The sequence below is a fragment of the Micromys minutus genome (assembly GCF_963924665.1).
Source record: "Micromys minutus genome assembly, chromosome: 24".
Taxonomy (NCBI): Eukaryota; Metazoa; Chordata; class Mammalia; order Rodentia; family Muridae; genus Micromys; species Micromys minutus.
Genome location: NC_137959.1, coordinates 14457404 through 14529492, shown reverse-complemented (window position 1 = coordinate 14529492; position 72089 = coordinate 14457404).

Genomic DNA, 72089 nt, shown 5'->3' with positions numbered 1-72089 from the left:
TGATATGATAGTATATATAAGCAAACCCAAAAATTTTGCCAAAGAACTTCTACAGCTGATAAACAAGTTCATCAAAGAGGCTAGATATATAATTAACTCAAACAAACCAGTAGCCTTCTTTTATACACATGATAAACAGGTTGAGAAAGAAATTAGCCAAACAACATTTTTCACAATAGTCATAAATAATATGAAATATCTTGGGGTAGCTCTAACCAAACAGCTGAAAAGTTTGTATGACAAGAACTTCAAGTCTTTCAAGAAAGAAATCCAAAAAGACCTCAGAAAATGGGAAGTTCTCTCGTGCTCATGGATTGGTCGGATTGACATAATAAAAATGGTCTTCCTGCCAACAGCAGGCTACAGATTCAATGCAATCCTCATCACAATTCCAACATAATTCTTCAAAGACATGGAAAGAGCATTTTTCAGTTTCATATGGATAAACAAAAAATCCAGGACAGAGAAAACAATTCTTAACAATAAAAGAACTTCTGGAGGAATCACCATTCCTAACTCAACTGTAATACAGAGAACAGTGATAAAACAAAACAATACAAAACAAACAACAACAACAAAAGACTGCATGGTATTGGTACAGAGATAGACACATTGATCAATGGAATATAATTGAAGACCCAGAAATAAAACCACACACTAACGGACACTCGATCTTTGACCAAGAGGCCAAAAATACAATGAAAAAGAAAGGAAAGCATCTTCAATAAATGGTGCTGGTCTAACTGGAAAATGAAAATAGATCCATACACATCTTATACAAAGCTCAAGTCCAAGTGGGTCAAGGACCTTGATCCACTGTGGCTGGTTTTGTGTCAACTTGACACAAGCTGAAGTTAATCACAGAGAAAGAAGCCTCAGTTGGGGAAATGCCTCCATGAGATACAGCTGTAAGGCATTTTCTCAAATAGTGATCAAGGGGGGAGGGCCCAGTCCATTATGGGTGCTGCCATTCCTGGGCTGGTAGACCTGGATTCTATAAGAAAGCAGGCTGAGCAAGCCAGGGGAAACAAGCTAGTAAGCAACGTCTCTCCATGGCCTCTGCATCAGCTTCTGCTTCCTGACCTGCTTGAGCTCCAGTCCTGACTTCCTCTGGTGATGAACAGAGATATGAAAGTGTAAGCTGAATAAACCCTTTCCTCCCCAACTTGCTTCTTGTTCATGATGTTTTGTGCAGGAATAGAAACCCTGAATAAGACAGACCTCAACATAAAACTAGATAAACTGGATCTAATAGAAGAGAAGTTGAGAGTCTTAAACTCAATGGCTTGGGAGTGGGGGGTGGAGAATTTCCTAAACAGAACTTCAATGGCTCAGGCTCTAAGATCAAGAATTGATAAACAGGACCTCATGAAACTGAAAAACTTCTGTAAGTCAAAGGTCATAGTCAATAGAACAAATTGGCAACCTACAGATTGGGAAAAGATCTTCACTAATCCTATATCTGATAGAGGGATAATATTCAAAATATGTTAAGAACTTAATAAGCTAATGTCAAAAAATGTGCTATTGATTTAAACAGAGAATTCACAATAGTCGATCTTGAATGGTGGAGCAGCACTTAAAGAAATGTTAGAAGTCCTTAGTTATCAGGGAAATGAAAATAAAAAAGATACTGATATTCAACCTCATACCAATCAGAATGGCTAAGATAAGAAACTCAGGTGACAACACATGTTGGTGAGGATGTGGAGAAAGAGGAACACTCCTTCATTGCTGGTTGGATTGCAAACTGGCACAACCACTCTGAAAATCAATCTGGAGGTTCTTCAGAAAATTGGAAATAGATTTACCTGAAGACTCAGCTATACCATTCTTGGGCATATACCCAAAGGGCATCCCATCATACCACAGGGGCATGTGCTCCACTATGTTCATAGAGACTTTATCTGTGATAGATTGAAGCTGGAAATAGCCTAGATGTTCCATAACAGAAGAATGGATACAGAAAGTATGGTTAATTTACACAATAGAATACTATCCAGCTATAAAGAATGAGGACAACATGAGTTTTGCAGGCAAATGAATGGAACCAAAAATTATATAGTAACTCAGATCCAAAAAGACAAGCATGGTATGTACTCATTGGTAAGTGGATATTCGTCAAAAATTACGGAATAGCTGGGATACAATCTATAGAACTCAAGAAGGTTAACAAGCAGAAGGACCCAAGTGAGGATTCTTCATTCCCAGTTTTGAGGGGGGAAGAAAGCAATCATGGGGGCAGAGGGAGGGAGGACCATAAGTGGGAGAGGGAAGGGGGGCGAAAAGAGAAACATGATCAGGTATGGGGAGACAGGAATGAATACCTGAGGGCCAGCAGAATGAATGGAAATATGTAACCTGGGGAGGTGGGAGATGGGGGTTGATTCTCTAGAAAGTACTGAAGACCTGGGAGGTGAAAGATTCTTAAGACTCAAAGGGAGGGACCTTAGACACTGCAGGGATAAAAATAGAGAAGAGACTGAGGGAAAGGTGGTTCAGTGGTGGGCCCAACTTGGGATCCATCTCAAGGAGAGGTTCCAAGCCCTGACACTATTACTGATGCTATGGTGTGCTTACAGACAGGAGCCTGGCAAGCATGACTGTCCTCTGTGAGGCCCATCAAGTAGCTGAGACAGATGCAGAGACTGACAACCAAACAATGGACTGAAGTCTGGGACCCCTGTGGTTGAATTAGGGAAAGGCTGGAGAAACTGAAGAGGAGGGTGACCCCATAGAAAGTCCAGCAGTCTCAACTAACCCAGTCCCCAAGATCTCTCAGAGACTGAGCAGCCAACCAGCATACACTAGCTGGCCCAAGGCCCCTGACACATATATGGCAGAGGACTCTGGCCTCTGTGGGAGAAGGTGCAGGAGTAGGGAGGCCTGACAGGGGTTCGGGGTGGAGGCATCCTCTTGGAGACAGTAGGAGGAGGAATGGGATAAGGAACTGTGGAAGGGCAGAATGGGAGGGAGTTAAAAACTGTGGTGTAAAAAAAAGTAAAAGTAATAAAAATAAAATTCACATGTATGGCCCTGACTGGGAAGTTCGGATCCATATTTTGAATGCTCTGGTATGAATCGGTAATTTATCCAATGGCCACTAGGGGCATCAATACTAATATATGGAAACCCAGGGGCTTTATTAACCCTGCCCTGTTGAAAAGAAACAGCTTAATTCGCAATGTAGGGGAATGCCAAGGCACTGAGGTGGAGAGGGTGGTTGGGAGAGGGAACATTTTCATGGAAGGAAGTGGAGGGAGAAGGAGGGAGAGAAGTAGGGAAAAGAGAGTAACATTCAAAATGTAAATACAGAGAATATCCAGTAAAAATTAAATTAAAATAAAAAAGATATGAGATAACACGGGGGAAAAACAGAAATACCTTAATTAAATGATTCAGTGTGTGTGTGTGTGTGTGTGTGTGTGTGTGTGTGTGTGTGTAATGAGCATTCACATTCTGAAACAGTAAATAGCCCTCTGGAACATAGAAACTTAGACCTTAGTTTTCAGCATCTTCTTACATAAGTGTTACATAAGCAGGCCCCTGCTACTTGGACTCTGGTTGATGTAAACAGCCATGTATTTCAACTTTTCTTTACAGAAGGGACAGATGTGGAAATGGTTTTCAATCTCTCTGTAAGAAGCGCAAACTCTAACTGTGTCTCTGCCTCCCAAGAACTATGGCTCTCACAGCGCAGAATGACAGCCAGTGAAGTACGTCAGGGATTCTACTGTTCAGATATTCAAAGACAACTTCACTTTAGAGAGAGGACACAAAGGAAGGAGAATTTGTCTTTGTTATTATTCCACGTTTCCACTCCAGGACCCCTGACCTTTTAAACATTTACTTCATTAAATGCCTCCAGTGTGTATGGAATTTCAAAGTCAGAGGGGAATTTCCCAAGTATTATAGTTCAGTCTTTTGCTGATTTACAGGACATCACTGACACGTTGGGACCTTCAGTGATGGGAGAAAAACACCTTAGTTCACTTGACTTTGTCCTGATTATAAGATGGTCCTCCTTGTCATGCTTTGAATCTACAACATCCTCTACCAGTTCTTGCTCTGAATGCATCATGTTCTGTCATATCAGGAGGCTATGAACTCTTCAGGAGTAGGGCCTTCCCAGCAAAATGGTTCCCTAAGGGCAAGCCTCTGAAGATCTTCCCATCTATCATTCCCATCATGCTCTCTGTTTCCTTGACTTCTGTGAAGTGAACCTTTGGCACTTCACCACTACTGCCATAGACTGGGCTTCTTTGTCACATGAAAGGTTGAAACCATCTACCAACGTCTTTGATCTCTTAAGTCAGTACTGTAGGGTACTCAATCACAGCCCTCCGAAAGCAACAGATGAATTCTGCGTGTACTTGAACATCTTATTTCTGTGGGCATTGATGTGATCCTCAGTTCTTCCTGAAACATAGTTAAAGGGACATGGCCAGACAAAAGGAGCTAAATCCATCTCTCTGAGTCATCTAGAGAAGATATTGGAAGGAGATATCTTAGTAGGACCAATGAAGCAATCTTATAAAAGAGCCAAGCCACAGTTCATTTCAAGGACTCAAAGCCTCTAGCATTTCCACCTCAGAGGGATAAAGCTCTCTCTCTCTCTCTCTCTCTCTCTCTCTCTCTCTCTCTCTCTCTCTCTCTCTCTCTCTCTCTCTCTCTCTGCCTGGATCTTCATCATTTCCCAAATCTTGTTCAGTGATTCCCTAGATGACCAATGGCATCTAGTTAGGTAGCTTTTTTTTGTGCTAATGTCTTTTTTTTTTTTTTTAGTTTTTTCTATTCTCCACTGACTAGATGTTTTAGAAAAAGAAATACAGAAAATCCCTAAGAATGCCAAAGAAAAAGTATTCATATATAATTCAAGGCACGGGCTTAGGAAGGTGAGCCTACTCCTTGGCCATTCATTATACTTGGAGGACATCTTTTTACCCCGCCCCTCCTTGTCTAATATCAGTAAATAAGCACCACTTTCTAAGTCACTTTAGGATGGACAATGATTTTTCAAAGGTTAAATGCACTCAACTATACAAAACCAGCATTGGATCTGTAGTGAATTGGTGTTTCTTTGAAAAAAAAAAATCACACCTTCTTGAAAGACACCAGTGTTTGTTTCTGGTAAATACTTCGTGAAGCCATGCCAGTCTCTGTTGATATTGGGGTATTAAGTATCATCCGAGCACTATTTGATAGTTCTGTTGGAACAAAGCTGTATGTTCCACAATAGTTTATTTCTAAACAGTCTATCAACACTGTCAGTGGCACATCAAGATTAGAAACCAATTATATATGTAGCCAGTATTAGTATTTGCAATTTATTTCTATTTATAGCATGCTGAACAATATAGCAGGCCAAACTTTACTAGGGTGTATACACAGTCATAAAGTTGTTTCTTTTTCATTGCCAGAAAATTTTTAGAAGATGTAAATGGTTTTTGACATTGTAAAGACAGATTATGGGCATAGGCAGTCCACCCAGGGCTGAGTGAATGTGTTTATTCAATAGTCATGCAGACTGGTACCTAAACCTTTCCCATTATCCCATTGTGAATCTGTATTTGGAAGATTCAGTGAACTCTAAAATAATTTCAACAAATTAATCAATTAAACCAGAAATAATCCTTGAGAACCATAATGAGTGATAGGAGGGGATGGGGAGGGAATGTTGTGTGCCCTGTTCCTTGAAGGATAATATACAGCAGTGGTGATGAGCAGCTTCCAGTGAGAGGATAGAGTGAGATACAAGAGAATTAAGTCTGTGTCAGTAGCACTGCAGAGTCCTGACTCCATTTCAACAACACAAACCATCTCTAAACACCAATGACTATCCAACGCACTCCATCTAGTGGCTGGCTAGTCGCATGTGGAAAGATCCAGGCTGCACACACTGTAGTAAGAGCTGGGTGCTAAATACATTTCAGATAGAACTAGTTTTATAAATTGCTGAATGAATATGCATTAAATAATTCTTTGATGCCCCAAATCCAATATTCTGGATCTGAAAATTGATTACCCCCTCATTTTAGTAAACCTGTCTTTTTACAGTTTGCACCAGTTCACTATGAACTCTGATCCTGCTATTCCCACCCTCTCCTCTTTCACTCTCACACCCACCAGGCCAACCTTTCCCCTCTGGTTACTTATTTGAGTTTTGCTAATATCCCACGGAGCTTAATTAGGGTCATCTGTGTGACCATCAGCTTGGAACGAACCATCAGAGTCTGGTGGGCTCAGCAGTGGGCACCCAAATATATATTAGGTGTCTTAGTTAAGAGTTTTACTGTTGTGAACAGAGACCGTGACCAAGGCAACTCTTATAAAGACAAAATTTATTTGGAGCTAGCTTACAAATTCAGAGGTTCTGTCCATTATCATCAACGAGCGAACATGGCAGCATTTAGGCAGGCATAGTGCAGACAGAGCTGAGAGTCCTACATCTTCATCTGAAGGCTGATGGCAGAATACTGGCTTCCAGGTAGCTAGGATGAATGTCTTATAGCCCACACCCACAGTGACAGGCCTACTCTCACAGGGCCACATCTACTCGAACAAGGCCACACCTCCTAATAGTGCTACTCCCTGGGCTGAGTATCTACAAACCATCACACTAGGCTTCCACACTCTACTAGAGTCTGTCAGTGGCCAAAATGTCAGCAATATTGTCTTGTTTTTCATTGCTTTTCACATTTGTTCTTCCAAACATCAAATGTCTGCCTTCCATTAGAGCTTGTCCAGGACATACCACCCAGGCTAGAAGCTTCTTTTTACTGTAGGCATTTTAGATTTCTAGTGAAAAGACTTTTTTCCCTTTTCCACTACTGTGTCTGTCCACTCCAGGATGCTCTACTCTCAAGCGTAACTAGTGTGATGAATGAAACATCTTCCCATCTCTAAGATTCCCATATCTATTCAGGCAATGTAATACTTAAGTATGGGTCACTGGAGTGGGATAGAGAGACTCTAAGGATGGATATAGAAAAAATGCAGAATGGATTCAGAAGCAGGTGTAAAAAAGTGTTACTTACACAAAGGTAGTTATTTATATCTATGGCATGGACTAGGATGTGGCCTCCAGTTAAACATAATTGATATTTGCAGGGCTGTGCTTGACTACTGGAGTCAAGGCTTATTAAGATAGTGATTACTAAAGCAAACTGAAGCTCCACTTCTTGTAAGATTCTTTCAAATACTTGGCATATTTTGAAGAAAAGCAACAAGTGTGGGACATTTGTGTAAAAGACTTTTCTTTAATATAATTATTGCAGTAAATGATCTTGACCTTATGTTAGTTCCCAATAATCACACAGAAAAATCAAGATTATTTAAAACTGCACCTCAGTAACTGCACAATTAAATAATCTATCTTTACTTTCTATGCTGATATGGCTACATTCCATACCCATCCCACGATACTGGCATATTATTATTGGTCTGGCTTTTGGGGCTTCAGGTGTGTTTCCATGATCTCTCTCAAACCCTTCTATTGGCTCCAAATCGTCCATCCTCCTCACTGATCTGAATTCCTCTTTTCTCCTCTGGTTGGTGGACATCCTGGTCTATTTTCTATTCTTCCTAGCAACTGTTTCTTTTGTTTTGTTTTTGTTTTTGTTTTTGTTTTCTGCTAAGGAACTACCATATTGGTTTCCCTGGTGACTGGACTAACTTATGGTCTTGCCAGCCAGCAGTATGCCGGGCTCCTTCCTTCCTACCCTCACCCGCCTCAACAGCATTGGTTTCTGCTTTTCTGTTTTATTATTTTTATTCTTTACTTTTATGTAATTCATATATAATCATGCTTCTGCTATACAGCCATATGACTGTACTGAGTTAAACTGACTTGTATGTCTGGTTTCTCTTATGTCTCAGTGTTGATCTTTTCCCTGTCATTTATTGTCCACCCGTGCATCTTTTGAGAACTGTCAGTCTATTTCATTGGCCCTTTGGTTGTATTATTCACTTTCTTTGGCATTTAATCCATTGAGTTTCTTATATATTCTAGATATTAGTCCCCTATCTGTGTGTCGTTGGCAAAGATCTTCTCCCATTGTCTGGACTGTGCCTTTGCTCATTTGTGTTCTTCACGGAAGCTTTTTGAATCCCTGTGATTCTGTTTGTCATTTCTTGTAATTATTGCAGTCTGTTATCAGAGTGCCCTTCCTCTGCTCTTCCTCTGCCCTTCCTCTGCCCTTCCTCTGCCCTTCCTCTGCCCTTCCTCTGCCCTTCCTCTGCCTTTCCTCTGCCCTTCCTCTGCCCTTTCTATGCCCTTTCTATGCCCTTCCTCTGCCTTTCCTCTGCCCTTCCTCTTCCCTTCCTCTGCCCTTCCTCCGCCCTTCCTATGTCCAGATCTAGAAATGTTTGACTCTAGAGACTGTGAAGTGAGGTTTCAGATCTGACATGAATATCTTTGTTCTGTTTTGGATAGACGCCTGTGCAAAATGAGATGCAGGGATCCAATTTCACTTTTCTACGTATTAATGCCCAGCACCATTTATTAAATAGATTTCTCCTATAATGTATATTTTTAGTATGTTCCCTAAAAGCAAAGTAGCTATACTCACCTAGGTTAATCTGGATCTCTGCTCCACATGCTTCTGTTTGTTTGTGTTTCTATGGTTCAGTAGGATATCCAAAAACTACATAGTAGAGGTTTCTGGCCCTTGCTCTTTTTGTCAAGGATTGCTATGACTATAATGTGTTGTTTTAATATCACTGGGAAAAGTTTTACACACAACTATGTTTAATTAGAATGTTGATTTGCAAATTTTAATCTATTTAAAAAATAAAGTTAGATCTAGCTTATTTTTTTTCAAATAGCAGAGTAGTATTCTATCATTACTAAATCACAATTTCTCTATATATTCAAAATATGATACATATTCAAGGTATATCTGCCATTTAAAATTACTGTTATTTAATAAATGACCTTGATCATATGTGTGTGTGCAGACAAGAGTTCCTTTAGCCTTCATGCAGAAGAGTCACATCTGTGGATTCGACCAATGATCATTCCAACCAGCAGGAGGAATGAGCTTCCATTCTCTCATATCCTCCCCTGGGTGTGATATTGTCTAATACAGTTTTGTAAGAGTTTCCTTTTTTATACTACAGAATCTGCTGGGAGTCTTTAACATTTGATCTTAAAAGATTATCCAATTTCTTTAACATACAGTAGATCAGTCGTTAACGTTTTATTTCAATAGCCCTCGATGCATGTCTGAAAGAAAACGGAGCGGCTCTAAATTGGTGCCTTTTCAACAGGTGACATTGTGTCTTATCCAACTGGTCGCTGGAGCTTTCAAGGTCATGTCAAGGATTCAGAAGACATGATGCCACTTCTGCTACTCTTAAAAACGTTTATGGGCATTTTGCTCACTTGTCCACATGTATACTGTGCACGTGCCTAGTGCCCACAGAAGCCAGAAGAAGGTGTTGGATCCCCTGGACCTTGAGTTACAGGTCGTTATGAGCCACAGTGTGGGTGTTGAGAATTGAACCTGAGTTTTCTGGAAGAACAGCCATTGCTTTTAACCACTGAAGAATCTCTCTCGCTCTATTTTTCTGTGACCTTTGGTCATACATGGTCATCATAACATTTACCTCTTAAATCTATCTACCACCTACCCAGTGATAAGTCTTTAGGCTGGCATTCCATAACCTTTCATGGAATTTCACAACAATGTATCTGATACTATAGTGTCCACCATTGATTTTTAAAAATCTATTTCCCTACTATAGTCTAAAATAATCTTTCAAAGACAAAACAATTCTCAAGACCTTTTATGGCTCCCACCAATAAAGTCATCAGTAGCAATATCATCCATGGGAAGATGGTCTTTCCTTCTAAACAAATCAAGATGAGCAAGCTAGATGGGCCAGCCAGGAAGCCACATTCCTCCATGGTCTTTGCTTCAGCACTTGCCTTGAGTTTCTGCCTTGACTTCCTGTGATAATATGCTGTAACTGCTAAGCCAAATAAAGCCTTTCCTCTCCTGTACTGTTTTGGTTTGTGTGTTTATCACAGCAATAGAGAAGAAAACTAGAGAACACACACACACACCACACACACACACACACACACACACACACACATCATTAAGTATGTTCAGCTCATATGCTGGATACTGGGTTCCAAACAAATGGTGCTGCTTTGAGAGGTTCTGAAAACGTTGGGGAATTCATATCATTGGAGGAAGTAAGTTGAATGGGATGGATGCCTTTGAACCTTATACCTTATCTCGGTCCCTTGCTCCCTGCTTCAATGTCTGCCACATGCTGTATGCCTCTTCCATTATGATGTCTGTTAAGTACATAAAACGAAGAATCATGGGCCAAAATCTCTGAAACTGTGAAACAAAAGAAATGATTCCTTTCTCTGAGTTATCTTTCTTAGATATTGGCTACAACCTACACAGACTATTTCTATCAGGTTGGTTGCTCTAACTGCATCCCCATCTGAACTTTTAGCCTTTGGGCCTTGTTTATGGGGAAATCTGGAGAGGTCTGGAGAAGTAGATTAGAGAAAACCCAGGATTCTGTCTGTAGATCTCAGTGGGAGTATTGGCTGGGAATGAGGGAGATCAGAATGCTAATCGGAATGGGGGCAGAAAAGTCCAGGCTTACAAAATGAGCATTGTGTCAGAAACTGGACAAGAGCTCATGTGTGTTTAGTTCTAGCAGACTTATCTCCATTTCTTCATGCAACAAGACCTTTTATGAGACTGACTCTAAAAGTAATTGACAAGCTCAAACCCATAATCTTGCAATTTGGAAAGCCACGGAGGAAGGATTGTGAAGCCATGTCCAGCCTGGACTACAAAGAGAATTATGGGTCAGTCTGGGATTCAGAATGAGGTCCTATCTCATAAAACAAAACATAGCATAAAAAGTAATTCAGTAATTAATTTGGTGGAAGAAATTTCAATAAAGCATAACATTCAGGCTGTGGCATGTATCGTTTTGTTTTGGAGAAAATAAACAAAGGGTTTGTTTAGCTTACAGTCTATCTTGAAGGGAGCTAAGGCAGTAACTAAAACAGGAACCTGGAGGCAGAAACTGAAGAAGAGGCCACAGGTGCATGCTGCTTGCTGCCTTGCTTCCTCTGGCTTTCTCAGCTACCTTCCTTATATACAAGCCAGGCCCACCTGCCCAGGGATGGTGATGCCTATAGTGGGCTAGGCTTAAAATAGAGCAATAGAAACAGTAGGAAAAGGAGAGAACATAAAGAGCTGGGTGGCTAGGAAGGGTTGGAAGACTCTGGGAAGGATTAAGAAACGGGAAGTAACATGATCACCATATATTGTGTAAAATACATTTTAAAAATTAGTAGTATTACAGTATGTGAGAGTTTATTATAGTATAGCTGTTACACATGTCATAGTTAGTTTCTATTGCCAATTTGACATAAGTCTAAAGTCACCTTGGGAGAAGGAACCTCAACTGATGAATTTCTTGGATCAGGTTGCTTCATAGTGTCTAAGGCATTTTTTGAAATTGCAAACTGATTATGTCTTATGATTGTTGTCAGGTGCTTTGAGCCATGGTTGTAGTGAGAACTGAAAGCAAAAAAGGAAAGATTTGAGAAGTGCCAGATACAAACTCATTTAAAGTTGTATATGAAGAAGGTGTGGCTGTTAAAGAGATCAGCATCATTAGAAAGAAGCAATAGGCCAGAGAGCTTTCTCACTAGGTAAAGACTCTTGTCACTATGTCTGGTGGCCTGAGGTCAGTCACTCGAACACCAAATTAACAAAGTGACTCTTGCAAGTTGTCCTTTCATACCAACATGTGTGTTGTGGCTTATGTGTGCCCACATATGTACGTTAACACACACAGACACACACACACACACACACACACACACACACACACACACACCCTAAAATCTAATAATTGTTTTAAAATCAAAAACTTTACATCAATATAACATAAAATAAACTTTGAGGGTGCATCTATAACTGGCTAGACCACATTACTATAGACAATGGTATAAAGATATTAACTCATTTAAAAGACTTTGCTTCAAAAATACCAGAATGTTTTGTGTGCACAGTGCCAATGAAGACATGTGGTTTGTTTGCTTTTGTGTGTGTGTTTGTTAGTTTTTGCTCTGGGTGCCTAGGCTCTTATGGGCCACTGTTAATATATAGGGAAGAACAGCTACTATTCAAACTGGCAACAGAATCGGTGTCATCTAAGTGATGTTGTTTTTGCAAGTGTGACAGCTTATGGAAGCTTTCATTCTAGTTTCAGAGGGAGGCCATGGGAGCTTCTCCTATATACGGCAGGGTCAGGCCCTGAAACAGCAATGCATTAAACTGTGAGACTGGAGTCTAAGGTTCAATAGGAACTCCATGTTGCCTGAGATGCCAGAAGCATCTTGGGAAAAGCTCCAGGAACTAGCTAGAACCAGTTCATGAAGGAAGCCCTGTGGGCTGTGAATGGCAAGACTATTTGGGCCCCACTGATTTTCACATCATGTTACTACATGTGCCAGATGCTGGACACAGAGCTATAGAATTTAATGCTTTCTGGGCACCAATCTTTTCTTGTTGTCCTTTATTCCTCTTGGAGTTTGAAGTATCTGTGTCACTGTGTCTTGGAAATCCATAATTGATTTTTATTTACAAGTGCTTACAATGAGAGCTTGACTTGAGTCATGGAACAGACTATGTACTGAGCAGATGAAGATGGTGGGACTATTTAAAATTTGGAGACTCTTGAAAATAGACTAAATGTATTTTGCATTAAGAGTTGGACAGGAGCCTTTTAGTAAATTATTGGGGGGGGGTCACAACTTGTGCCCCAAGTCAGTCCTGACTACCCAGCTTCAAACTGGAAATCAGAAGAAGGTTTATTTAATGTGGCCACATTGGGTAGAGGGAAGGAAGAGACTCGGGAAACCCCTCAAGTCCATTTTCTGAGTCCCTCATCCAGTGATACCAAAGTTTAAATAGAGGACCAAGGATATGCACATCTGAAGAGTCCTGGGAAAGGTGTGGTCTCTTCATTCTTATCCTGTAAGTTGGCATTAGTCTCATCCTATAAGGTTCTTTGACATGCCGTTAGAACTACAAAAGTTTTCTCTAGGAGACAAAATACCCATCTGGAGATAGTGTCCTTTCTTCCAGTATGAGATTCCTGAGAAAATCCCCACTTCTTCAGGATTCAATGTTTTAGTAGTCTAATGTTCAGGGTGAGGGACATAGGTGGTTATTTCTGTTACAAGTATTTGGTGGCCAGGAATAGAAGGTTAAAATTAAAATATTCAAGGTCCCCCACAGGTGTTAGCTATGTGGTCCCCAGCTACATGACACAATCTGGGAACATTCAGACAGCTTTCAGAGGTGATACTTTCAGGGAAGTAACCCAGGGAGACTATACCTTTGAAGTTTTGACCTGGTCCCAATTATTTTTGCTCACTTTACTTCCTGTTCATCATGAGGTGAGGAACCTTTTCTTGTTCTCTTGCTGCCGAGCATAGAGGACAAAACAACCACACACTAAAATCTATGGGACCACTACCTACAGAATAAGGTCTCTCTATAAGTTGTTTACTTTAAGATTGCTATATTAACTTTCCCTGAGGAGATACAGACGAGCGAACTTTGAATGGCACTAGCCACATCAAAGCGTGATCTCACCAAAGTTCAACTGAATGAGTTTATTGTGCTTTCTTACAGCCCCGAAGTGATAGGTTAACTATAGGAGTGTACGTGACCCACACATAGCTGTCTCTCTATGAAGTCCCACCCATCAGGGATGATATCCTCATAGGAGCTACACCACATAGTCTAGCTTTGAGCCTTCTGCTCCCAAGATTACCTGTGAGGGACTCTGACACTACATAGAGAATATCTTTTCTTCCATTATCATTGCCAGAGACCTGGCTACTGCTGTATCCTTATGCTCTAGTTTCCATGACTACCAGGGCAAATTACAAGATGGCATCTTGTTACAATTGGGAAAACAAAGACCATACAACAGGGGTAAATTTGACTAGCATCCAAGTCCAGGCCCAAGTTTGCAGCTCTCAATTCAATAGCCATTCCTTCTATGTTCTAGCCACATGCAATGACTAGACATTTCTGTGACACAAAGCTTCCTACATTTCTGTTCTTGTATACAGCATTGGCTGGGTTGCAACTGTATCAACAAATTGTTTTTTTTTTTTTTTCTGCTTCTTCTACTCATTATCTAAGACTCTGAGCAAATTTTTTCCATTGAGATTTGTCTCTCACCCATATCCCACTCGGGGAGAGTGAATGTGCCTTTTAGTTCTGTCCTGATGTTGTGATACTGTATTTATCTCATTCCTGTCTTGTTTCTTTCTACATTGAATTTCCAATTTAAGAATTCACTTCCTTTAGTCAATGCCCATTTCTTGTTTGCCTTCCTATCTTTGGTTGTTAGAAGAGTTTGTTGTGTAGCATTTCCTCCAAGAAGCTCCTTAAGCCAACATATAAACCACTCAAAATAGCTCAGGAAGTCTTGGAAACTGATAAGACTCACCAGACTCTTCTAAAAATAAACCATAAAAAGTGCCTAGAGTCACCCTCAGAGCAGAGATGAGATCACCTGCCTGGGTGAAACAGAAATCAGTCTAGGAGCCTGGAAGAGGTTTAGACCACCTGAGGCCCCTGGAAAAGACACTCTTCAACCTGTTGATCAGTCTGCAGTCTGTGCAGTGTGCTCCAGGTTCCAAGCTGTAGAAACCTGTTTGCCTTGGTGATGCAACTATCTTTGAGTCATTTCTACTCCTGTAAGCAACCCCTCTCATCCATATTCCAATAAGGAAGTTACCTCAGTGAATCGCATTGGTTCCCCAAATTAGACCTTGGTGGTAATTATACTTTGGTCTAGCATGGGTTCCCTGCCTGGAATTAGTAGATATATGTGCTAATATCTCCAGAAAAAAAAGTGTCTTGTCACACAACAGAAGTATCTATGTAATGAACGGGAAGTACCCTAAAAAATTCCTTAATTTTGAAGTATTTGTCCCTCCTCAAGTTGTGGGTCTGCTCTGAGATGGATACTGGGTTCTGAAGGCCAATTCTCTGTCTTCAGAATCTCATGTGAGAGATCAAGTCTCCTTTGTTTTCTCTTCAGGATCCCCCCCCCCCCGCCCCAATGCCGTGTTGATCTACTCCAAATGTCCTACATCATATTTACTTAATATGTTTTGGAATATGTTCCTTCTAAAGTATTTTCATTAGTTTTTAAAGCCCAAATGCACCATTGAAAAAAATGTAAGCCACATGTTTGACATTCATTTACACTTTGCTCTTATTTTCTATAAAAAAAGAAAAATGTAAATTGAGGTTCAAATGCCTTTGGGCACTTTAATAAATACAACTTTCAAGTCGCTTTTCTTTCCATGAAATTATTACAAAGGAAAATGTCTTTGAACAATAGAAGGTCATGGCTTAAACCCAAACTAAGTAAGTGGTATTTTAGTGGCTTCCAAACTTGATTAAAGCCCTCATCCCAGAGCTCTGAACCACAAAGCCCCAGATACATTTGTTGTCTTCATCTGTCAGGGGTATAAACAGAAGGCACCGACCTTCTATTTGTCTTTACAGCTTTAAAGTACAATGCATTCAAAGAACGGATTCTGTACTTGGAATTTGGACAAACAGTTATGGTTGATTCAGACTAGAGGCAAGGGTAGTAGCCACACTCTATAAGTCAGAGACACTGGTGACAGGGTGAATCAGGTGAATGGGTAGAATGTTAGTGGGTCTAATAAAGAGTGCTACTCGGAATCTATAGTGGGAGGGTGGATTATCCAGTGTCTGTAGGGAATAGCTACAGAAACCCACCCTTTCTTTTCAGTGCTAAGGACTGAATCCAGGGCCCTCACACAAAGTACCACTAAGCTGCTCCATCCACCCCCTACAGAAATGTCTTTGAACATCATATTGTCACCAAGAACATACATAAAATGTTTTTTTTTTTGCACTAGCTTTTTAATTATAAAAAAAGAATCAATCACTTGGGAGTTACTAAAGTAAAGTAATGAAATGTACTAATTATTACTGAAAATGGGTCGTAAATATACTGTGCCTGAAACATAGATGGGCGTGGTTATGTCTCTCTACAATGTCAAATTATTCAATAAGAAGAACTTCACAATGTCCAGCAGCTTCAGTGAATTGGACATAAAATCCAACAAATACTGGTGGCCTGGTCAGGTCAATGGAAGTGCTTTTCATTCCATTTAAATGTTTTTATTCTGTGTGGATGAATGTTTTTTCTGCATGTATGTATGGGAAGCACACGCATGCTAAGTGCCCATGGAATTCAGAAGAGAAACTTAGGTCTCCTGAACATAATTATAGATGGTTGCAAGCCATCATTTGGGTGCTGGGAACTAAACTCCAGCCCTCTGCAAGCACAACAAGTGCTCATAACCACTGAGTAATCTCTCCAGGCCACGCCACCCTAATTTTGGCTGCTAATATTTCTCTCACATCACAAAGCACACTGTAAATATATCTATCTGTATATGTGTATTTATAGAATGAATTTGAGTTACAGTGGTCATAGCACAGTTCAAAGAGTTTCAGAAGTGAGACAGTCTGTGTGTTGATTGGATAACAAAATGGTAAGTACCAGGAGAAAGCCACTGCTGGAGCTGCTGGAGACAGGGTGTGAGAGAAATGCTTTAGAGTCCAGCTGGTTGGTAAAAGTCCAAGAGCAAGAAAGTGTGTGTTCAAATCCAGGTCCATGTGGGTGCAAAGGTATTGGATTTCCATTACTCTCTGTGATGGCAGAGCTTGGCACTAAGCAATCTGACACATAGCATGTATGTATCAGGGACAGATAAGCAGAGGACCTCCTGGGGCTTGACTCAGCTTGGTCCCCCAGCACTGAGGTGGCCCTACTTGACTACCTGCTTATCTATTTTTCCCACTGTTCTCAGTCTTGTGTGTCTGGTAAGTTCTTTGGCCTAATTTCCCTGTTGCGATGACAATACACTGATGCAGCCCTACAGCCTTAGCTCATCCTTAGCAGTTTGTAGGATGGCTCCCTTTTATGCTCAGGAATAAGTTATGTATCACTCTGTACTGGATACTTCTGAGAGAAGGTACAGTTTGCAGGTCTACTCGAACCCTACACTCTCCCTCATTTCCATAAAGTCAATAGCTGTTGGCAAGAGAGATTCCAATAGAGCATGGAACCTCCTGGAAAACCACTGCTTCACACAACATGGAGTAAGTTACTTAGGGCATTGCCCGATCTCAGCTGAGTTACAGCAGGGTAAGTCATAAAGGGTAGCAATTTTAACAAGTAGAAAACAGTAAAGATGAATGTGTATTTTTATTGTTGCAGGAATTGAGTTTTACCATGTCATGGGACAGTTCCAGGTAGTAGTTATCAGAAAAATATATTAAAAGTTGTTTTTTTGGGGGGAAGGGGGATGAAACTTGAGGAAAGGTATTGCATGTTTTATCACACACTGTTCTTTTTATGTATTTTCAAGTCATGTACATGTGTATGCAGTGAATTACAGGATGTCTGCTTCTTTCTTCATTTTCTTCTCTCTACACATACGCACCAAACAATTACACCAATACTTAAACATATCCTAAAGAAAAATGAAACTCCAACTTACAGCACCAGGCACGGTACCCCAGTGCTTCTGCTCCCATTCTGAGGCACAGAGTACAGTGATGTCAGGCACACAGAGTACAGTAATGTCATGCTATATTGCAGTCAAGCTTTTATACCATGGTACCGTGAAGAAATGTTTTGGAATCTCTGAATCTCAGGTTCCTGATATAAAATTGGGAACAATAACCCACCATTTAGCTATTATGAGAGTACAATTTTAGTACAAGTAATGCATTAAACTGACTAGAGCTTGCAACCTGACCTACTCTCATGGTCATCAATGGTTATTGTTTGTTACTATTGCAATCATTACTCTGACATCTCCTACTTCTTCATTACTGAGAGTATTTCAGGCTGGTGAGTTGGTTCATGGGGATGAAGATACTTGACGCCAAGCATGGTGATCTGAGATTGATTCTCTAAAGCAAAATGGTAGAAGGAAACACTTGAATTCCACAAGATGTCTTCTCCTGTTGTTCACATTTAAAGAGACAAACACACACATACACACACACACACACACACACACACACAAATAAATAAGTAAATAGATAAATAAATGTTAAAAATATTTAAAAAGACTATATCAAACTTATTTTTTCCTCAACCTTGCTTTAGGGATAATTCACAGGAAAAAATTACTGCAAACAGAAGCTTCTAGAATTGTTTTGCCAATACAGCCTGTCTTAGTTTGGGTTTTACTGCTGTGAACAGACACCATGACCAATGCAAGTTTTATAAAGGACAATATTTAATTGTGGCTGGCTTGCAGGTGTAGAGGTTCAGTTCATTATCATCAAGGCAGGCACGTGGCAGCATCCAGGCAGGCATGCTCCAAGAGGAGGTGAGAGTTCTACATCTTCATCCAAAGGAAGCCAGGAGCAGACTCAGCACCATCAGGCATCTAGGAGGAAGGTCTCCAATCCCATCCCCACAGTGCCACACTTCCTTCAACAAGGCCACACATTCTAATAGTGCCACTCCTTTGACCGAGCATATGCAACCACCACATAGCCCAAAGGCAGAGTCCACTGTGGGTATATGCCGAGTGTGTTAAAACATCTGACTTCTCTGACCCTTGGTTTCCGCCTCTCACCTGCACCTCTGCTCCAAAAGGCAGTGTCTCTAGGACCACCCAGCCAGTGCATCAGTCTTAGCTCACAGTGGTTAGCTTTTCGGACTTTTACATAAAAACTCCAATACTCCAATTTGGATTCCAAGTCCCTGGTCTCTAGCTGTGTGTCTTTCTATGGGCCAATGGCTTAGTACATTCCTGGAACAGACTTTTCTAGAATTCAAACTCATGGAAGTGTACTCTTACCCCTCAAAGCATATCTTTCGTCTGGAAAGGAATTGTTCCTGGAAGTGCTTCAGGGAAAAGAACCATTCTTCTGGAATTGAAAACTCACATTAAAAAACATTAAGGATAATAAACTGAAAATTCAATTACCAGGCTGGAAGCCAGGACCTTGCACACTCAGTTTGGATTTGCATCTTAATTTACAGCTTGTTCTTGCCAGTGTTACTTGCAATTCAGACCTTTGCTCAAGGTATAAAAAGCACTCAGTGTACACAAATGGTTCTTGATGGACCTGTGTTTAAATGAAAAAAAGAAAACTGTACTTCTCCTTTCTTTTATTTTTATGCTTTTAATTTTTTTGAAAGTCTGAACATCCAGAGAACTGTAGGACAAGTCTTTCAGATTTTACACAGTGATGAACATCTCCTTTTGGTTTCAATCACCGTCTGTACTGGCTGCCTGGTCTAAATTTTTGTTTTACAGTAATCCCATGTGGAGATGTTAGCCACGTGCACTCCTGATAATGAATTCCAAACATGAAGACTAGTGAAAAAAATGTTACAACATTTCCCCCAAAGCAATTGCAAGAGTCTGAAATTTGGGGTGGGGGTTAGAAAAAAAATCAAATGAGGAGATGTGCACCAAGAATCCAGTAAATAACCCTCAATGTATATCTCCCCGGGCCCTACAGAATGGCATGCCTTTGGCTTGAAGGTGGTAGGCAGCAGCCTCTACGAGTGTTTGAGTTGTTGAAACATTTCGTCTTATTTCTCACATCTATAAATCTAAGAAAGCGAATGGCTGTCTTCTATGGCTTTACAGTGATTAGCTGGTTGATGATGTTCATTTACCTTTTTAGGATCATGCTTGGCAATGTTAAATATTCTAGAAGTATTCATCCTTATTATGATCAGGTGGCTTCACAGAAAGCCCTCTGGAGATAAGGGGCATTTTGTGTGGAATGGAGAGAGATGTGGCTTCCCTATGAAAGCTCTCCCCAGGACTTCAGCTTCTCTCAGCGAGAGTGACTCTCAGACTTGGACACATGGTGTTATCACTGGGTGTCAAAGTAGAATTTTCAAAACTTGAAAACTTGAATCTGATACAAATGTACAGCGGGATCTTGCCAAAGGTTTATTTGATCCATTTAATGAGCGAACCGGCAGGATATGTTCAGACTGCTTCAAAGAGAATTCAAAGCAAGGGTGCATAGAGACCTGAAAAAGGAAGCTGGAATAAGCTAGCTAGGTCAGATACAAAACTAGATCTTACCATGGCGTGTGGGGGGGGGGGGGGGGCGGGGGTTGACAAACTCTAACAGAAATGGATGCGTTCCAAGATGCCTCCCTAGCTTAGGGGACAGAGCAGAGAATTCTTCAGTTGTCATTTCTTCACGGCCACACACATTTGGAAGGTTATTCCCACCCTATGGATCCTTCTGACGTTATCAACTAGATATTGTCCCCACTTGCGCTGAGACGTCATTCTTTCTTTCAAAGACGTTTCTCTTCCTTTCTTTACTGGAACGAGGGAAAAAAAAAAAAAAAAAAAAACTCAGGAGCTTACAAAAGCCATTGGCGGGTGGGGTGATGTTTCTAAATAAGAAGGTTCAAAACAACTCTGTTCTCTGTTTCACTGTTTTAAGTTCAAAGCTGTGGTATCAAGGTAGCACCTCTTCTCAAGATATTGTTCCCTGAGTGTGTTTAATACTATAATCAGCAAGGTGGATGGTTTGGAGAAGTAGAGTGGATGCCTCAGCCTTCATTCTAAGGTCATATTCTTAAGGAATCACTACTTCTCTTTGTTTTCTTCTCTGCACCCCTTTTGACTGTTGCCTGGATAGCCTGTGATAAGGAATATCGTCTCCAGTATCCTTTTGGATAGGAAGCTGATGGATATGAGAAGACACTGTCCTATGATCCTGGGTTTAAGATGAGATTTCCAAGTTTGTCAGCCTAAATTAAAATTTAAGCACAAACTGAATAGTCACGGAACCTTGCCAACTGAGGCAAAGGGAGAGACATTTGTTTTCTGTCCCCATGAGGTAAAAGCAAGACAAGAAGGAGCAGAGAAGAAGCCGTACAGAAGAGCTTGATTCTAGCAGAGGAGGAACCAGGATAAATGATCGCAAGAAGAGGGCCCCAGGGCTGTGAGAGAGCAAGCTATAGATCTTGCCATCACTGTGGCATGAGCCTCGCTTCCTTGCGTCCCTGTGCCCCATGCTTTCCGTGAAGTCATTTTCACACATGCATGGCTAAGACAAACACATGTTCATGTATCAATTATGGCAGTCAGTTCTGGAATTCTAAAACTAAAGGTAATAAAGCAGAATTACATGCAAGCAATGGCCAAAGCCAGCGGGAACTGCTTGTGGGACTCTTGGAGAGGACTTTGAGTGACTGAGGTTGAGGGGTGGTCTTCAAGGCAGTATTACAAGTATCACAAGTGGGGTTACAGTGAGCTAACACTTTTCACTAGGGTGTGGTGGAAGGATGAGGGAAATTGTGCTTATTACTAGACATGATACAGGATCCCAGACTACTGAGAAATGCCTTACTGATTGATAATCTAAAAGAGATAAGAAGAAACCTTTATATGCAGTTAGACCTTCACATTAAGGAGATTATAACCATAGAATAAGAATTACTTCAAGGGAGACAATGCTTTTTGTGATTGGGAGAACTGGAAACCATACAGAGGACATGATGTGTTTGGTTGGAGATAAAGAAACTATAATAATAATAATAACTCCCATGGGCTAGATGGGAAATATCCGTCCATGAATCGTCATATCTTTAAGTATGCACACATACTTGAGGCACTTATTATGCTGAACATTAGTTACTTTTGTCACCTGTATGGCAAAATACTTTAAAGAGGAGGGCTTATTTAGGTTCATGGTTTTAGAGGGTTCAATCCAGGGTTTCTTGGTCCTGTGGCAATGCATGGTGATGAGAATGTGTAGAGACCTTCTTACTTTATGTTGTTCATAAATGGAGGGAAAGGGAGGGAGAGAGAGTGGAAAGGAAGAAGATAAAGGGGAGAGAGAGAGAGGGAGAAAGGGAAGGAACAGGGATGAGACACTTTCAAGGATTCACTTCTAATGACTAATTTCTTCCAGCCCCACATATAAAGTTTCTTCAGTCTCAAAAGACAGTGTAGAATATTCACTATTCAACCCATAATACCTTAGACTGTTTTCTGATTCTTCCTTCTAAGCCACCATCTAGATCTCTTCAGTCCTTACCCTCACTGATTCCTACCATAGTGTTCAGGTAAAATTTTGTGGAGTTTGATGAGTCTTTCTTACCTGCAATCCCCCCACATTTTAATTATTCTGACCCCTGAATCTGCAGGTTAAGATACTACCTAAGTGATTTTTTTTCTCATGCCAAAGAGTGTCCTATTTATGAAACTGAGGCTAACTCCCAGGTGGCCGTGAGAGATATTAAGTGTTGACTGTTTCTGTTAGCAATTATACATATGCATGTACACATTTGTACAAAAATAAATAGACATGACACACACAGGCATCTGTGCTGTATCTGTGCTGAAGTATACAGCTAAGTGTCAGCACATTATCAGATTTAAATTAGCTGCCTGACTCTATTAATAGCTCCGATTTCCCAGTTTCTAAAATAAAAGATCCCAGAACAGCTGGACTGAAATGCAAAACAGAGCAGAGGAATACGGGCCCGTGAGCAGTAGTAGTCTCTTTAACAGCCAAATAAAGTTTGGAGCTGCATAGATTTGTGCAGATGTCTATAAAAGAACCCTTGAGATGCTAAGTGCTTCTTAAAAACAGCATCATCTGCACAGTGAAAGGGATTGATGATGCCTTATCAATCACCAGGTTTGCCAAAGCCATTTGCTATCCATTAATGTTTGAAAACAAGCTTTAGTCCAAAAGCAGAGGGTGTTCATGGCTTAATAATCAGAGAGCATCCCACCCATCTATCCAGGTCTCTCTCTTCCCAGGTGATTATTTCTGGATTTTCATCATTAAGTGGGGAGCCTTTTAAAATTCAGTGCCTTTTCCAATTTATTCTAATATCCATCCTACACCAGGGCCCTGCTGTCTCTCTTCATGCTCCTGCCTCAGTGCTCACTGAACAGGCAAGACACCATGCTTCACTTAGCCTTTTGCTCAGCCCATGGATCTTTTCTTCCTTTGTTTGATAAACTGCTACTCTCTCATCTCAAACAGCTCCTTCAGATGATGTTCCCACTGCTGTCTGTGACTGCTCAAAAAGAACAAACTATGTGCCTCCCCCGACCCCCTCCCTTCCCGAAGCACTGTGCTCCTGATCTATGACAAGTATCCCATGACTTCATGGTGTCTTTGCCTTTCTTTCGTGAGAGCTTTCAGCTCCATATGGCTTTCAAGTGTGACTGTGGGGTCAGGGGCCTTGGTTCTACTAGAATGTCAGGACCTGCTCCAGCTCCTTTTTGGGAAGTTCATTTTTGCAACATCCCAGGAGATTTGCATAACATTAACATTCAAGAGAGCTCTATCAGACAACAGAGAACAGCTTCTCTACATGATCCTGTGCTCCCTCAGATTACCAAGGAGACTGTGTATCAATTTAATAAACAGAGGCAAAGAACTACTTGCCAGACACTAGATTAAGAATCAATGTTAAAAGATGCTTAGGACATAAAACATGTGTTATGATACTAGTTGCAACTGTGGGTGGAACATAGGTATTACTGAAAATCTGCCAGATCCACTGAAAATCTTTAAAAATACAAGCACAAAATAGGGTCTCACTATGTAGCCCTTGCTGCCCCAAAACTCACTTCGCAGCCCATGAACTCACGGAGCTCTGCCAGCCTCTGCCTTGGGATTAATGGCATGCATCACCACACTTGGCCCCATTGGTTGTCTTTTTAGGAGTCTTCGGATCGAATCAGACTCAAAAACACTGAGCTGGGGAGAGAAGCCGAATCTGAGTGTGTTGGTTCTGAGTATTTCATTTATGCTACTGCGTCCCAGCTTCCATTTCATCTGCCAACACAGCTGCTGATGACAGCACCCATGGCTCCTGAAACTGGACGCATATGAGACTTCAGAGGCATTAGATATTATTAGAGAAGTTTCTCTGTATATAATAAAGGGGAAATTAGAAAAAGTCGACAATTCAGGACAATGTAGAGAAGGGCCATCTTGATAGGCATGAAATGGATATAAAATCTAGTCTTACTAATGTACAAAGCATCTCCTAAGAATTCAAATATAGTGTAACTGAAACATCAGCAGCAACAACATGAACATGGTTTAGATTTTGAAGCACTGATGTTATAATAGAAAGAGGAGCTTATACATCTTGGGCCCTTCAGGCTGCTCAGTGCTTCATGCTCTATACATAAATAAGAAAAGCTTTCATTTTCTGCATGGGGGTGGGGGATAACTGAAGTCCAGCAGTAATCTAGTTAATCTAAACTATGCAATGACCCCAGAACCTGTGTGGCCTTCCAATTCTCACCCGGACAGTCAAAGAAAGCTCATAGGGCCTCCAGCCTGGCTGATCAAAGCTATATTTGCTGTGAAACATGGGATCATGTGTTGAAAGCTACATACATGATTTCCCAAAACCTGAAGATAAACCTGATTAATTGGAAATGGCCAGTGAGCTTCAACACAGCTGAAAGAGTGCCATGATTAATGGTTACCCCCAGGTTTCCTGTGACTGGCTGCAATCAATTACCCAAAACTGGGGTTCAAAGTGAACTGGAGATTGGCTGGGGTTAACTATGGGACACACCTATAATTGCTTTACTGATGGTGCCATGGGCAGGTCTGGGGCCATTCTGTATCTTTACTGTCCCTGTAGATCCAAACAGATGAATGCCTGGTACTTTTCCTCCCTGTAAGGCCTATATCTGCCTCCTAGTTCTTAACAACCAATCACATGCATTTTAAACTCCATTCCCACCTCAACCATGTTATGTCAGGTGCGACAGAGCCTTCCCCAGACAGGACCCATCCCCTAACCTTCCTGTTATCTCTCCTCTGGCCTCCCACATCAGAGGACTTGTAGCTCTTAGGATCAGCTGGGCATTAATATTCACTAACTTGCTCTAGGGAGCTACGCTTCGCAGAACCCGTTTTCACCTGAAAGGACTTGTTTAATATAAACATTTGGTTAATATTCTGTACATTTGAAAGTATTTTATCAGCATCGGTGTAGCACCAAAAGTCATTTAAATTCAATGGGAACTCATTATGCACCAAGAATTGGTCCTTTCCCAAGGAGTGTGTTTTCCTGCTAGTATAATGTATACATTATAAAACTCACTTACACGGTTGATGGGAACGTTTTGTGGACAGCAGCAGCCCAGCATTTCATCTGACTGCGTATTCATCAGCTCCGATGCTGTTGTCAAATGGAAGAAAATATTATACAATATTGCTTTAAAACTGTCTAAATATAATTATCAGCATCTCTGGTGTGATAATAGTTATCATAACAAGAGCTCATCAGAGGAGACACAGTTTGATGAAGAGCTTCTGCTGCTAGCCCCTCCCCTGTGCACAGAAGGATGCCATGGCATCTCCCTTCCTGCCTTCCTCTAAGACTTTCTTGTGGAGCCTGTACAAACTTCTTTTACTTGTGTCTCTACAAAAGCCACTATCCCAAAGAGTCATGAGATGCACAACTTGAGAAAAAGGGTTAAAGAATATGGTTGGGAAACAGTGCCTAGCTGGCTGCTGAGAATTGTTTATGTCCATTTCATACTCTTGGATAAAGACTTCTTATAAATACACTATTGTTTCTTTCCATTGAGGACCACTGTTGGGTATTTTTAGCAAAGGTAGTGGGAGTTGAATAGGGGTTATGTGTATTCGAGGCATAACACTAAACTACATTCTCATCTCACAGATGTTGACTTTTTGAAAGAAACATTAGGAGGGATTGAATTTAGGGCATACATCTTGGTAGACACTCTATCTCTGAGTCTCTTTCCCAGCTCAAAAAAAAAAAAAAAAAAAAAAAAAAACTACATTTTTTTAAAAGAATTATTTATTTATTTAATGTGCATGAGTACACTGTAGCTGTCTTCGGACACACAAAAGGAGGTCTTTGGATCCCATTACAGATGGCTGTGAGTCACCATATATTTGCTGGGAGCTGAACTCAGAACCTTCGGAAGAGCAGTTAGTGTTCTCAACTGCTGGGTCATGCCTCCAGCCCTCAAATGATTTTCAATGGGAAATCTAACTTAATAGACAATAAATAATATAGATGGCAAGCAGGTAGGCACACACAGGTGTAATCTATATACTTCATGCAGATTTATTTGTCATTCAAATATTAACAGGTATTAGAGAAAAATTTCATCTGTGACTATCACATACTTGAGGATATATGTCTTCCAGGTCAGATTATTTGAATTTTTCTATTTTCCCGAATAAATGCTCCTTCCTGTTTGTTTTACAAAGTGGCATTGCCACTTTGAAAATGGGGTTATGGATACCCCATAGCTTCAAATGCCCGTTTTACTGCTAAATTTTCAAGTTGGAGCCAATCTGGTGGATGTGTGTCTTACTATAGTTTTACTGCACGCCAAAGGAGACTAAACATGTTTTTGACTCATTAATACCCTGTGAGAATTGCTTTGTGAATGTCTTTTTCGGCTCCTTCCTTGAATGTGTAGTAGTGGCGTGAATGATTTCTAGGCACTGACTTGGCACGGCAGCCCTGTCATTGTCTGTGCAGAACATACTCAGCCAGAGAGTCTGGAGCCTTGAGATCATTTCACTGTGATGAATATGTCACATTCGTGTAGACGGTCTCAATAGAGTCTGCTATCCCTGGCATTCCTTTATATTTCCGTAGGAGAGAAAATATGGATCATTTCAAAGGGCCGCTGGAGATGCAGGACAGTATCCAGAGTTCTTTCCTCATAGATGGGTGGTTTTGGAAGGACTTGGAATCTTTCAAGGACCATTTACATTGTGGCAATGATTTCATAAAGCATATCATAGAATTCCAGTAAACAGTGTGTTTCTGCTGAAGCAAACAGCCAACTTCCTCAAAGATACTGGAAAACTATCAAAAATAAATCTCCTGGATATTCAGAACTCTTATTAGTGCTCTGACAGCAAGGACATTCGAGTCTGAACTGGAATCTCTATCTCATATTGTCTCATTGAGTCAGACCTTAAAATGTCAGCCCAGTATGACAAAAGGGAACTTAGGTAAGATTGTGCCCAACTCATCCTCTCAAATGTTCCTTGAAGTGGTTCAGACTCTATCAAACTGTACAACACAGCCAAGATTTAGATCCCACAATCAAACATTTCTTGATTCTGTTATGCCCAGAATTCATAGGCATAGAGGAATCTGTTGCCTGTAATGCAGCTAGGCAATGTTATCAGCAAATTTAGTTACATTCTGCCTTTATCCCCAACCAGAGAAGGCTTGTCTTTATTAATACATATCTTTTCTAATTGCTGTGTAAGCCGGTTCTTAAACCAGAGAGAGACTTTTGAGGTTCGGTACCTGGGAAGGCTGTGTAAGAGTCCCTGGAAGACATGCCTCTAATACCAGGCTAAGGGGAGAGAATCACAGGACAGCTCAAAGCTAACTAGAGCATTAGAAGAGATTCCTGTTTCTCCTCTGCTCGTGTTGGAATCAGTTGACTTAAAGCTGAACATATGGCAGCTGCCACCATAACCCAGAAACCATTTCTCTCTGCCATGGCAACGGGATAATCAATGCATACTTATGGCTGAGACTCAATAAATGTACAATGGCACAACATGTAATTTGATGTATTTACTTGTGTGTTTGCTTGTTTTCAGAGGCATTTGGAATAGCAGTAGATAATCAATACCTGCTCTTTCAACATACCAGTCAAGTCTCCCCAAGATGTCTGGGCTTCTTACGCATCACGCCCTCCTCATTTTTTATTTTAAGTCTCTCTTCCAAATTTTAAGGAATTTTATTCATCCTTGAAAACATTGGATCCAATTCTATTTTCTTCCAAAGACCTCTCAAAGTGTTTCACAGTGCTGTTCTTAAGTTCTACACTCAGAGACCAACATGGCGATTAGAATTGCCCCAGTGCACCTGACATTTGTAGACTAAATCATTCAGCTCCATTGTGACAAGAACAGCAAGCCCTGCATACTCCCTTATGTTTTAAGGGCAAATGTCTTAGTTTTGCTTCATTGTTCTTCTTGGTAGTGAGTTCTTTCCTATCTCAGCCCTGGGGAGTAATTGCATCTTACTGTCTATATCAAAGTAATGCTGTCATATAAACTGTTGGAGAGGGGAAAGAAAAAAAAAGATGCTTTCTGTGAGCAGTCATTGCCAGGGGCTGATTCTTAAGACTTCACATAGCCTCGTTCCAAGAAAAGCCATGCTGAAGAATGAAAAGGAGGAGGGAAGGGGAGTAGGAGGCGTGGAAATGTGGGTTCAATTTCTGCAGGTGAGCTGCCTACAGTGCCTCCCATAGGCCAAATGCCGCTGCTTTGCAGACAGATCTAGTTTCCTGCATTGGTTAATGGTACACGGACAAACATGAGGGCATTTTCAAGATGTGAAGTAAGTGTCAGAAGTTGCAAAACTGAGATGACTTCCCCCTGCCAAGTCCTGGGAATGTGACAGCACAGAGGACTCAGGCAATGAGCTGCACAGCCCCTCCCACTCAGGCACCATACTCCTGAGACTTGATAGGACCCAAATAAGGTCCAGGGACTCAGACCTTGAACTTCTCTTTGCTCCATAGGATGTGACTTGTGCGAGTTCTCCAGGTGATTTCTCATTGACTTTCTTCCCATGGAATCCAAACACAACATTAAAACTAGGAACGTATCTCCAGGGGTAGACGTAGTTAGGGTGTTTTGTCTTATGCAATTCTGTGTTAAAGCCATCATTGCCTTAAGCCAGTAGATTCATGTATCTACCTGATACTACCTAACCATTATCACTTATCAATTAGGTAAGTAAGAAACTTCTTCATGGGAATTTTTAAATTACAAGAAAGGGCTGGAGAGACAGCTCAGTGGTTAAGATAACTGGCTACAATAGCAGAGGACCCAGGCTTGATTTCTAGCCAGACATGGAAGCTAACAACCATTTGTGGCTTTAGTTCCAGGATATCTAATATGTTTTTATGTTTTGAACTTGTACCAAACATTTATGTTGGTAAACACACACACACACACACACACACAGAGAGAGAGAGAGAGAGAGAGAGAGAGAGAGAATGCAGTATGGGGGATGGGATGCATAGAAGATATCTTATGAGGGAGGGTCACTGTCTTCCTCCTCACTGGATATGCCTAAGCACTTTGTCTTTTTAGTATGTGTACAGATAGTGACATGTACTTCTAATTAAGGGTGGCTTGTTCAACATATTCCTAAGTACCAAACCAGAGTTTATGACAGACCTTAATAATCAAGCACAGCACTCTTTCTGGCTGAATTTCAACACGGTAGTCTCATAATCCATCTAGGATAAACCTACGCACATATTCTACTAGCCAACCAAAGTTGTAATGTGAAATAAAATAGTATATACCCTGGGTTCTGTGTTCTTCTGCCCTCTTCTTCAGGTGAATGGTGAGACACAGCAGGCAGCCACAGCCTAGAATCTATACATATTTATCCCTTCCTATGGTCTCCTCTCCTGGCCTCTGGTGATATTGCAAGCACATGAGGAACACTGTAGGCAGGCAGTATTGTGTCAAAAGGAGATAACCTTCTTCCCCATGTCACTTCTCTTAGCATCCATCACAGGTTCAGACTGCACTCATGCCACATCCTCTAATCTATAGTTGAATACCAATGATATCATAGACAGAATTCTGAGAAAGAACCTAGGATTTCGGTCCCCTGATGTTTACATTCTGTTTTTAGCCTATGAAGAACCAACTGCATTAATTACTTTACTCTCTTATCAATGGGACAAAAGACTCAATTAAAACAGCTTAGAGAAGGGATAAACTGTGGGGGTCACAGTTTATGGGTACAGTCAATTAGGAACGGCAAAGATAGTGTCAAAAATGATAGGCAACAGTCACTCTGTATTTAGAGTCAGGAAGCAGCAAGAGAGGAATGCTCACCTTTTTTATTCAGTCTAAGATCCCAGTCCATGGAATAGATCCATTCTTGCCTGTCCTCACAGACATGCTCAGAAGTTAGTTTCAATAATGTTTCTTAATCTCAAGTTGACAATTAAAATTAATCATCATATCAACTAAAATGTGTTGAGCCTCTGAACCATGAAATTCTTGAAATGAAAGATGTATGCTATGTTAAACCATAAATAGGTAATAATATTATTATATATAATATATGTTATATTAGATAATATAAATTAATATGTGTTATACATTATACAGTACCTTATAGAATACATTATGTTTGTGTATATACTGTTAGTATGCTAATGGTTAATATAAAACTATTATGCCAAAACAGATGCTAACTAGCATACAGGATAGCCTTCTTAACCCATTGTACTGTGTTTCAAAATCAGTACACAATTCATTTGTTTTTAGAATCTATTTTTCCCTGTAGGAAACTGAGTACAGCATAGGAGGTTCTCTGCTTCCATGGATCCTGCATCTGTGGAGTCCAGCAAACACAGACTGAAAATACTCAAAGGCAAACTTATATCTGTGCTGAACACGTCCAGACATTCTTCTCATTATTTTTTGAGCCATACAGTGTACCAGCTATTTACATATCATTTACATTGCATTAGGCATTCTGGGTAATTTAGAAATGATTTGAAGTAGATAGAGGGAGAATAAGTGAGGGCAAAATGTAAGTACTATACCATTTCATATAAAGGGCCTGAGTGTCACAGACTTCACTACACTGATTCTTGAAGGAGTAACCCCTGTGGATATCCAAAGATGCCTGCACAATATCAACCACCACAAAATAGTAATAATCCAAGGGAGTTAAGGAAGCTTCAAAGCCTTCTATGCAACAGTAGTTACTCCTGGTCCATTTGAAACACTGAAAGGAAAGAATCAAATATTTCATGGGAGTGGAGAAGGAATGTTGCTTGTTGGAAGATAAAAGAAAATTCTAGAAATGCTACAGGGTGAGATGGGTCCTAGATGGAGTCTGACAGACAGCTCTAGCTCCTCATTCTGGGATTCCCAGATTAGGGGCAATTTGGACTGTTACCTGACCTTTGCTTCCATTCCTTATTACTTTTTTCTCTATGAACACCTTGTCTTCCTGTGAGGGGAGTCTGTGTTCTCCAAGTCATTGGATGGGAAGCAAACATTATTCATTATTACTGCTTTGGTGTTCCAGACAAGAGTCTGCATTCTCATGATCACATTGCCGTGATATCTAAGTTGAACCATAAGAAACTACCATGAGGTTGTGTGTGTGTGTGTGTGTGTGTGTGTGTGTGTGTGTGTGTGTGTGTGGTGTGTGTGTGTTGTTGTTGTTGTTGTTGTTGCTGTTGTTGTTATTGCTGCTGCTGCTGCTGTTGCTTTGTTTTGTTTTGTTTCTTTGAAAATCTTTTCCCCCTTTAAACAAAAATTTGGGACACATAGAGGAAAATCACTAAGGCTGTAGTCATGGAGTTCTCCATGGGAGGGCCCAGGAGTCAGTATATTAAATGGGAGGCTGATTTTTTGGTGACAAATGTATAACTCAGTGAGGCTTGTCAGTCAAGAGGAGCTCAGTTCAGAAAGAAACTCTCTATTTGGGGTATTTTCTAGACAAAGGAGAAAGGAAGGGAAGAAAATTGGATAGATGGTTATAAAATTTTAGAATTAGGAAGACAGACCTGGAAGTTCCAGTCAGTAATGAAGATATGGGCTTGTGGATATATACCAAATTTCCAAGTCTTTGGGTCCCATCAGAGTTTCTAGGCACACAGAAGGACTATCTAAAGCATCAAGATGCATGTTCTGTTTATGTAGTCAGCCCTTTTTATCCATTCATTCTACAGCTATAGACCCAGTGTTCATGAGTCAAAACTATTAAAAAACTATTGAGTCTATCCAGACAGGACAGGATGCCCACACACAGCCCCCCACACACACCCTCACATCATTGTAAACAATGTAGTATGTAGTCATCTACATAGCATTTGAACTGTGTTGAGCATTGTTAGTGATCTAGAAGTGACTTAAGTTTATGGAAAGGTATTACTGATTATTTTATAGGAATGTCTATGTTAAGCCTCAAACCCTGGAACAAATGGTTGAGGTGACTATTTCACAAATCAATGCAGACCAGACCTAGCCTCCAGGTTCTTTAAGCATCCCTTAGTTTCTACCTATTAGAAGTATGGATGACATACCCTGACCTCTACTGTACAAAATTCCAGCTTAAAGGCTTAGTTACCCTTCCCCCAGAGGCTCTTCCCTGTATAACTCAGTCATTTTGGTTACCCACCACTACTGTTTCTTTGGCTTCCTGACTGCTATACTTGGTTCCCCTCTCTTTTCCCCTTTTGCCTTCATCACATGGCTCAGGGTTATGACAACCATGGACTCTCCCAGATTTCTCTGCATCTGGCTGTGCTTGCCCTCATACCAAGAATAAACTTTCTCCTCCACCATACTTAGGAGCAGTCATGTGCTGTCTGCTTTTCTTTTCTTTTCTTTTCTTTCCCTTTCCTTTCCTTTCCTTTTTTTTTTTTTTTTTTTTTTTTTTTTTTTTTTTTTTCTATTTTCAGTTTAGAGCACCTATTGATTTGTATATTGTATTTGATACTTTTCTATTGCTGTGCTAAATACTGTGACCAATGCAACTTTAATAAGAAAAATTTATTTGAGCTTACAGATCTAGAAAGTTGGAATCCAGATGGTAGGGCAGAGGCAGCAGGCAGCAGGCATCTAGAGCAGCAGCTAAAGGCTCACATCTTGAACTGTAAGCATGAAGCACAGAGTATGAACTAGAAATGGCTCTAGTCTTTCAACCCCAAAAGATTGCTTCCACTGGTTAACTTTGTCCAATAAGGCCATAACTCCTAACCCCCTCAAGTAATGTCACCAACTGGGATTAAGTGTTCAAATGTCTGAGACTGTAGGGGCATTTCTCATTCAAGACCCTGAAGATACATTCATGGACCCTGGAAGCAATACTCCTCCCAGATACTAAGAGCTGACTACATGCATGTATAAAGTGAGCACATATAAAAGTATGCATATGTATAATGTGCCATACATAGAAGCAGTTTAGCTGACCTGCGACTTTCATGTGTCTCTTTTCCTTTGTTCACAAATTACACTTCAGCTCAGCAAAGCTCCTCTCTATACTTAATACAATGTCAGATTTTCTGCTTTGGGGATTGTAGAGTCTGTGTTTTACATCTTCAGCTCTTTATAAAAATTCATCATTTCCCCAGGGTTGTTCTGATTATTGGGTCAGGAGTGTCTGAATTCCTGTGACAGTTGAGACCCAGCAACATGACTATTAAAAGTTTATGACTATCGCAATCCTGGAGCTGATCGCAAGACCTTTCTCAGGAAGATGAGTCACCAGACACTGTAAAGGAGAAGTCTGGAGGGTCTGACCGTGTTCACATGGAAAGTTTCAGTTTAGCAAAACACCAGAAACAAATTGCAAAGATCAAATAAAGACCAGAGAGGTCCATTCTTTCAACACACTTGACAGTTTACAAGGGGCAACTGCATTCCAGCTTGAATAGGAAAGCATGTGTTAGGGAGTGGGCAGCATGCACTGAGAGGCAGTGTGCAAGGAGAAGGAGGAAAGTCTAGTGTGCCAGCAACAGGATGTTTGGTCTTAATAGGGAATGCAAGGCTTGGTGAAGGGAGAGCTTATGGAAGTTAGAAACAGATGTTTCTGGCCATACATAAAAATGCTGTTGTCATGGAAATGTAGTGATGGGCATGCTTCTGATGATAATGGGCATTTGGGAAGTCTTGAACCATTGAACCCAGTGGAGGTTGGTAAGCAACAGTGTAGGGTTGAATCTTTGCTGGGTTTTATTCAGACTTTCCCACTGACAAAATGGAGGTTCTATCTTTTGAGTTACTCAGAAGATTTATCCCAAATATCAGAAAATTTTGAAGGCATTCAAATGTTAATTTGGTTGTGCTGATTGCTTTTCTTCTGTAATGGATAATTCTTCCTTTTTTCCTGCCTCAACACCTCCCCCCAATTTTTTAAGCCTTAAAATTTATTACCATACTTTATCACGATACATTTCCAAATATAAAAGTTCTTTGTAATCTCACTTACGCCTATCTTCCCTTTAATTTCAGAATTTCACAATGCCTTTTAATTACTTTTTCTCTGTACCCATGTCTTAGGACTCAAAGACTATACAAGTCATTGTACATGTTGGATCTCCTCTTGTTCTAGATAGGTCTTCTGGATGACTGCTACTTGGTTTCACAAATTTCTGTGCATCAAGGGTCTAGAAATTTGGCCATTTCTAGAGGAATTCTAGTATGGGTCTAATGAATCAAGTTAGGGCAGATGCTGGACATTCTATAGTGCACAAAGCAGCCAGTTCAGCAACAAAGAATTTTCTTATCCAAAGTGTCTATAGGTACAGAGATGACAAACTCAGTTCTGGGGTAAAGTGAGTAATATGAGTGATAGGTCTGCAATTCAAAAAGGTTACAAATGACATGCATCTCTAGAAGATGCAGATATATCCCCATATTTGTGTCTGATTCTTTTACTGATCTCAGAAACACTTGGGAATGTGTGGAGACGTATGCACTTAGCATCTCACTTAAGTGATAGATACTATGATAAACTTTGATTAAGCCTTGGGACATGCTCAGGGTTTATGCTAGTTGTATGAGTTACATTTTCTAGTGAATGGAAGCTTAGTCTCAAAATACACTTGTTTCAAACTTGTTCTTCAGAAGGATGATGCTGTATGACCAAGACTTTTGTATCGTCTGACTTATAAAGCAAACCAAAGCAAATAAAAGGCATATAAATGTGGCAGGAGTGAGTGTTAACCAGTCATTGGCACATTTATTCTTATATATTGGACAAAATGACACTAGGATACATTTTCTAAAAGTGATCGTGTGTGTGTGTGTGTGTGTGTGTGTGTGTGTGTGTGTGTGTGTTCTGCTAACCTCTAACTGAAATCATATCTTGATCATGTGGACATCATTCTGAACAGATCCTGAAAACTGCAAAACTGATGGTCTGGTATTTACTTTTTCTTGTTTCCCTGAGAAATACCATTATTTTTAGTGCCTGATCTTCTAATTGTTTGCAAATTCCTTTTTAAGATTTTCTCAGTATTTCATAGAGCTTAAGAATTAATGACCTGACCTCTGAGGGAAGCACCCTGTCTCCTCCCTATCTGTGTTAAAACTAACTTAAAGGGAGGAATTTAATTCAGTAGAGTCTCATTGTTTACTCAAATTACACATACATAATGAGATCTCTGTAGGAAATCATGCTGAATGCCACCTTTGAGACTCACTCAATAACTTAAGGCAAAAATATGCTAGACTAACTTTTAACATAAGTTGCTAGGGACACATAAGTGGGATAAAGAAGAGTGCCTTCCTGTGCCTCCTGACCAAGCAGGCAGAGAGCTAGATTCGAGATACCATCTATGTTGTGGTAGCGGTGTCTGCAGATGCTCAAAGTATCCCAGTGCTCCTATTTACTTGAGGCTGCAGCTGAGTTCTTCTTATCAGAGTAGAAATTAAGACATCTTGGTACTCTACCAATGACCACACATGGCCATCCGCCAACATTCTAATAAATGATAGAGGAAAATCCACAGAGACACCTGGGCCACTGAACAGGGGCAGTAGTGGGATGAAATGAAGGTAGAAGTCAAAGGGGGAACGTAACATTCCAGAGAGGGTGGACCACAGAGACAACCCACATCCCAATGGGCCACTGCTTCTTTCCTGCCCAGGAAGCCTCAGTCCCCTGCAGAGTATACTGCAGCTTTGTATAGCCTTCTTTTTCATCTCAACCTCGGAGCTGATGTCTTTCTTTGGAGAAGACAAAAGAAAAGGGTAAACCTTCATTCAGTAACATAACATAGTTGCTCAGGCTTCCCAGAGTACAACATCAGAATGACCAAGCCTATAGTTGCTAAGACATCTCCTAATGCCTAGAGGCTAATAATCAGGAAGAGAGAAAGACAGGTACTATTCTCTATTCTTAGGAGATAAAAGTCTGCATTGCCCTGACTGTGATGGGTTATTTGGCTGTCACAGTTTCCATAACAGTGTTCTAAACATGTTGAAGTAATGTGGCAAGCTAAACTAGGACACGAAATTATTCTTCCCCTTGTTTCACTTTTCTCTGGGCATCCCTTGATTTCCCCAAAGTCCTAAAGACAGTAGTTGAAGTTAAGATGAAAACTGACATGTCATCTACTTAGAGTAAGTTTGGGATGCTGTTTTCATTTCTGTCTCTTTGTGTTTGTGTGTGTGTGTGTGTGTGTGTGTGTGTGTGTGTCTTTATTCACACAATATATGTGTGTACATGTGCATGGTGCATGAATCCTTGTGCAGGTATACATTGTGTATTCTTGTTACACATGGTGTGTGTGTGTATGTATGCATGGTTTGTGTATGCTTGTGCACATGGTATGTGTGCTACTGTGTCTATAGGTGTGCATGTGCAAAGCATATGCATGTGCATAGAGTGTGCATGTTTGTGCATATGATATATATGTGCTACTGTTTGTGTGTGTGGTGTGTACATGTATGATGTGTGTATGTGTATGATGTGTGTATGCATGTGTACATGATATGGGTATATGTATACATGTGTACCAACCCCTGTCTTCCTCACTCTGTCACTTCTAAATGATTAAAAGAACTAGTATAACTTACATGTCTTCAAAGGCATTTTTACGTTTAACAGTATATTTTTGTTTATAGACATAGCTTGCTCCTTATAAAAATGTGATTATTCAACCCATAGTCTTTGGATTCTGCAGCCCTAGAACACTGATTTCAGAATAACAAACTTGTTTGGTATCTACTGTGGCCTTGGCACTGAACTGGACGCTGCAAGGTACTGAAATATTACCTGGTAGACTTTACCAGTTCTGGGCATTTCTAGTACCCAGAACTCATCTACCCAGGAAATTTATACATCTGGGAAATAGTCAAACGATCATCCCAGATCACAGAATAATATCTCTGGCTCTGACTTAAGACCTGGTGACTAGGGCTCTGCAGGAGAGTTTAGCAGATGTGGTCCCCTGATTTCCACATTCCCTGCACTTTGGAGCAGAGAGTCAGAAGACAGCTGGAACATCCTAAACACCATTGCCTTTAAACTTTTGCAAGCAGAGATGAGAAAATCAAGTGGATAAAATAGAAAAGGTCCCAAGGTATGGAACATCACAGGGATAACTACAATGAAAGGAGCTGTTTTTCTGCACTGGCAGGACAGAGATGCTTAAGGTGACCCTTGATCCTTGGGGTATGACTCCCAACACATTTATGCTTACTAAAATGTCCAGGCCTAAAGACAAAGACTCTCATTCTTGATGAGGCAGTACTAACAGTAAACAGCAAATGATCCTCAAATGCTAGGTTGTCTGCTGTCACCTTTGGTAGGCTCTAAAGGAAGCAAACCAATGAAGGGTCTAATGGTAGGAGAAAAGTGAAGAATCTGTGTTGATGATAGTTTGCTGCCAAGAAAACTGCAAAGTCAGGGTTTGATTTTGTTTCTTCATCCCCACTGTACCTGTCAGGAGTGAGCACTTGAGGATAGAGGTTTGGACAGGATGTGGGAGCCAAACCAATGCAAACTCTTTATCTTCAGCTCTCTTTCCTGGTTCACAGCATTTTCCATCTTCCGACAATTTCATGTCTATGTGTCATACTCCAGTGCGATAGAAATTATATAGCAAGGTGGCAGGATCCAGTACCGAGCTTCAAATTCCAGTCACCCTAGCTAAATGATCTATAGATACCGAACCTGAACTCCTGGGGATAATGCCAATGCACACAAGCCATGCGCCTTTGGGGACCAGTCTGGAGGAGAATAGGAAAAAATCTTAAGAATGTTATGTGGTTGTTTATAGTGGGCATTGAGATTCTTCAAGACTCCTCATTTTAGGCAGGAGAGATGGTTCTCTGGGTAAAAGAACTTGCCACCAAGCATGAGGGTCTGAGTTTGTTCCCCAGATCCCACCTAGTGAGAAGAAACAACAGACCCCCCCCACAAAGTTGTCCTCTGACCCCCTGCATGTATGTCCAGCCAAGAACACACTCTTCTATAACAAATAAGTTAAAATAAGTACATATAAAGAAGAAGGTTCCACATTTTCTCTCTTGGTAAAGCTAGAATCTCATTATGAAGTACTGATTGTGAGAGCATGCAAATGACTCAGCATAGCAGTGTTGTGGTCCCTACCACATATGGGAAGCCAGTGTTCACAAGACATGGTTCCTTATTACAGCATGTGCTGTAGGCAAACAGCTGGGAAATGGGTATTATTTGGCTGACCACATGAAATGTATTGGAAAATTATTTTAAAAAAAAAAGTAGATTGAATTACTGATTAAGAGCAGCTAGAGTCAGCTTGCCTGTGAGAATGATCATGATGGTTGTTTGAGGGAGCCATTAAGACCAGTTAATTTCAAGTTTCCAGGCTAGAATTAAGAATGGATCTGTAAGCCGGACAGTGTGGTCATTCATACAAGATGAACTTATTTCCATCCCACAGGTTCAGCTATCATTTACTAAGAGCAAGGCTTGCTGTGACTCACAGACTACTGTTCTTCACTCAAATCTTGCTCCTAATGAGAAGAGCTCATTGCTCTAATTGGCTTGAGAGTAAATCTCACTCTGTGTCCCCTTGGGAAATCTGCAAATGCCCAAGGCTCAACTTGTCCTCTCTCATCACCATCCAGCCTCATCCTCTTGAACCTTTCTCACCACTGGAGCCAAATGAGATATTTAAATGTAAATCTAATCACTATTCCTCCTTATTATTGTCTTCCAAGACCTCTAGCATAACGCTCAAATTCCTGAGCCTGAACACTGGTCCCCTACAAATGTTGTCTTCAGCTTAGATGCACAGCTTTACCTCTTGCCAACTGACTAGAAATTTCTGTTTACAATCAGTAGAGCTTGTATTACCCAAGCGTATCTCCTTTTATACCCTTCTGTAGGCTCCTCACACAGTTGCTCTTCCTGAGCCTTTAAGACTTTGACATTTCCTCCAACAAACTCCCCTTATAGATCCAGGGTGATCAAGGAAGATTTTCTCTGTGCTAGTGTTGGTCACTCTGCATGGTTCCTCCTCCCCATACTTTGAAGGGACACTAGCATGTGGACTTTCTTCTCATCACAACTGTTTGCTTTCAGGGACAAAGACTGCATTGTATATCAAAGCTCCTTGCTTCTCTCACAAAACTCCATTCACAGCTTTTCCAGAATCTTCTGACAATGAGGGCCATTTTATACTAAAAATGGAAATCCACATTGATTTCCAAAGGTGAGAAGTGGAAAATTTATCAGGCCAAAATAACTTAGCTAGCTGGATAGAAATTCCTGCCTCCAAAGTCACTGTGGCATTGTCTTCATTCTTAAACTCCAATACAGATGATACAGGATTACTCCAGTAAGTTATGGAGGAGGAAGACCAGGGATTGGAGTTTGAAAAGACTCCTTAAAAGTTTCTTCACATAGCTTGAGAAAATAGCCAAAGAGCTAGAGATGAGGAAAATTCGATCAGGGAGAAGGAGATGATTGCTTTAGTGAGAGAGTTATCAAAGGAAGATGGGGAAAAACCCTGCATGTACTTTACATGAGGTAACAAGAGCACAGCTGATATTTCACTATCTGACCCTAATGTGAGCTACCTACCACATTTCCTCCACTTCCAACCAGAACCTCCCAAATTCCTCTTTACCCCAAGGGAAGGACACAGGTCTGACTTAGTAGCAGAATTCCTGGGCCAGAATGGCTGCCACTTCTGAACCTCAAGTCTGATCTAGAAAGTCAAAGAATGCTGAGGCCAATATCTGGAGTAACGTGGTATCATAACATCATATTTGAAAGTGGGAAATTATCCAGTTGACACCATCATAACAAAGGCATGTAGGTCTGCCTCTCATATCACCCAAGGTCCTGTAGGAGGTGGCCCTAGAATTACTTCCTCACCCCCGAACTTTGGGTTTTTCTGACTTATTAGAAACATTTAGCTCTGGAAACCACAGCCTGGTGCAACGTGGCTACCACTGTTGAATTACAGAGCAGGCATTTCTTCCCAAGCATCTTGGCAAATGAAAGTCTAACTTGGGCCATCTGGTTCTCTAACACCCTCCTACAACACCGTTTAAAAGCAGGCGAACATATTTTCCCTTACGTTTTGTCAATAAAATATTGCTCCCCCAGGCTGTCGGATTGCCACATTTACAGTCCTTCAGCAAAGCTACAGCAGTTAGTGGTGGCACAAGCAATTGAAGGAGGGGGTGGCATTGGGAATGGGTGGCACTTCAGCCTTTTGCAGTATGACCCAGTCTTCTTGGGGCAGATGCTCTAACGTGAGATCTTAAGGTATCTTTTCAAAGTGGAACCATAATATTTGAAGACCTTCGCTGGTTGCCATGGCCTTTCTGTCTATTAATTTTGCTGAGCTGATGGTAGACTCAGTGTCTAGCGTTTCCAGCGGCCAGGTAGAGCCTGTACACATTTATTAAGATTAATTAAAAAGGAACAAATTGTAAAGTAATAACATTAACAACCAGTGGAAAAAGTGTAGACATTTTGACAGTCTCTTTGAATTTCATTACTAGATGGTAGTGACAAAACCCCAGAGACTATTTCTGCTTTACTAAAGAAATAGGTCACAGATTCAATTACAGTCACTGAAGCATGGACTCAATCTATCATGGCAAATTAAGTACATTTTAGCAACCTACTTTCCTCTAAAAATTTTATAGACACTTTCAGTGGAAAAAGAAAGACTATAGGGTCCAAAAGGAAGAAAGAGAAATAGCAAAACCAAAGCCCCAACCTCTCTCTCTTCCCCACTCTCAGCTTTGAGTAAGTATTTGGCTTATTTGCTTTGGATATAAGACAGAAAATCATTAAGAAATACTCGGCTTGCTCACAATTATTACCTCTCTCTCCCCCCCATTCGTGGTTTAATGATGCAGATTTGGAACCAAGAGTGAGAAAATATTCCAAATTAGAATCTCCAGTCTTCAAAGGGAAGCTTTGTTCTGAAGGCCCAGTCCCACCCCTTTCTTTTCAAAAGAGGCTATTTGTACTTTATAGCCTTCATGCATTTTTTTCTTTTCTTTTCTTTCTTTCTTTCTTTCTTTTTTTTTTTTTTTTTTTTTTCTTTTTCTTTTTTTTTTTGCCTTCTACTCTACACAAGCACATTGGGTTCATTTCAGGAAAGATAAATAATTAAATAAATGAGAAGAGCTCCTTCGGCCTGGATATAGTTGAGTGGAGTGCAAATCCTGAGACAATGAAAATCGCCTTTTGGCCTATCACAAAACAAATTGCTTGGCAAGTGGAGCTAGGAGGGGCCTCTTGTAGGAGACTGGCAGGGACTATCTTCAAGTTACAAAAGTGGCAACCTCAGCCTAGAGTGGAGCCCTTTGCTTGAGCTTTGACAGTTGAGGACCTAGGCTGAGGTACTTTATCTGACCAGAAGGATTCAGAAGACAAGGTTTTAGTTTAGCTTCTAAAAGACAGCACCTCATAAACAAGCTCTGTGCTCCCCTCTGTCCCACAGTTCTGTCTTTTCTTCTGGTACTCTGACAACCCTTTTCTGATGTCTTGGTGTCATCACAAACAAGCTAGACAATGATCTTTGATCCTCTGAGAAGCAATGGAAGATCTTCATGCCCCAGATTTATCTTCCTATTGTCTCTCTTCTCCTAACCCGAAGGACAAATCTGCTGGCAGAAGGGCAGGAAAATCACATGTCTAATTTTAACTACAGAATTGCATCTCCTTTAGAAATTGGGTTTAATAAAATCTGGTAAGATGAAGATCTCATATGGTCAACACCTTCAGAATATTTCAAATCCGGGGCTCAGGAGATGGCTAAGCAAGAAAAGACACTTGGCTCCAAGTCTGATGAGCACCTGAATCAGAGCCTCAGAGCCATCTTGTGGAAGGAGAGAACCTACTTCCACAAGTTGTCCTCCAGTCCCCATGGGCATGCAAGCTGTGAGAGTGTGCTAATAGAACTTTAAAGACTATTCTAAATCCTAGGTATTCACCGCCCCCTGCTCCAGTGGCCAAGAACTAAGAGCCTCTTCTCCCCTTTACTTTTACCATCAGGGGTAATAATGATGTGATCTGGTAACTTCCCAGTGTGCTCGCAAAGCCCCAACTATGGGAGAGTAGAGTTTTTCGATGTGGCATGGAAACGGAAAGGTAGAAGATTGGTAGCAAACTGTCTCTATGGGTTCTTCAGGTAAAGGTGATGAACACATACATGGCAGGGATTGTCTGAATGAACGATGCTAATCCTGAGCAAGTAATAGACAGAAAACAGTAATCACATATGAGGGTTCCTGATTGCCCATCATGTTTACTATGTCTTTGTGCTGGTTGTATAGAGAAGATGTCTTTCAACTAGCTCAGTGAAGTACAGTAGCATTTTTCATCTATTGAGTTATAATTTGTCCCATGGCTCTGCTGGTATAGATACCATGATGCCCACATATATGTGCAAATGCACAGAAGTGTATATGCTAAACATTATTCATAATACAGTCTTCATGCGTGAATTTTAGAGTTTTGATGGTGAGAAGATGATACTCTATTGAAGCTGTTTACACCTTGACCTCTTTCTGCATGGTGATATTATTAAAATACTCTCATGTTGCTGGCCAGTGGCATCTGGGAATTCATTTCTGTGTAAGTCAGCTTTTTGTCGCTGTAACAAATGCCATGTGTGATTCAACTTGATTATGAGAAAGATCTATTTGGGAAAGGTTCAGCCACTGTCTGTTGAGTCCATTGTTATTGGCTTATGGCAAGTCAGGGCATCAGGGCACGGCATGATGTGCAGCAGGATTACCCACCTCATGGCAGCAGGGAAACAGAGAGCTATGGAATGGTCTTGGATCCCAATATCCCCTTCAAGGGCCTGTCCTCTTCCAATAACCTAACTTCTCCCTCAGCCAGATCTTACACCATCCTAACAGTACCACAGGCTTGGGGACAAACCTTTACCACACGTGCTTTACCCCATATTCAAATCCCAAACGTAAATCGCATTTTCTTTTTCAGCTTAAGTTCCAGGAGAGCAAAAGTTCTATTCTCAGGGTAAAGGATGGGCATCCTCCTCTGGCACACCATTGACAAGGCAGCATGGTCAGCCGAGGCTTCTCACTGCCGCTGTGGAGCAAGCAGCCTGTGGCTGACACTGGCCAAGACTTTAGCAATTTGTGAACTACAGTTAAGTGAAAATGCAATGGTTCTCAATTTTCCTCAAATCCTTTGCTTGAATTTTTAGAGATCAAAGAAACACACCTCTGTTTCTAACACATGGATCTTACCCAGTGCTTCTCATGACTCATTGAAGTTAAGTCTCGTGTGAGCACCTTGATTTTTGTTTTGATTTGATTTTTGTTTTTTGGTTTTCTTTTTTGTTTTTGTTTTTGTTTTTTTTCATTTTTTATTAAATGTTCTCTGTATTTACATTTGGAATGTAATCCCCTTCCCCATTCCCAACCCCTCCCCCTTCCCCTCCACTTGTCTTCACAAAGGTGCACTTTCTCCTAATCACCCTCTCCACCCCATTGCCTTGGCATTCCCTACATTGGAAAAATGTGCCCTCCCTGGACCAAAGGCCTCTTCTCACATTGTTGCCAGACACTGGTATCTTCAGCTACATATGCAACTGGAGCCATGGGTTTCTCCATGTGTGCTCAATGGTTGGTGTTTTAGTCCATGGGAACTGTGGGTTTGGTTGGTTGATAATGTTCTTTTCATTGAGGACGCAACCCCTTTCAGCTGCTTCAGTCCTTTCTTTAGCATCTCCATTGGGGTCACTGTGTTCAGTCCAATGGTTAGCTGCAAGCATGCTCAGCTGTTTCTGTATGAATGACTCTGGCAGAGTCCCTGAAGAGGCATCTCTATCTGATTCCTGCCAGTAAATACTTCTTGGCTTCAGCAATAGTGCTTGGGGTTGGTGGCTGCATATTGGGTGGATCCCTAGGTGAGGCAGCCTCTAAATGACCTTTTCTTTAATCCCTGTTTCTCTATCTGACTTAGTATTTTCTTCTGTGAGTGTTTTGTTCTCTCTTCTAAGAAAGACTGAGGCATCACCATTTTGGACTTCCTTCTTTTTGAGCTTCATAAGGCCTGTGAATTGTTTCTTGGGTATTCAGAGTTTTCTGGAGCTAGTATCTGCTTATCAGTGAGTGCATACCGTGTGTGTTCTTTTGTGACTGGGTTTCCTCACTCAGGATGTTAGTCTGTAGTTCTATCCATTTGCTTAGGAATTTCATAAAGTCATTGTTCCTAATAGCTGAGTACTATTCCATTGTGTAAATGTACCACAATTTCTGTATCCATTCCTCTGTTGAAGGACATCTGGGTTCTTTCCAGCTTCTGGCTATTATAGATAAGGCTGCTATGAACAGGGTGGAACATGTGTCCTTGTTCTATGTTGGAGCATCTTTGGGGTATACACCATGTGAGCATGGTGAAAATGAATATTTCTAACTGACAAATGGAGAAGGAGTGGTAGGAAGATGGATCCATAAGGAATAACTCATGTTGTTCTTAAAGACCTGGGTTCAGTTCCCAGCACCCATACAGGGACTCACAACAATCTGTAACTCCAGTTCTGGGGGATCCAACATTCTCTTCTGTCTTCCAATGGCACCAGGTTCACAAAGAAAGACAAGGCCAAGACATTCCAAAGCCACAATGTTAGTCAAGTGGCAACTACTTAAGACTCTCAAGTTTAGCAGTATTTCTCAAAGGTGCTTTACCTTTAGTCAGGTGCTGCATGGGAACACGACCAGGGACTTATAGTGTGTGATATAGATGGCATGTTGTATTATTAATTTAGGATATTCCCTTTGATACTATAAAGATGAAATTAGCATAGAATCAAGTGTTATGAGTTAGCCTCCCATCACCTCTCAGTGATAAAGTTGGTACCCAGGTGACTGCATCCCCATGTGTATAGGATAGCATAATACTAATACCTTTAAATGCCCTTCTTGATCTTCATCCCTCATTCTCATCCTTTTGTAAATGAGCTTAACATGGTCTTCAAGACAGCAGTGAGGAAGAAGGCAGACAGTAGAAGGCAGACTAGGCAGAGTTTCTTGCTTGAGTTATTGCTTGCATCCGAGCCTCATTCTGCCTTCCTCTGCTTCCACTCCCCTAGAAGCTCAACTATCTCTTGATGAACTTGGCATAACACAGCTGGACTGCAATATGGCTCAGGAAGAAGTACACTCACAGCCTGCGGGGCTAGATGAGCTTCAATTTGTTCCAACTACTTGCTGTGTCAGTCTGACTCAAGGCATCAGGGTGAAAAATGGAAATTTTAGTTACTTATATAGATAGTAATAGCAACAGTCATACCTTGAAATTCCGTAATATTTTTCAAGTCCTGATACACATGCACATGCATTCCAGGTGGTTCGTGCAACAGTTCGGGTGAACTAGGGAGTATGATTATTCTTAACATAGGAATAAACAAGCCGGAGACTCAGGGGAATCCCGGCTGGTCTTATTCTACCAGAAATTGGTTCTTTTATTTTGGTAACTCCGCTTAACTACAAATATTTCCTTCCAGCAACAATGACTTAACAGACTGTATTCACCTGCCTACACCTAATTGAGAGAGTTGGAGACCCAGTGTCAGCAAATCCTTTCTAGAATAGAATTGGAAATAGAAAAAGAAGCAGGAAGCTCCAGTAATGGAGATTTAGAGAGCAAGCCCACACCCTCCATGTGTGTTTCTGTGTAGGTGTGTGTGTGTGTGTGTGTGTGTGTGTGTGTTTGTGTGTGTGTGTGTGTGTGTATGCACGAGAGTATGTGCACATGCCATGGTATGCACTACATGTGCATGTGAGTTTATGTTGGGAAATCTGGCTTTAAAGAAAATTGAAGTTGGCAATGAGCTAGAGAAAAGAAAGAATCTCAGTGGCATTAGAGTCCCCCAATCCCTGCTGTTCCTAAGACCTCATCTGTTGTGCAAATGAGCCTCAGCTATGTTTCCTTTATCCCCTACAGTTTCTGTCATATGCAACTGAAAATGCTCAAATGAGCACACATGCTCCAATATTTCTAGATAAGTAAAATGGCACTTTTACCTTAAAAATCATCTCAAATATATATCTGAAAAATAACTCAGATTTTCATTTTTTTTACTCTTAGCAACTGTATAACTAATTCATCTCTGCAGTTGTAGGGATCATTAAATGTGACTCAAAATAATGAATAAACTTAATAGTTAATTAATTCGATCATATATACTTCAGGTTTCACTATAGACCATGGTTTGTATTTAGAGAAGAGTTCCTTCTACTCTTCACACCCAGATAATTATGACATAAGTAGATAATTATATTTTTAACAGACCAGGATGACAGTTTATTTCTCAGCTTTACTAATCATGATTGTAATACCTTACTATTATAGCATATTCTTTTTACTGCTTAGAACCCAGACTATGGAGAAAGATTGAGAGGTTAAGGTTAAAAATATCAGCTGTAGGGACAGAGAAAGGGAGAGAGAGAGAGAGAGAGAGAGAGAGAGAGAGAGAGAGAGAGAGAGAGAGAGAGAGAGAGAGAGAGAACCCAGAAAGTAAAAGTTGCTGCCAAGCCAGATAATCAGAGTAAGATCTCTGAAACCTTGAGATGGAAAGAGAGAAAATGATTCCCTCAAGTTGTCCTCTGACTTGAATGGAAGAGACATATTGCATACAAACACACACACACACACACACACACACACACACACACACACACACACATGTTCACACACGCACACACATATGTACATACACATCAATAAATAAATATAATAAAATGTAAAATGCCCCTTTACTTTCTGGGTAACTTTAGGTAACTTTCTTTGTTCATAAATTATTTTATCTGTAAATAGGTTAATCACAGAATCATTTGTCATATATAAGTATATGACACACACATATATATATGACGAGACATATAAATGAAATATATGACATATGTCATATATATGAAACATATAAATGACATACATAAATGAGAACTGAGTTGGTATCTTACAAGTGCTTAAATTTGTGTTGCATGTCAGAGGAAAGATGGCTCAGTGTCTGTATAAGGACAGAGACACACACTCAACATCATTAGTGTCTGTGTAAGAAGTTAGGCACAGAAGCACATCTGTATAAATCTAGCACTGAAGGTGAAGGGATGAGTCAGGTAGACTCCTGGGATCCTCTGGCCAATCATTCCAGACAAACTGGCAAATTCCAGGTTCACTAAGTGTCTTAGTCAGGGTTTTATTGCTGTGAACAGGTACCATGACCAAGGCAAGTCTTATAAGGACAACATTTCATTGGGGCTGCCTTACAGGTTCAGAGGTTCAGTTCAGCATCATCAAGGTGAGAGCATGGCAGCATCCAGGCAGGCATGGTGCAGGAGGAGCTGAGAGTTCCATACCTTCGTCCAAAGGAAACCAGGAACAGACTGAGCATCCTCAGGCAGCTAGGAGGACTGTCTTCAAGCCCACCCCCAGAGTGACACACTTCCTCCAATAGGGCCACACCTTCCAATAGTACAACTCCCTGGGTCAAGCATATGCAAACCATCTCACTAAGGAACCCTGCCTCCAAAACTAAGGTGGAGATCTATAAAGGAAAAAACCTTTTGTCAACATCTGCCTGAAAATGTCCATACAAGGGCAAGCATGTGTACACACATACATATGACACACACGATTGTGTTTATGACATAATGCTTGTTCTGTATGAGCACAAGCTATCTATATTGTTTTGCAGATTTCTATCTGGTAATCATTGCAAATGGAGCTGTTCAAGTTCTTAAGTGTCAAGAAAAAAAAAAACCACAATCTATAAACAGAATATTTGAGCGTACTTATCAGGAATTAAAAACAAAATATCTTAAAATCCAAGTGGGTAATTTTTATTTGTCTTCTGTAAAAAAAAAACTTTACAGTGCTACTGAGCACAATCATACTGAAGGACAGAGTCAGGTGATGAGTTCCTGGGATGTCTGTGGCTCAGAAAAGCATATTTCTAAGGTTTGGAATCTTCCATCACAGGAAGATTCGAAATTGATGTTTTTCTTTAGTTTGAGCTTCCATGAGAGCAAAGGTTGCCACCTTGTAGATGAGAACTGATAGATACCTGTATCCCAACCATCAGCAAAATATACAAAGAACCCCATCTATTAAAAAATGAAAAACACTTTTTCTTTTGGGGAATTCATATTTTTGCTACATGATAGTGGTGGTTGAATGTCAGGAACATTGCCTAGGTGGTGATGGCTGTAACAAAGATGTTTGGAAAGAGAAAATGAGACTTTCATTGAGTTTTTTCCTTGTAGTTCAGAAGTATTATAGGAGTACACAACTAACACTTTGGAGAGCTTCAGATATTCAGAAAATATTCAGAATATGTTATTTTTGACATAGAGAAGTGATAACCAAAGATTTACAGACATTTCCTATACATTAAGAACTCTTTCTCTCTCCTTTTTTCCATTTTTAAAACCGATTCTTTGTGAGTTTAACACCCCAGTGTTGCTCCTTCCCCTATATTCTTCCTTCACTTATGCAGCCTCCTCCCCCAAGTAAGCGCGCGCACGCACGCACGCACGCACACACACACACATCACTGTGGAAGGTGTAGTGTGTCACAATGTGCCCCATAGTGTATCTGTGTCCACACATCTTCACTTGCAAATTTTCGTCGTGATGAGTCATTGGTATGGAATGGCTTCCGTGACATTACCAATATTGGATTCTTTATGGGACTTCTCCCAGTTGTCCTGTTGGTGTCCTCTGTCATGGAGATCCTGGAGTTTTGGATCAGCAAGACCGGTCCTTTCATGCATCCCAGCTGTTGTCAGATGATGTAGATTTTGGGCTGGACCAAAGCTGAGCCCTCCATGGGGGCCTGAATAGTATCTGAGCTGATCAGCAGGCCAGTTTCCCATTGTCTGCAACACCAGGAGTAAGTTTTCCAGCACTGCTCTTGCTAGGACAGCAAATGTCACCAACATCAGGAGGCAGGGTCAGTTCTACTGCTCTTGTGCACTTGAGGCCAGCTCACCCACACACACCCTTGCCTTCAGAGCCAGCTCCACTGGGCTGCACAGTCAAGGCATGGGCCCATTTTTCTCAACTGCTAAAGCCTTCAAAGGGCTGGGCTTTCTTTCCCATTCTTACACCCTCAAGGATGGCTCACCCATGCCTTCACCATCCAAGTACACTCTCACTGCTAGTGCCTAGGTCTTTGCCCAGGCCAGGTGAAGAGCCAGCTCTCCTGAATGCTACAACCAGCGAATAGGAGGGAAGGCAGGCTATCTCTCCTGATACCTTAGGCCCTAGGGGCCAATTTTCTAGACTACTTCCGGTAGAGAGCAGGGAGGGTATCACCTTCATACCACCTCACAGAAGACAAGTGGTGGGGCCAGCTCTCCTATGTTTTTGACCTTGGGGATGGCTCAGCAGGGCCAGCTCTTCTGTATTACTCAAATGAGATACATGGCCTGCTTTTCTGTGTGCTGCAGCTGGTGAGGGTCTTACAGCTCACCTGCTCTTATGACACCAGAGCCAGCTCTCCTGACAGCTGCAGGTATCAAGAGGTGACCTCGCCTCCACACCCATGGTACCCTTGTGCACACCCTGGAGAAATTCACACCTCTGCTCTTGTAATCATGGCCAGTCCCACTGTGCTATCCGGGCAAGTTGCAGAGCCTGCTCTCTGGAGTGTTGTTGCTAGTGAGGGGCAGGGCTAGCTTTCCATACTCATGACCCTGTGGGGAGCTTTCCTGATGGTGACTGCCAGAGTCAGCCCTCCCACACTCATGACCTTGGGGTTGGCATACTTCCTACCAGGGCTAACTCCAGTGTTCTGCCTGGGTGAGGTGCAAAACTTGCTCTCCCCACAGTGTTTCTCCTCACATATGATGTTACATGTAATAGCTCATACCAGCCACTTACATCAAAGTGCATGTTCAGGACAGTGAGAGCATGCTTCTGATCCTATTCACTAGATACATTCTAATGGAGAGTAACATCTGTTTGGTGACATAAGAAAGATGCTGACCTTAGAATGAGATAAATAACCTGAGACTCAGGGGAGCTTTGGCTGCTCTTATCCTACAGGGCAGACTTTGGTCTTTATCAACACTGCTTTTTTTTGTGTGTGGCTGCTCTTTTATCTGCTCACAATACCTACCACTATTCTCCAGTCACAACAGAGAATTTCTAAGTGTTCTTTCCTGTGCCACCCATCTGATTCTGCTGTATTGTGCTGAAAAATTAGCAATTATTACCTCTGTAAGTGGACCTGGTGAGTCCAATCCTGAAGCAGGCGTGCTGATCTATGCCTGCTACTCAGTGTCCACATAAACTTTAGTGTGGAATATAGTGTGGAACGCACGTACTTCTGGGATATTTGGGGTTGGTGGAGCGCAGCTAATGAAAGATTGTTGCCCATGGGATGTATTTGATTACTCATTTTGGGGGAGTCAGTGTATAACCTGCCTTCTAAAAGCATATCTTGCTTATATAGCAAATCATAATTGTACATAGAATTCTTATGATTGTGTGGGGTTACATTAAGAAAGGCTGCTGCACATGTCTTTACCTTAAATTCTCATGAAGGCCTGTGAGAGACTCTATTGTTCTAAGGAGAGAAGGCCTGTGTGAGCCTATCTATTGCTCTAAGGAGGAAAATGACTCTGAGGAATGAGTGTCTGGAAACAGAATAAGCTCACATGTCTGATGGATAAGAGTTTCTCTCTTTGTGGATGTTTTTTTTTATGAAGGATCTAGCAAGGTTCCAGGCCTGGTGAGTTTTCTGGTACAAGCGGTTTCCCTTTTGTATCATCTTCACACCTGCTCTAGAGGTCTAGAACTTTCTGGAACTACCCAGTATACTTCCATCTTGAGGGTACTGGGTACTTTCAGGTGCTATCTATGGGTTTAGCTTTTAAACTTTGAAAAGCTGATGCCTAAGACTTCCTGCAGAATATTTTATAATGCTGTGTTTCTTTTCCAGACTCGTGCATCAACCAACATGGGTCTGGAATGCTGAAAGAGTTTTATTTATTAAAAGGGCAATTCTTTGTGACAAAACTAGGACCTTGAGGACTAGGCCTGTGATGTTTCTTGATCAGCTTCTGTTGCTTTTGTATCCTGTGAGCCAACAAATATTTATTACTCAAGCTTTTTGGCTTTGAGTCTGGTGTTCCGTGTGCTGTGCTTTGGCGTAGACTGGCTTCCTTTGTAAATCCTTTTCTCTTGGTCTCGATTTCACCACTCTTACCCTCAGAGTTCAAGAACTGGGGTTCAAACACCTGTGCCTGTGCCTTTCTGCTTCTTTCTTTCTTATTGACTTGAATAAGTGAGTATCTAGTAATGCACAACTCTGATAGAATAGTGCTAAATGCAACAATATTTAGGCAATAGGATAGTCAGACTTTCAAGTGAGTTAATGATAAAAAAAAATCCCACACAAATAATATTTACAAAAGAGCATGGATTTAATCAAAAACCATAGCTAATCCCATTTCCTTAAGTTCTTTCTAGATATGAATTTATAATAATCAGCTAACAGATCTACAGCCAGGTAGAGGCATGGAATATTCTGTGCAAATAGATCAGAGGTAGGCTAATAAAATTGCAATGTCATAATTATTTTATGTTGAGTCTGATTTGATGCATTGTGGAAAATTCCACTGAACAAAATCTTTGCTTCAAGTAGCAGATTAAGATAGTGAGAGGCAGAGTTCATTCACTGTGATTGGGCATATTAAAATAATCTAGTTCAAAATAGGAATCATCATATTATACATTATGAGGAAATATTTCCGCATGGTAAATTTGCTCAATTTTCCAGCAGCTGTTCCTGAGCTGGGGAGCCTGGGGCTGGAATTCTGGGAAACAGATCTGTCTCCTTTTCACCTCACTATGGAATGGGCAGGGGCTCCCAGACTCTCCTGCATGCTTTCTGCTCTCTCCTTTGCATTACCTGTTATGCACTCGGGGTTACTACTTCCAGGAAATGCTAGACCATCCTATGAGCAAGTCCAAAATCATCACCATTTTCTGGTCTGACAGCATTGGGCTGCCTAACATAGAGAACACAACCACTAACACTGCGTCCTTTGTAATTCAGCTTATTCCCATTGCTCCACCTTGTGGAAGAAAGAAAGATAACCTACATTTCCCCACTTCCCTTACATATTCCAGACGAAACCTAACTCACTGGTCTCTCCCCATTGTTACCTATAATCACTTCTCTTTTGTACATTTCAATTACTCACTAATATTCAGCTTCGACTCTGATTATTGGTAAAAGAGAAACATGATGTTAGCATCACCAAGCACTGGGTGGAAGCCTGTGGCAACACCAGAACAGACATTGTATCATTATCCAGGGGCAAAGAAGATTGCATTTTGGAAGTCTATTAGCCTATTTAATTATCAGAACCATAGTGAAGTAGGAAACACTATCCATCCCCCAGACAAAAATGACTTAGTGTTACCTCCCTCTGCAGAAAGAGCTGTGGCAAAGGAGTTACCCAGTGCCTTCTAGATGGCACCATGTCTCCTGACCCACCAACATTTGACAGGGTCTACTCTTTATTCTGAACTCTTCCATCCCAGCCCTTGATTCATAGCAACAACTTTAGGACGGGATTCATAATTCTTCAAATGCACATACACATAGTGTGCGTGTGCGTGTACGCATGTGTTTGTGTGCCTCTGTGTGTGTTTTACATTGAAGGTCTACTCAGGACGGTTACACTTGTATGTATGTACAAAATCACTGTCGATCCTGTTTCCAAGCAACAAGGATGGCTTGCCTCCTGAGCATTCAGCCTGAAAGTGGCACAACACTGACATCTGCTGCTTGTGTGTGGTTTGAGACTGGACCAGATCAGGAGTGGAGGAGGATGTGAAGCTAAAAGTTTGACAACACCGTGTGTCTACAGAAGGAAAGTCTTTGGTCTGAAACTATCGGGTTTATTTTTATCATTTTAATACTATACATGAATAGAAGCCCATTTTCAATATGATGTTTCCTTAGTATTTGTGTGATCTATTTAAGAAAAACTGAGGGCTTGTTTGGCAGTGTAGAAAAGCAAATGATGACAAAATAAATCAGTGCTTCTATTTTATATATGTGACCATAGGGCATAGAGTTTAATGAATGGTGAAAGCCTGTCTGTGTGTCATAAAAACAAGGTAAAATAAGTGATTTTATGGATAAGATAATATCTGAAAATATCTTATTATTTTCAAATGCATTTATTCACACAGTGCAGTCTCTGTGTGAGTGATGGCTCCAGGCTGCCAGGAGTAGTCTGATCCTGGATCAGTAATTCAGAACAAGTGCCAGGTAGCTCTGAGTTAAGTGCGCTCTGGATTCAGGCTTCCTGCTCTGACTATTTCTACTCTGGTATGTCAGATAACACAGTCTATCTTATGGAGATGATGTGTACCCTACATTTTAAAAATAAATACTCCTCAGTGCCTTGGGTATCACACACTACCAGTGAACCATTCCTTCAGAGTATCAGGATGATTTTGTTTCAGATTTCCAGTTTAGGCAACGAATGATTTTCATCTTAAGCATATGCTTAATAATGGGGAACTAAAAACCATGTAGTTTGTGGTCTGTTAGCCTGTTAGTTTTGATGGAAAGGTTAAAAAGGAGGTGCTGAATCTGTTGTCAAGGAGCTCTAGAGTATATGATGGCTTGTCTTCATTCTGTAGAGGTGTGGAAGGACACACTGTGTTCTGTGTGATGTTTCAGAAAGAGAGGTTCGTAGGGCTGTGTAACAGAGACAGGTAGAGATGGAAAGCAGATGCAGTGGTCACAAGGGGCTTCAAGAATCCTGAACTGAAGTGGGCTTAGAATGAGCCAGGGAGGATGGTGGGAATTTCTGTAGGGTGATGGGAAATATTTTGAGGAATGACTTTGGATGATAGTCTGGCAGCACAGTTTGCTGGTATTCACTGGATGACAACGCTGTAACCAATGTCACCTTGGATGCTCAGGGGCAAATGTTCCTTTTCTTGGTTCATTTTAAATACTGAGTGGAGATCAAACTCCACTTCAGAAACTGTAATGTGTTTCAGCGGTGCAGTTGTGTAGACTATGTTAATCTGCGGGGCTTCCCCTACTGTGAGAAGCTTAGCTTCATGCCTGGGTGCTCTGGGCTTAAGCTTCATTAGAAAGACTCATTCAAAGGTGCTTCTGCACCTTGAAGAACATTTAATCCCCGAATGTAGTAAAAATGAAGAGAAAGGGAATTAAGAGATGGCAGCTTTTAAATAACTTCTTTAATACCTATGTATAAAGCCTTATGATCTATAAAAATATTGCTTTCTTTTGACTGAAACTTTTGTTGATTCTTATCATGCAATTACAAAGAAAGTATAATAAATTCTAAAATAGAGAAGCCTCAGTAAACCTCAGACCTACAACTCATTTAGTTAGGTGTATATATAGCCTCTGTGTGGCTACGTTAGACAATACACAATTAAGAGAGAGGGAGACGGAGAGTGAAAAACAACACGTGGCAATTAAGTATAGAGGATATGGTGGGGAAGGCTACAGGTGAAGGAAAGGGGAGCTGGGATGGAGAAAGAGAAAAGAGAGGAGGACCAACTAAAACATAAAATGCCTATTGATGTCTAATGGCCATTTCTCCCTCTGTATGTGGATGTGTGGTGTGTATATGGTCATGTTCAAATGCATGTAAGTGTCTATGACTAAGTACATGTGTGTATACATGTGCATGTATGTTTGCATGTGTGTATGTGTGTCTATGTATATGCATATGTTAATGTGCTTCTTTATGTGTTTATGCTGGGACATGCCAAGTGGTCCAAGAACACCCTGAGGATATTGTATTTCATTTAAAATTCGGTTCCTTGTTTGATGCCCAGTGAACCAACAAACAGCTATGAGTTCCTGTAGAAGCACAGATTATATGTTCTAGGGATTCAAACTCAGGTCCTTAAGTTTGTGTAGCAAATGTTTTACACAGTGGCTCATCAACATAGTCTGGTAGGCTAATTTTAAAAGAAAGCAATTTTAAAGTAACTCAAGAAACTGAAGATTATGCTAAAACAATCCAAATAAAAGCATGAGATAATTACATTAAAAGATGAATTAATAAACTAACAAATCAAATATAATTAATATATCTTCAGAACCTTGAAATTGTAATTCCTTCTAAAAAGAAGGCACAAAATAAGTGAGGATGTGGTGGGGAAAGGCTACAGGTGAAGGAAAGAGGAGCTCGGATGGAGAAGCTACGAATGTGAAGAATTAGAAGGAACATTTTTTTTGCATTATGCCAAGAAACTTCAAACTACATCAGGAAGATGAATTCCTAAAATCACAAATCACTAAAATTGGCTCCACCGAGATAAATATCTGCTCTATTTAGATAGCTAAAAAATGTCAAAGGCCTTATAAATAACTGAAAATTTGACAACAGATTCAATGGCCCAACTCTTTGAATGATACAATCTGCTAAAGCTCGCCCAAGAAGAAAGGGAGTCTCTGGCTAAGTCTATTGTCAATTCAACAAGAAGAATTGATTGCTAACAACCTTCCAGAACATACTCCGATTGGATCAGTCAATCAAGCTGATTCCCAGTCTACACTCTTGGAAAACAGAAGGAGAAGTAAGTACCTCCTAGTGCATAGTGTGGGCCCAATGTTACACTAATGTCAAAACCAGGGAACGATTTCCTAAGGGGCAGGAAAATCCACTCTGTTGCATGAATATGGCTGCAAAAACTACAACAAAATGTGGCCAGATCAAAACTAGTAGTGAAGCCATGGATTCTGGCTTGAGATAAGGACATGACATTCAGATCTGCTCCCAAGGCTGCATCCCACACTACTGTCTCTTCACTCAAGAGTTAACCCAGTTGGACTTGTCAATCATCTGGCCTGAAACCCCTTACCTTTTCAGATGTACCAAGGATGTGGAAAGAATCATACTTCCCTGCAATGAGATAGTGTACTTCTCAGAAAACCCTCCATCAGTGAAGTTGCTTACAAAGCTTTCCCCATGCGATCCTGCCCATATCTCTCAGTTCTATCTCAAAGATGTTACTTTTCCTTTTTCTTCCTTCTATTCACTTTAGATAGTAGTGAAAAACCTAAAATTATTACCCTAGCTCTCTGGGATTTCTCACTTATTCTCTGAACTTCACATACAGCTGCTTACTGAGCAAGCCAGCTTTCTTGGACTCTAACCCAAAAGGGCGTAGCTTCATGTCTTCCTCGTTTCCCTCTCCCTGCTCTCAAAGTCTGCTTAGCTTTACAGCTTGCCTATTCTATTGTTTTTATTTCAAATGCCAATAAAAACAATACTTGAGTTTCATTTGGAACCTAAGAACCCATGAGAGGGAACCCCAAATTTTCTGGTAGCATTATCAATAGGTGAAGCAAACTCATATGACAAAATCCAGTGCTCACTCATCACAAAATCTCTGAGCAAACTAGGATGTCAAGAGGACCTGTTTTTTTAAGTCAATAGAAAACTCTAGGAAGCCTACAGTTGCCGCCATCACTTCTGGTGAAAACTAAATGGCTTCTTTCTAATATTAGGAGCAAGGCCATAATGCCAGCCCTGATTCCTTTTATCCCATTCCATAAGTCCCAGATAAAGCAGTAAGATGAGGAAAAGAAGTAGACATGGGATAAATAGAAATAGACCTCAACCATAGATGAAATAGTTGTCTATGTAGAAAACCACAAAGAATCAACAACACAAGTTTCTGGAGTCATTAAGCAGTCACAGCAAGATCTCAGAATAGAGCCTCTTGGTGTGGACCTAGTGTTGACCTGGCTCCTTCATTCTGGACTCCAGAGCTACTTATAGTTCAACTGCAGTCAGCCTATAGGAGCTTCTCCTCTCTCCTCATCCTCATTCTCTGGGTACCCTGACTCTCTTTTTTTAACCCCAGTCAGAATGGCCAAGATCAATCAATCAATTAATCAATCAATCACAATCAGAGTACTTGCTGGTAAGGATATGGGAAACGAGAAACATTTATTGCTGAAGAGAGTGAAAACTTGTACAGCCACTAAGGAAATCAGTGTGATAATCTCTCACGAAGCTGAGAATAGTTTTACCTCAAGATCCACCCTTACCACTCTTAGACATAAACACAAAGGACTCAGGATTGAACTACAGTGAGACTTGCTCATTCATGATCATTGCTGTTCTATTCACAATCACCAGAAATGTAAAGCAGCCTGGATGCCCACCAGATGATTAATGGAAAACAAAATGTGATACATTTTACACAGTGGATAATTATCCAGTTATAAAATGAAATCATGAAATTTGCAGGTAAATTGATGGAGTTAAAAAAAAATCACTGTGAATGATTATAACTCATAGCCCAAAAAGGTGAATATTGCATGTATTCTCATATATATGAATATTAGCTTTTAAGATTTTGATTTGTGTGGTACAATCCTAATAACTACAGAATTTAGGTATCTACTAAGGGATTAAGGGTGGGGGTGCAATGGAGAGAGGGCCTTCCAAGGTGGAAGAAATAAAATATAGTGTTATAAAGAGACTCTGGTGTTGGGAATGGTTCACATCTTGTTAAGTAAATTGCTAAGGGGTCATATGGCAATCAAAATCTACAACTATTGATGGTTCCCTACAAACTGATGGTAGAACCCTATTGCTGATGGCAACATCTATGTCTTTCATTGAACATGAAGAAATTGAGCTGGTGCCTAACCAGAAGCTTCACTGCTAAGATTTATGGTACTAGAAGATACATTGCACAGTCCTAGAGAAAGTTAATCATCAATGTTACCTTAGCTAAAAACCAGGTGAGCTACAACAGCAAGATATAGAGTCATGGCACAAATATTATGGGGGTAACTAAACACTTTTTGATTGAATTTAAGGCCTGCTTCATGAGATGGAGCCTCTATCTGATGCTGCTAAAGTGCCCACAAAACTGATACTGGATAGTGTGTGGGCCTAGGAGAAAATCTAATACTGTTATTCTGCTACAGGAACAAAGAAATAAAGTAACACCTACTGACATTTTGTTTTTTCTTGCAATAGATGGAAATTAACAGATACCCACAACTAGACGATTTACAGAGAGTGAGATATTTTAGAATATTCAGTCCGGGTTGAAATGTCTTCATCAAACCTTTTCCCTCGGGACTCAGAAATCTGTGCAGGAGGAAGAATGAGTGTAGAATGCAGAGCTAATGGGTGGCTTCGTAGAAGCAGTGTCTTTGAGACATAGAGCACATCTGAACCCAAAGAGACTGTGGCACGCATGCTCTACATGGTGTAAGTTCAATCTGCACTGAGCTCCAGCACTGAAAGAGGAAGTATACGTGAGCCCCCACTCCTAATTCTATTTGCAATACATGGTGGCAAGGCAGAATCAGTTTTCTGCAGTGGGTCTGTTCAGGCATGTAATCCAAACAAGAGTAGGTGCCATGCTTAGGAGGAGTGGTCATCAGAAAATGAGCTTCATGGATTTTTTTTTTTGTTTGTTTGTTTGTTGTTGTTTTTTTTTTGTAGACTTGTTTTATTTTGATCTCTTTTGTCTTGTTCACCTGATTGGTTTGATTTCAATTTTTGTATTTTTGTGTAGTTGTTATTGTTGTTGTTTTGGGATATGTTTTTGTTTTTATTGATAGAATATAGGGTTGAGCGGGTAGGGAAGTGAGGACAATCTGGGAGTAATTAGAGGGAAGAAAAATCATGGTTAGAATAGAGAAAAATAATTTTAAGATAATGACATAAGATAGCAAGCTGTTTTGCTGCAGATGCCTAGAATATTAAACTGGAAAGATGATATTTAAAAAGTAGAGACTTAAGGCCTCGAAGCATGAAAGAATTAATCCCACAGTAGAAATACTGGCAGTAAGTAACACAGGCACAAGCAGTTTCTTGGATGTTTGCCTAACAGTGTTTATCCATGTCTTTGGTATTACACACACTAGTACATATTTCTACCAAAGACTTTGGGATACAGAGTGAGATGGATAATCTTCATCGTCACCTTCAACTGTACTTGGAATCAACAAGGAGGAGGCACACCTCCAAGTGTATCTATAAAGGTTCTGGAGAGAATTGATTACAGGAGAAGGAGGTTCTTCCAGTGTGGGCAGCAGCATCTTGCCAGCTGGAACCCTAATAGAAGGAAAGGGGAGAAAAGAGGGAGCCTCGCTTTCTTTCTTTTTTCTAGTTGTCAGGGCATGAACTCATAGGGCCTAACATGCCTCCCCAATGTGACAGAGAGACACCCCTGAAACTGTGAGCAGAATTAATCTTTTCATCTTGCTGCCTGTATCAGGCATTTCGCTGAAATTAATGAGAAGCTAATTTACAAGACTGTCATGCAATGTCAATTGTTTTTTATATACAATGGACACTTGAGTGTTGAAATCAAAACTTAACACAATTTATAGAAGCACCCAGAACACAACAAGGCACATACCGAACAGTCTGTTCAGAATCTGCACAAAGGAAACTTATAAACTGTGCTGAGAGAAAACAGAGAAGTTTAAACTAGGTGGAGATAAAGTCTGTGGAGGAAAGTAGGAAGACCGTGTGTCAAGACGCATTATTTCCTTCAGGTTTACTTATATATTTAATGAAATCCCACTCAAAATATCATTGTATTATTCCATGGGTAGTAACAGATAGAATTATAAGCAAAAGCAAAAGACCTAGAAAAAATGTATACCATGTTGATGAACAACAAAATTTGAAGGTTACCACTACCCAATCTCAAGTTTTACCATAAAGCAATAGTTAGGAAGACAGTGGCATTGTTGAAATAAGAGGCAAATTCATCTATAGAACAGAAGAGAACACTCAGGAAATACCCTCAGCAGCACAGTCAGTGGGCCTGAAAAGGAAAAGAGAAATTCAAAAGAGGCAAAATTGTCTTAATAAACGGCAGTATCCCATCTACAAGAAATTCAGGGACAAAGATGTAGCAGAGACTGAGGGAATGGCCAACCAATAACTGTCCCAACTTGAGACCCATCCCATGCACAAGCTCCAGTCCCTGACACTATTAATGATGCTCAGTTATGCTTACAAACAGGAGTCTATCATATTTGTCCTCTCAGAGGATCTAACTAAAAGCTGACTGAAACAGATGTGAAGACCCATGGCCAAACACTGGATGAAACTCAGGGAGTCTTATGGAGGAGTTGGGGTGAAGGATTGAGGACCCTGGATAACATAGGAACTCCACAGGAAGACCAACAAAATCAACTAACCTGAACCCTTGGGGGCTTCCAAAGATTGAATCACCATTCAAAGAGCATATACAGATGGGTGAAGCCTATGCCACCCACACATATGTAGCAGATATGTAGTGCACTCTCCATGTGGGTGCCCAAACAACTGTAGTTGGATCTGTCTCTAATACTGCTGTCCATTTCTGGTTTCCATTCCTCTAAGTAACTTCTCTGGCCTTATTGGGAAAAGATGCGTCTAGCCTTGTGGAAACTTAATGTGCCAAGGTAGAGGGATACCCTCTGGGGACTCTACCCTCTCAGAGGAGAAGGATGTAGGGAATGGGGGAAGGGAATGTGTGGGGGGGAACTGGGAAGAATGGTGCAACCATCCAGACATAAATGAATAAATAAATAATAATAAGCAAATGTTACAGGAAGAGTGGGGAATTTGACAACATCTCAAAGATTTGTAAAGATTATACTGACTCTAAGTAATTGTTTAAATAAATATTTTCTATAATTAATTAAAAATAAATAATGATGGAAAAACTTGATATGAGCTATTTAAAAATAATCTAGATGCATCTTTTTCACACACAAAAAATGCAGTGTAAAATATTATATACATAATCAAAACTATAAAATAGTCAGGGAGGTGGGGGAGATGTCCTCATGGGTAGAGTACTCATTGTGCAAGCATGAGGATCTAAGTTCAGATCCCCAGTGCCCACAATCAAACACTGGCCTCCATACATGTACACTCACGCAAACACACACACACACACACACACACACACACACACACACACTCATACACACATGCATGCTAACACACTTAGAAGAAAACATAGGACAAATTTAGATGACTTTGGGTTTGGCACAGAGTTTTTAGAAGTATCAAGTATATTATAGTCTATAGAAGAGGAAAGTTTGATACCTTGGATTTTATTAAAATTAAAAAGAGCTTTGAAGAAGACATTGTTGGAATAATGAAAAAAGTCACACGATGAGAAAAATGTTATCTGAAGTACAAAATCTTTTAAAATTCAACACGAGCAGAGCAGCCTAATTAAGAAATGGGCAAAAGATCTGACCAAACACCTCACCAAAGAGGAGATGCAGGTGTCAAATAAGCCCACAGGCACGTTGAATACCTCCGCAGTGAAGTGTCTCAGCACACCCATTAGAATGGCTACACTCTCAAACTTGACAGCACCAAATGCTGCTGAGGAAGTGGAGCATCAGGAACTACTCTTCATTCCTGGCAGGAATGGGAAACGACAAGATGGTGCTGGAAGTCGATGAACGCTTCCTTACTGAGGCAAACACAGTATTAGTGTGTGATCGGCATGTGATTTGGTAGTTTTCAAATGAATAAAAATATATGGCCACACAAAACAAACGATTCACAATGTTTATACAGACTTATTTATAACTAACAAAACATGAAAGCAACAGAGATGTCCATCAGTGGGGAATTATACATTAAGTGCACCAAAAATGTACATTGCTATATCATGAAATGAAAGGGCTTCCCCAGCATGGAGTCATTTTACGTGTGTCTACATAGAAGAAAGGACGCCCATGAGGATTGCATGTTGTATGACTTAACTCTAGACTGTTTTGGAGAAACCAATAAATAAAATCAAGGTCAGTTAAAAGATTGGTATTTTCTTGGGGTTGGGGCTGAGGGAGACCCTCAGATAACCAGATGCTGGGTAGAATTTAGGCGGTGAATCTATTTCATACAACGTCGTAATGATGGGTACAGAGCACCATGTATTTGACAAGTCTATCAAATGTGCATTTTAGGACCAAACTCTGATACGAGTAATCCAATTCGGTTAATAAACAAGGAGTCAGCAGTGTTTCATTTGTGCCAACTAAAATACGAGCGATGCAAGACAGGAACACCCAGGCTCCTGTCGACACTGGAGCAGGCAGCTCAGAAAAAGGGGAGCGCAACTCTTTCTCTTCAGTGTCTCTGCAAACATAAAAGTGCTCTATAAATTAAGCCCATTAATTTTTAAAAGTTTATATAAGAAAAATAACTAAAAATTGAAAAGAGGTACCAGGACTGACTGGTTTTATGAGGTTTTGAAATGCTTGGGAACAGCTAATGCTTACATTACTCAAACAGTGTTAGAATATGGAAAATTGAAATTCCTTTAAATTCTTTTTTTAAAAAAAATGGTTAGGAATAAATGAAAATCTTACGTAAAAGTGGCCCATAAATAAACAAAGATTTCAGTAAAAATGACCATTTTCACAAAAGGGATGCAGTTGCGTGATAAAATAATAAAACCTCAAGTTAAAAAAAAAAAAAAGATGTTATTCTCCAAGTTCCAGGAAGCAACAGTATTGGGAAACTGTGGTCAGGAGAGCAGAATGTCTCATCTGTTCTTTGGCAATTCACCATGCATACTAACACTGAAGACATTTTGAAATTCTACAGAAAAGAAGTCTGGATTTGGTCTAAACCAGTTCTTCAAAGTTGTTTGACAGGGGACCGCTTGGCTTACTTTATGTATTACCCATCAGTAAGTCAGCATAAGAACACTACAGAACGCACCCTTCAGTGAAGACATGCTTCAAGTTGCTTTCAGCACCGAGCTGAGAAGACTAATGCCTCAGCGGACCCTGGTCCTAATCATGAAAGCCTGTGCATGTGGTAGCTTGTGCGGAGAAGAGGAGTTGAGGTTGCAGATGGGGGTGAAGTTGCTCATCAGCTGGTTTTCAATGGGGCTGTTACCTGGAATTATGTGAAAGGGTTCAGTGTAGTCACAGGATTTTCAAACTGGAAGAGGGAGAGTGGGGATGATGGCACAGTGGGTATAGTGCTCACACAAGCACAGGGACCTGAGTTCAGCCTCAGCCCCCATATGAAAGCTGGACCTGCAGATTTGCACCTATAATCTCAGTGCGTGGAGGCAAAGACAGTGGGTCCCATAGTCTCACTGCCTAGCCAATATCACAGAAATGGAGAGTTCCAGGTTCAGTGAGAGACCATGTCTCAAAAATCAAGAGGGAACGCCTTTAAGGAAAATAACCAACAGTGAATCACTGACCTCCACACCTGCACACATAGACAGAGGCATATACACATGCATACACAAGGCATACATATAACTCCTCTGAGATTTATTAGAATGGCTTACAGGCTGTGATCCAGCTACTCCAATATCTACCACTAATAATAAGAATCCAATAATTGTTCAGTTTACGAGGCTGGATGTGTCTGCTAGTCTTCAGTACACACTCCCAAAGAAGTAGAGTTTAATGCCAGTGAAGGAATGTGCTCTCTGGTGAAATCAAGGGCAAGCAAGCACAGAGCTCTCTCTTAATCAGGGAAAAGGGGGAATAGTTGTCTTCAGATAATAGGAGAACCTTGAGCCAAACTCCCAAAGGATTCCTCTATGATTCATCTATAGGGCCCTGCCAACAGCTCCAAACAGCATTCCTGTTTGCTGAATCACGTGGTCAAAGTGATAGAGAATCTGTACAGTAGCCCAGATCCATTGAGAAGTAAAGCCGCTTGGCTCCTGGACCCACACAAGCTAGCAGCTTTGGGTCCTACTTTTAGACAAAGAACTACAGGGAATAATGACTGGTGGGAAACGGAGAATTAACCTCTCCTAGGAACAGAACCCATTGTTGGTTGCCTAGTTCAGAGTGGTCAGTCTTGAAACCAAATATACACAGAAACCAAAAATAGTCTAAATATACACAGAAACAAAAAAAAATACCTGAGACTTTAATGTAAACATCCAGGGTTAAAAGTAGTCTAAGAAAGAGGGGGTAGCCTAGTCATTCAGGTGTTTTACAGCCATCAGCAAGGTAAAAAATGTCTTCCAACTTCAGAAAACAAATAATTCAACTGGAAAATAGCCTCAGCTTAAAAAAGTTAGTTCTCCACTGAAATTGCTTCCATCAAGTAATTTAAAATCACTAGAATTTACACAACCACCCTACCTTGCATGTTGCCAAGTATTGCTACATATTGCCTTGGAAGAGTCTGTGATATAATTATTGTTATTATATCCATACAAAGATTAGCATTTACTCCCATGCTATTGTCCTGTTCTGTGGCCTTAAGGTTCAGAAAACATATAAAATCATACACACATAATAAAATGCACATAGCTAGAAATGGAACCTCTTCAAACTTTCCATTTAGTACCTTCATTTAAGTTACAAAAGGAAACCACGTGGTCTTTTGAAGTATACCCCAGCCCCAGGGTTTAGGAGTCAGGGTTAGCACTCAGCTTGCTGCAGAAGGTAGAAAAGAATCATATTGGAAAGACTGAGTGTTTCACAGATCTTGCAGCAAGAATTACAACCACCTTTCAGGAAAATCTATATATCAAGTAACTTTATTAGCACATCCACTTCCAGTTTGGTGGCTCCTGCTCTCTGCTGCCATCTCTAGCCTTCTTTCAGTAAAACAGGATTTTAACAAAATTATATTTTTATATGATTTTCAATGCTACAGTGCACCTTCCCAACTCTTGAAACGTCCACAAGTTAAAAGCAATAACTATACAAACTTCAACACAGATAATTAATTCTATAATGAGAAAAATATCGGACATAGAACAGCCAGTGATCTGAGGTACCATTTTTTTTGCAATGTGACCAGGTTATTTTTTGCAGTGCAACTATGTCAGCAACTTTTCTGTTCACTGTGACCAGAAACAGGAAGCAGAAAACAATTTTAGGGAGAAGTTTGTTTTTGCTTATGGTTTGAGCCGTTTGTAGGTAAATATTAATTTGAGCATTTGTGTGCACCACTATGTCTTAATTCTTACTTTCAATTCATTAGGTACCAACATACAGATAGAATATCTGGTCTTACAGTACTTCTAGATGTTTTGTGAGGAACCAACAAGCTGTTTTCCACAGGAGTGAATGCTTTGCTTCCCAACAAGGAATGCTCAAATGTTTCTCTTCTCCATGACCCTGTCACTTGCTTCTGTCTGTCTTTTGGATAATAGCCATCTAGGTGAACCTGGTGGGCTTGTATTGCTGTTTGAACACAACCCTTTATAAGATACAATTTCAACGCAGTGATGGAGCCCGATATCACCCAAGTTCAGGGAGAAGCCATGCTAGGCCACATGGCACTCTGTTTCTTGGTATCCCCAGCTCTTCTGGACTATGCAGGTTGAGTTATGTCTCCTGGAGGACAGAAGATCATGGTGACTCTTGTGTTCAAAAGGGATGGACAGCTCTTCTTATCTCACAAGCTCTCGAGATAACTGAACAAGAGATGTGTTCCTTTACTCATATCCATATTAAATGCAGTGCATGGGTGTGTTGCTGATACTTCTAACAGGGACAGCACAAAGTGAGTGTAACTGATACTTCCAGCCGGGTGAATGGTTGTCCTAACATGTCAGTGCTCCTATGTTTTGTTTGTTTGTTTGCTCGGGGAGCAGAGTAGAAGGTCTAGATTTCAATATCTGGAAATTTTAAAATGCTCCATTATAGAAGCAAACTGAAATATAACAGCAAACATACCATCAGCCACCCTCCTGCCCTTTAACCAGGACAGTTGGCCTATGAAGCAAGAGCTTCCAGGATTTTTGTTGAGGTACAAATAAAAAGTGGTAACCTTTTATCCTGCCCTAGTGCCGGCACCTGTGGGGCCACATGGCACTGTGGGACATCTTTATCTTAGTGGCTCCACTCTGACTCTAAGTACTCACTGACCCCAGCTTCTTTTGACCTAAGCACAATCCACTCCACCTAACTTGGCTGCTTTTGTTTTCAGTAATCCATTGTAGATTTATGTTAAGATGATATATGATTGAACAGAACGGAGATAGGCGGTAAAAGGTCAAGGAGTAGAAGTGATGGCAAGGGGCGGGGAGAAAATTCCAAGAAGAATCAAGATGTAGCTGAAGAAGGAGGATCTAGGTCCAGGTGATCTTAATTGGAGATAAGTAGATATGAATATTTTAATGGTTTTTATAGATCTTTTCATCTCATATAGAAGGGCAGTTTCTATCTTTGTTCTTTGGATGTAATCTTTTTGAGTAGAGTGTGGATTGAGAATTTGATATATAAGCCTGCTTGAAAAGCTACAGGGCTTTGGCATCATGTTTGCACTGGGTGGTGGAGGAAAGGAACATACAGAGACAGTTGTATCCACCCAGGACAGAAGCAGCAAGGGAGGGTGGAATGAACCACCCTGGGAAAGGAACCACGTGGAGAGAGCAGCTTGTGAACCGAGTGACAAAGTCTGTGCACTCAGATCCACACTAGAGCGGTGTCCTCGAAGTGAGACCACAGGGCCAATGAAAGGTTAAGCCATCCCTGTGATATTTACTGCAACAGTCCATGATCACCTCAGTGTGTTGTTTTCACTCACTTTCCCTTGGCATGTTGCTGCCAAGCCTTGCACACACACATCTCAACTCCATGGTGGGCTTTGTGCATCCCGCCATTTTTAATTCATTTAAGTCGCCACACCAAAATACTCTGATCCAATTAGAATAATAAAATTTGCTCACTTAGATAAGTCAAATGATCCTGTACAATTCCATCTCTTTAAAATATTCATACCAACCTTATCCATATAGAGAGGTGCCAACAGAAACATCTGCTTCCATGTTGGCTCCTCTTGAGTCTCCTGCTTTCTCTTCCCCTTCCCTCCTTCCTAGATTCATCCATACCTACATTTCCTTCCCATCCAATTATAGCCTTGACCTGCCTTGTTGTATAATGATATCATCCTACATATTTGAGCTATGACATGTCAACCATTTTGAAAGGGGGTAGTAAGTGAGAAGGGTAGAGGTTGGTTTCTACTGTTTCTCACTTACATGTCTATTAAAGAATGACACATTCATTTGGGACTTGTTGTATATCTCCATAGACATACTGGGGTGCTGTGCAACCTCAGGAAAGCTGGATGTACAACAGTGGTCCGTAAATTGTAGCAATCAGTCAAATTTGCCTGTCTACTTATTGTTCAGATAAAGTTTTATTGATAGTTCATTTGCTTATTGTCTCTGCCTCCTGTTGCTGGCAATAGCAGAGTTACTTATAACCAAGACTTTCTAAACTTCAAGCCTGAAATATTTACTATGAAGTCCTTTATGGAAAAAGGAAAAGAATGCCAGTGTTCATACGAAGTAGAACATGAAGTCAAATGTGCAATTCCCTGTCAGGTCACTAAGTATTTCAGGACTTCACACAGATCTACTTTTATCTTTGTCTTCTTTTCTCTCGTACTTTTATCTTTGTCTTTTTTTCTCTTGTACTCAGAATCTCACTGTGTTCTCTAGGATGACATAGAGAGCTGCTTCTCCATTCTCCTACCTCAGCCTCACAAATGCTGGCACTACTCCTGACACTTGATTCCATGATTACTTTTGATTATTTATAATAAAGCCTTAGTTCTCCCTCTTCTAGAGTGGGAAATTCATAGTACCTAGTGCACTGGGTCAGGGAGAAAGAGAAAGCAGTGAAACAATGAGATGGCCTATACCAAAGTTTCTAAACAATGCCCTGTGCCCTCTCCAACAGGAAGAAAAGATGCGGTGATTAGAGGATGTGAAGGTGGCCAGGGGCTGGAAAGGTAACAGGGCTTCTTGTGGGAGGAATGACAGGGGTATGTTTTGAAAAGAGTTTGAGGAATACCGTCCTGCAGTGCTCTCATCCACATCCACAGGGAGGTGCTCAGTCAATCCCCACTCTTCCCATCAAGGCCCCCACCCCCACCTTGAGCCACATCTCTACAATATGTTGACAGGCCAGAGCAGTTTTGCTTGCTAGTTATTCTCTTGACCCCGAGAAGTAAGTGCCTCTAATTTCAATCTGTGCTTTCTATCACTAAGATAAACTCGTAATGATCTGCCAATAAGATGCAATTATAGCACCTGCTGAGGTCAATATTCAATCACCAGCCCCATTCTAAGTGCTGCTTCGATCATTTGGTCAAAAATTTCCTTTCTTCAGATGCTTTGTAAACCCATGATTGATCTAGAGGTTTAAGAGTTTACAACTGGGGTGTGATTTCATTTTTAATTCAATTTTTAAGTGGCACTTCACACTCTGGCCAAATAGGAGTCTCCCTTGGAAAACTACCAGACATAGGAGACCAGAGCTGGCCTTTCGATACAGACCTCTTAACCTCCTGTATCCATCCCGGCAGAGTCAGACTCTAAAGCCTGGTGGATAGAGAGGAGGAATGTGTATGCACAGAGGTTTGAGGAAGATTAGGAACTCACCCCTGCAAGTCCCTAACAATGTGTTTGTCTAATCAATCAGTTCTTGGGTTGAGATGAGCCTCAGTGGAGAATAGCTTGCTTCACGCATGCAAGTGTCCCATACCCAACACTGAAATAAACAACAAGTCAAAGAAAATGCTGTTTCTTTTCTAGTCTTCTCCTGTGTGCTTGCTTACCTGTCTGCTCTTGTCTTCCCCTTCTACTCTTTTAGAGTTTCCTCTGGAACCTAGAAATATTGGTCTTTTTCATTTTCTGTGGCATTTCACTAGCAAACTAGTGAAACCCTTGTAGATAACCACACCAAACTATTGACATTTGCTCCAGCCATGTTCTTCGGAACAGCTTCCCTGATCACCACACTGGGGCTCTGTCTGGTTCCCAGGAGTGAAGTTTGGCTGAGAAGGTAAGTAGCTTGTCAACACTACAGACCATTGACACGAAGAACAGTGTGCCACTGAGCCTGGGTGTCTAACTGGTTCCTAATCATGGTAGAAAGCCACATATATGAATTCCCCTCCTTTTCTCCCTCTCCACCTCTCCCCTTCTTACTGTTCCTGTTCTCCATTTCTATTTCTATGGAGCCAAATTTACCTATAAATTTAACTTAAGCTAAGTTCAAAGGTAAACTTTCCCTGTGGGTTTTGATCTAGATTAATGAATTGTGATTTACAGTGAGAGAGTAGGAGAGTACCTGTTACAGGCTCTTCTGTGTAACAGAAATTTTCTTATTTTTATGTCTAAATTTTAAATCTTTAAACTTGGTATGGTGGCACATGTCTTCAATCTTAACACTCAGGGTCACTGTGAGTTCAAGAAAATCCTGGTCTATATAGCAAGCTGAAAAACAGCCAAGACTATACAGAGAGACCCTGTGTCAACAATGTGTGTGTGTGTGTGTGTGTGTGTGTGTGTGTGTGTGTGTGCATGTGTGTGTGTGTATAAAGCATAATATATTATTTTAAATAAAATTCTCATGAATTTTAGTTTCATAAAATACACCATATCTTCAACATAGAACACACTACTTTTGTGTCCTGGAAGTACCTACTTATAGGATTCTATCTAATATAGTCTAATATATGTAGATCCCATTAATAAGGGAAAGATTGAATAAGACTGCATATCAGTGTTTTTTAATGCAATAAGATGTAAGTAGAAACACAAGGCGCTATAGTGCATGCTTGTGTAGCACCTGTGAGATGGCTGACAAGTTCTTTGTACTCATTCCAATTCAGTAAGTTCAGAGGTAGACATGTAAACTTTGTAAATTAATAAAGAATGTTTATAAGATAGGAGTTTCTAAAAGTACATGTAGAAAGCATGGAGACAGGCTGGAGAAATACTGCAAAAACAGAGATCTGAGGTCAGACCCTCAACATCCATGTACAATCTGGTCATGGTATATTATAAGCACAGTAGACTGTACTTACAGTGCTGGACTGGAGTGCTGGAGACAGGCGGGGGGGGGGGGGGCTTAGGGCTCACTGGACTGAACTGATGAACTCCAGGGTCCGTGAGAGACTCTGACTCAAAAAATTAAGCTGGAGTGTTGCTGTGGAAAATACCCAAGGTTTACTTCTGACTTTCATGCACACATGCATGAACACATACAGAAACACACGTACAAACCACACATGCAAAATACAACTAAAACAATCTTTGCTTGCACCCTTCAATAACTGTGAAGATGTATAGAGAAGCATCTGGCATTGTATCCTCCCCAGGGACATGTTCTCTCCTGGGAAGAGCTAGAATAATGCAGGTTCTGCATGGGAGCTGGTCAAAGGTCACCTCTAGAGCTGTTCCTTTTGGTTACAATGTCTTTTTCTTTATTTCTGTTGAGATAAAGTCTCACTTGGTGTCACTTGCCTGATCATTCTTTGGTCAATCCACAAATATGTTAGATTGTGTTAACCAGAGAAGTTTACAGCAGATCACTCATCTACCTTGTTTCTGATACTTTTTGAACATGCATGCTTTTGTTTGCTTCCTGATGCTTTAATAAGCACCATAACAAAAAACAATTTGGGAACGAAAGAGTTTATTATGGCTTATACTTTTCAATCCATCACCAAAGGAATTCAAGTCAGGAGCTCAAGAAGGACAGGAACCAAAAAGCAGGAACTGAAACAGAGACAACAAATGAAAGCTGCATAGTGGCATGCTCCCCTTGCTCAGACTGATTTCTTATACAAAACAGGCTCACCTGACCAAGGATGGTACCATTCCAGAATAACCTGAGTCCTTCCACATCAATTGTTAATCAAGAAAACATTCTATAAACTTAACTAGGAACAATCTCATGAGTGTAATTCCTTAGTGGAAGTTTCCTCTTCCCAGATGTATCTAGCTTAAGTTAAGTTGACAAAAACTAACCAACACATTTAGTTATAGCTAAACTTTAAAAAAAATTAGTAATAAAGAAGGGTTAGACTTGGAGGTCCAAGTCAGCATCTGTGTTAAGCCTCCTGGTACAGTCGGCATGACTGAGAATAAAAGACCCCAACTTCAGCTTCTCAGCTCCAGGATGAAAATAGGAATTTCTCCTGAGCACATCTCACTCTGGACAATGAGAGGCCTAAGAAAAGGATCCTGTGGACAAAACCACATATATCCTATTGTTTGCAAATTTTAAAATAGTCTTTCCTTCCTGTGTAGTTATCCTTCTCCTGAAAGGAAAATTATGCATAATCTTCCCATGTAAATAACCCTGGGTGAATGTGGGGGACAATGTCTTTCTGCCTCATTCAGGGTCTACAGCCCCACCCTTTCCCCACACCTAATAAAATAATCTTCAAACTTCTGGTGTTTTGGTCACAGAGTAAATGCTCCCATGGGCTCCTGTTATTTCAAATGAGAAGTCCCTAAGAAGATAAATGAGGAACTCAGCCTCTCTGGGATAGTTTTTTTTTTTTTTTTTTTTTTGTCCTCATTGTTCACATTGTTCACTGGTGAATAAACAAGCAATTCATTTTTAGAGAATCCTTCAGTTTTAACTTGTATGTTCAGTTTGATGTTTCTCCTATCTTGTTCATGCACCCCAACTCACAAGTTGCTCCCTCTCTCAAGGACAGAGGCATTGTATAAATGACAGGAATATTTTCTATTTGAAGAACGCAAAGAGAACCAACTCACAGATTATCAGGATTTACACATATTCTCTCCTGTGATGCTCAGAGCTGAGGTTCATCAGTCATATCCACCTTATCCAGGGTCAAATTACTAGTGAATGGCTCACTCATTATTATTAGATGAGCCATTAGACTTAGCACAAAGTTAGGGTCTTTCTTTGAATCAAAAACCATATCAAATGGCCTGAAGGAACAAGCCTGGCCAATTTTGTGCCATGTCCTCCAGAAACTTCTTCTATATAGGATTTTGCAGACAGGCCAATGAGGAGTCTCACTACCATCCCATTTGGCTGTAAAACTCTTCTGAATTCTACTGCAGGGGAATGGATTCTAAATATCATGCTGCCTTAGCCACTCTTAGCATCTGGTGCTAGCACTGTTGCCCCTCCCTCTGCATGCCCTTGCTAGAGACCCTTG